Below are 72,089 nucleotides of genomic sequence, written 5' to 3'. Positions count from 1 at the left end.
CTATTTCTTTCCACCTTCTGTCCTCTCCTCTCTTCTCTTCTCCTCCCCTCTCCTCTCCTCTTCTCCTTTCTCTCTCTTCTTCTCTTCTCCTCTCCTTTTTTTCTCTTCTCTCCTTTCCTCCCCTCTGCTTCTCCTTTTTCTCTCTTCTTCTCTTTTCCCCTCGCCTTTCATTCTTTCCTTTCCTCTTCTCTGTTTCTCTCTCTTCTTCCTTCTCTTCTGTCTTCTCAATAACTAAACTACAAAAACTTCAAAACTCTTCCCCTCAATCCAAAGATAATTGCTCTTTTTGGTTTTTGTTTTCTTTGCTCCCCCTCCTTCCCCTGGCCCTGCCGTGGGGCAGCAATAAAACCTGGTCACCCTTCTCGGTAGCCAGTAAAAGTTTTGGAAGACAGGTTACATAGGAGTTGGAAATGAAGCATATTTAAGGGCGTTCATCAATTTTACTTTAGTAGGGGAAAAAAAGCAAACAGCAAAAACATATCTTCCTCTCTTAGCCTGAGTTTTAATTTGATTTACTCTTTGATTATTTTTATAGCGATTTCTGAACATCTAGCCTCCCTAGAAATGAAACTTGACTTGTAGTCAATCTAAATGTACTTTAGGTTGCTTTTACAAATAAAAATTCCATTAGTTCACATGAAGGTTAGGCTGAAAGGAAATGGTGCCTGACTAGGAATTAGAAAAAGACAGAAAGCGATCTTTAAGCTTCCATATGATAAGTATCACCCTGAAAGATCTGAATGGAAGGTTGAAACCCCAGCTCCTTCAAGGAGGATCACAGAAAACTAACTGGGCTTTTGGTTACTCTAATCAAATGTAATGGTAACACGAACTACTGAAAATAAGACTCTTGGACATTCCCCAAAGTTTCATTAATGAAGGATACCCCAGAATATACTTCCCAGCCTAACTTTTAAAATGAGGAAAAACCAAGTGACAGGCAGGCAAATGAGTACTCCAAGCAACCCAAACATTCCTTTCCACCATTCAACTGTCTTGTAAGTAAACTGTTTTGTGCAAGGGTGTGTGTGTGTGTGTGTGTGTGTGTGTGTGTGTGTGTGTGTGTGTGTATGTGAGATAATTTCTTGGGTGATGGGCCATTACTGGAAAGTATTCTGACAAATCTTAAGCCTCCCCCAAAAATCTACTTGTTCACCTAACTCTACTCGATGTGAAGAGCCCTTCCCCCAATTTTAATGAGATTGACTTTCTTTTTTATTATATTAGTGACTTTAGACAAATGAACATTTTTTAAAGTCACTATTAGGTAAAGTTAAATTTTATGGAAGTTAAACACATCTAGAAAAGTATCCCCTTCCCTTTGATTTTTACAAAAATACAACTAATAAGACTAGGGTTTTTCTTCATTTGCTTTCTACTACTATATATCATCATGGATCTTCCGGTGAAACTAGAAATCAAAAGATGTGGAAGAGATGTAAATATATATATGCATTTAACAGTTTCTTACATACAACACACTCCATGTGTAACAACATAAAAAATGAATAAATGAAATAGAACAATTTAAATATCTATAAGTGTACACGTGAATATTAAAAATTCATTTGGATTTATGCTGCTCATTACTCCTTTAAGACTTCAAAAAGTGATTTCTCCTTATTCCCTTGCCTTCCTTCCTATCTTCCTGCTAGTGAATCCTCTACAAACTCTCTCTCTCTCCCTCCCTCTTTCCCTCCCTCCCTCTCTCTTCTGTTCCCCTCCCCCAATTCATATCTTAGAGTTAAGAATGGATTGAGTTGTGAGACATAGGTCTTCTTTAGATTTACTTCAACATACAAACATATTTCAACAACTCTAGCCTCACATGAATCTTTTCCATTGGACAACCAGGTCCCCTAAAGCATCTTGAGGGATCTATCGACCACAGCAAACTCCGACACTCTTACATCCGAAGTCAAGACAAGTAATAGTACTTAAGTCCTCCAGGTAACAAACACAACGCTCTCAACATCAGTGTCCTGATCATTTTTCTGGACAATGCAATCAGAGGGGGGAAGGCAGAAAGACAGAAAGATAATGGATTCAAGGAAGCGGGGGGGGGGGGGGGGGGAAGCAGACAACAAAGGGGAGAGTCGCAGTCCATCTTTCCTTTTTTTTTTTTTTTTTTTAAATCTACCAATACCTGTACTGTAGCAAATAATGACAAGTAATGTTTCCATGATCTTCCATGAAAACCACCTAAAGTACCTGAGTAGCAACTGAAGGGGGAAAAAGTGGGCAGGAAAACCAATTAAAACCCATGAATCTCCAGGTTCCAAGCCTCCGAGTGCGATCAGGGTTCAAAAGAAAAAAAAAAAAAAAAAAAAAAAAAAAAAAAAAAAAAAAAAAAAAAAAAAAAACTCGCTCCTTTACCTCTTTCGCTCAAGATCCCGTCAATGCTGTGTTTGGTCTTCCTTTCATTCTCTTCCACTTCCTTCCTTTCAATTTCTGCATCTTCTTCCTCTCCTTTTCCAAACTTACTTCTCAGGATACGGCTGATGGAGCTCACTTTAAAAGGGGGAAATGGAAAAGATGGAACCCTGAAGGGATTGCTGAAGTGAAATGTCCCCCAAGTGCTTCCCCAGGCTATCTGAAAACAACCCTCAAAATCTCAGATTTGTTTCTTGGGAAGTTCCTACCGATAAATGAAATAATGTACACAATCGCCTGTTCCGCATCCCCAGAACCGAGTTAGACAGTTTATTGTGACCCACGGAAACGGTGCAGAGCTAAGTAGAGGACGCCAAACTACATACATCTCGTCCTTTGACTTACAGGAAGGATTTCCCTCGGCCTTATAAGGACTCCGGTCAAAGTGTCCCAGGCCAAGGAACAGCCTTCCAACCAAGGATCTCTGTGGAGCAGGAAATATTGAACTACCGTGTTCGTTTTCAGAGCATACAGCAACCAAGTTCTGCACAGAAAGTAAACTTTTTTTTTTTTTTTTGAGGGCATGAAGGGTTTCGATTTCAATTCCAGAATAGTTTGCTATTGTAAAATCAAAAGAAAAATGCATTCTCCTTCATTTATTTTTTCCAGATTCCAGTCTGGTAAACAAATCCATGCTCTGAAATATCTCTTCTCGCAGGGAGAAGGGGGAAAAGTCGTTTCCATCTAATTAAAAACAAACTCTCTCTCTCTCTTTCTCTCTCTCTCTCCTCCCCTCTGCTCCTCTTTCACCTCCTCCCCCAGTGGAGACGCCTCTGCTATGGGACGGTTGTTCTACATCTTCCTTCCTAGACATTGAAAAGTCTCCGGTGGCATGTCCCCTATTTCCTTTATGATGGGGTTACAAAAACATTTGTTTCTTTTTAAAACAGACCATCAATATTAATAAACACTTTGCCTCCCGGGTCTCTCTCCTCCTGTGCCTAGCCTACAGGCAGTCTATTTCGCGGCTGCTTAGTAACTTTCCCCTGCGGCTTCGAGGAGCAACTAGCCTTCCCAAGATAAAGGTTATTAATATCCAGGTTTCCTAAATATTTCCTGGCCCCGGGAGCCGGCTGCTTATTAGATATCCCCTCCCCATCGCCTTGCCCAATTACTCTAAACTAGGCTCTTACTACTTGAGCCAGTGGACTAGGAGGAGCAGGGACTAAAATCTGGGCTTGGGAGGACTGCGAATGGCTTGCAGTACCTGAGGGGACGGTGTTTCGGTCACAGACCGCGTCTTTGAGCAGCTTATCTCGGATTTCCCAGCTGAACATTCCCGGATTCTCTCGTTTGTATTCCTCGATTTTCTTCTCAACGTCAGGAGTTGTCACCTGCTTTAATAGAGCAAACAGACAGAGCCATAAAGTTGATACGGTTGGCCGCTGAAAGGGCACAAGGACTACTGCTTCCACAGCCTTCCCAAATGGGCTCTCAAACTCTAGTGACCTCCTCTAAGTCCCTTGCAAAGTTTATTCTTAACAGCAAAAACCACCGACTCCCTGAGAGTGTTTTCCTAGGAAAGGAACTGAGATCAAGGCAAAGAACTGTAAACCAGAGTCTCAGAGCGTTGCCCACTAGGCTTCATGAAAAGGTCGGGCCGTAAACTGGAAGTAATAACTCCGAGGGATTCCTCCCCACGACCCATCTTTATTGCCACTATATGGGGAGGGCGGAGGGCATCTCAGCAGAATCTGCGGGAACACGAAACTGAAGTAACTGGACCCTGGAGAGATAGCCTAGGGAAATATTAAACCTAGAAGCTTCAGTCTCCTTAACTGGCCGAAGAATAGTAAGCAATGTGGCTACATGATTGAGGAACTGTTTCCCTAATTTTTAAAAATGATAATTAATTTTTAAATCAATGGATAATTGGGAGAAGTGGGTGTGCAGAATTTTCATTTTCCTACAAATATCACTGTTCTTCTGGGGTTTTTTTCCCGTGAATTTGCTTTATTTCTCCTCTTGATTATGTATATTAAAAATAACTTAGACGTCCCTGTTCCGTGGCTTTATTTTAGGACTAACAAATGAAGATTCTTGATATCATCTCCCACCCAAAAAAACTGTGCAAAATTTTCGGTGAGAAGAAAAGGAAGGGGTGGGAGATTCTTTGAAGAAAACCAGGAAAGTGCTGGAAAATTGGAGCGGAAAACTGATCTTCAGCCTTTCATCTGCTTGTTTCAAAGTCACCTAGACTTTCTGTTCTTCTCCACTCCTGGACAATTTAAGTTTGTTGTGCGAATAGACTCCGACTGCCAGACACCATAAAGTGAAAGCAGGCTGGAGAAAGTGTGTGTGTGTGTGTGTGTGTGTGTGTGTGTGTGTGTGTGTGTGTGTGTGTGTGTGTGAAGGAAGGGGGGAGTGTTGAGGAGATGGTAGAAGGGAAGAGGTGGTAAGATAAGGAATCATAGAAAAGCCTTCAACAGGTAGGCCTATGTAGCTTGCACAGTTTGGGGGAGGCTGTGTGAATATATTAAAATAACTCGTACACTCAGTTCTCGGCAAAAATCCAAACTCATTTCTTGTCTACAGGGACAACGCAGTTCTTTCAAGATTTAATCCACTGGGTACATGATAGAAACAGTCCCTGAGAGCATCGAGCACTTCTCGGGAGATAGACACATTTGCACTGAAAGTTTCACTCAGGAAAAACTTCTCACCCGCCTCTGCTCCCCAATCTACCCAACATCCAACCAAAAAGAATCAGAGAAAGACAACAGCAAACTTTAGCTGGCCTAGAATCCTCACCTTGGGTTTACTGCCCCCGATGGCCCCCGGTCGAATGGAGCCAGTCTCCTGATACCTGCACAGGATTTTGGAGACGCAGCCGTGGGACACCCGCAGCTGCCGAGAGATGACACAGGGCCGGATGCCATGGTGGGCCATCTCCACTATCTTGTGACGGATGTGGTTGGGTAATGGCCTGCCATTGATAAAAACGCCACCGAGCTGGTTGACTCTACCCTGTCCTAAAGGAGTGGACACTTAGAAAAAAAGAAGGGAGGGAGGGGAAAGTAGAAATGTTACTTAAAATGAATTTTTTAAAAAATCAGATTCAGTTATACAAACATTGAACAATTACAGCATTATAGGGGCCAGCATTTTACAACAGCTAGATGCTGATTGTGGTGTTAATATATTTGCTCTCATGGACTATTTTGACCCGAGACTTTCTCCTGGATGATTAGAACTCTGAAAGGGGAGGAGGTGAGGAATCGCTTCAAAATGGCCTTACGTGAAATTAACAAGAAAGATGTAAACCTCTTGTCAAATAGTAATTATGATAATAAACTGCGCTTCCTTCAGCGGTTGGGGAGTCGAGGACTAGTAACTTTGGAAAAGTTGAGAAAGAGTTTTGGTAAAGCGTTACTGAACTCCCCCTCCCAGATCAGCACTTCATATAGAAGACACCCCACAAATGATAGCGATCCACCATTGTTTCTTCTCTAAGAAAATAAGCCCTCCAATTACCAGGGGTTTTGGACTACCTGACAGTTCTAGATAGTGACTGGACCATTGAACCAAAACAGCCCAGTGAAAGTCCAAACCATCCTGGAGTTTTTTCACCTGTTACGTTTCTTTCTCTTTCTTTGGGAATTTTAAAATAGAAGAAACTCACAAATGAATTAGAAATGGCTTGGAAAGAGTATATGAGACTAGAGGACGAGTGCCCTGTATATCATATTCATACCTATGTATAAATATACTGTATATTTCATCAGATTATGCTGCACCTTATATTTTCTCCTTTTAAATTATGTTACATTCTATTATGTTGGTAAATGACGTGAATCATATTTACTTCAAAATTATACTACGTTACAAATCAAGCATGGAAGCTAACTCTTTAAAAAATTTACTGTAATCCATCCCAGAAATGTTAGGTAGATCTGATTTCCTAAACGGATGTGAAATATCTGGGAGTTAGGGGGAATTGTAAATAACCAGAACTACATCTGAGATGAAGACGATGAAAACAAAAAACATTGCCTTAGTATTTTAAGTATTACTGGTTTGACACAAGATGCTGAGAACCCAAAGATAGCCCTGACCCATTCCCACTCATTTCAGAACCGGAGACGTGCTGCCTGCCTTCAGGATTCAAGGAGGGTTTAGTTTTAGAGCAAAGCATTTTCCCCAACAACAACGACTAAGTGGGGAGAAGTGGTTAGGGAACGAGAGCAATTCATTCGAACCGATATAAGTGTGTGGGGGCTAGAAGCAAACGTCTCCATTTGCAAATCGAAAGACAAATCCTGACCTTCCTTCCTTCCAGTCCTGTTTAATTCCAAGAGTGGATTTTGTTTGTTACTAGAGAACGACGCAGAACTGAAAGCAAGAAGCGCCGGAGGAAACACACGTAGGCTCGAAGAGCTTTGGAAATTCTCCCTCGTAATCTCTGAGGCGTCCAGCCTTAGGTTCGGGCCAGAGGAAGAAGGGGCCAAACTTACCTTCTAATGGGAATCCGCTGCGAGGATAATTTTGTCCGGGAGCTGGTCGCATCATTCTGGGGACAGCTCCAGCCAGAGTTGTCATTGTGGAGACAGCTTCACTTTAAAATAGTACCCAGGTGAAGGCTAAAAAAAAAAAAAAAAAGAAAAGAAAAAGAAAAAAAAAAAAAGAGTAGGGTGCAGCTCCCGCAATGTAGAACTCCGCCGAATCAAGCAAGCCCCACCCCCTCCGAAAAATAAAAATTAAAGAGAGAAGAAGGGAAACTTCTCCTTGTCGTTTTGTCTTCAAGATGCGATCTTTCCCGATCGAAATGCAAAAAGAGGGAAGGATGGGTGAAGGAACAAAAGAAGAAAAACCAAGCCCACGACAACAAAGTTTTGTGCAAGTCTGGGGACGTTGCACAAGCCGGTGTAAGGCGACTTCGAACACGGGGTAGGGATTGGCACACTTTGATATGAAACGGGGGAGGGATGTGGGGAGGGGGAAGTGATGGTGGCAGGAATGATTTTCTTCCTGTTGTTGATACAGAGTGAAAGGAACTCTGCTCTGGAGTATTTATTAGTTCTTTCACCCAAAGCTCGATCAGGAGCCCTGAGCTGCGATTGGCCAACGAGGAGACTGTCCCGTCTAGAGGATACACGAGCTGATTGGGTGAAATCCGCAACTTTCTCTTCTCATCATTACAATCCAGGCCTCAGTAGAGGAGGGTGACCCAGTCTATTGCTTCTTGCCTTGATAAAATGTCCTTTCAGAGGAAGAAGTGGACAGGAGAAAATGCAAAGGATGGGAAAAGCAGAATGTCATGGAAAGCTAGCTTCTCAGGCAGTCTCTTTCTCTCTTCTCTTCTCCCTCTTCTCTTTTCTTTCCCTCTAATTTTCTTTCCTCTCTCTCTGTCTCTGTCTCTATCTCTCTGTCTCTCTCTTTCTCTCTCTGTCTCTGTCTGTCTCTCTCTGTCTCTGTCTCTGTTTCTGTCTCTCTCTCTGTCTCTCTCTCTCTGTCTCTCTCTGTCTCTCTCTCTCTTTCTCTGTCTGTTCTTTCTCTCTCTGTCTCTCTCTCTGTCTCTCTCTCTCTGTCTCTGTCTTTCTCTGTCCTCTCTCTCTCTCTCTCTCTCTCTCTCTCTCTCTCTCTCTCTCTCTCTCTCTCTCTCTCTCTCTCTCTCTCTCTCTCTCTCTTTCTCTCTCTCTCTCCCCCCCTTTGGCACCGTGCCACTTGAGGGGAGCGATTACAATAAGGAGGCATCCACGATCCTCACAATTTCTTCTAGTCAGTTACCTCTAGTCACCTTTTCTTTAGACTATGGTTGTAAACGTGCAGCTGTTTGTGTGATTCCCTGGTCAAAGAGTGTGGGACAAACCAAAGGAAAAGTTCAGTCTGTGTGCTGATAAAGTTCTTTTGTTTCCTCAGACTGGGGGTGGGAGGGAGGAGGCCGAGGGCAGTGATGAAGTCCGATGACCGACGGGTTGGGGGGGGGGGGGAGAAGGGAAAAGGAGGAGGGGGGAGATGGAGATAAAACAGTCTCTTCTCGCTTTAAGCTAAAATCTGAGGGAAGGACAAACTAAATCTAGACGTATAGATATAGAATCAGATTGGAGAGCTGCATTTTATACGTTAAAGTTTGCTCATGAGCATTTGTTCTCAGGAATTTATTGTAGTATTCAAACTAAACCGCGGGGGAAAAAGAAAAGGAGTTAAGTCTTGGCTAGGAGCTGAAGTGACCACAGCAGGATATGACGCCAGGAGTGTTGTAAAGACTGTCTGTCCTTAAAGAAGGTACTATTGTGCATGTCCTTTTATTTATAACTTGGTAAGTGCCAGCAAACTCGCCTCCTTTACACTCTGAAGTGCCAACCCCGCGCTCCACAGTGCGCTTTATTTGCAAAAGTCTATTCAGAAACTGTCACTCCCGAGCTCCAAGTTATTCAAGGCCTTAATCAATCAAAAGGATGAGAATCGTTCAGGTTTTCCCCTTTGAAATAAAGGAAACAATGAGTTCTGGGCTTAAACTTCTCCCTTTCCTTTTACGATTTTTGAATTTTTTCCTTTGCTCCATCCCCCCACCCTTTCTCCCCCCCCCCCCATCCACCTCCTTTGACAGTTTTTTTAAACGTTAGTTCTAGTTCCCCACCCCCTAATTAAGGCAAAACCATAAGGCGAGATAAAAATCAACCGAGATCTTGGGATCTGCTTAGTGGGAGCGATTTGGCCCTTTAAATAAAATGCCGAGAAATGGACAGCATCATAAAAAGACTCAGCTTACACTCGGATCCGAAGAAGCATAGCTATAATTTTGAGTGATCTTTCTCTGGAGATGTTCAAAGGCCTACCCCCAGCTAATGACACCATTAAGAACCTAAGTCTGGTGGGGGCGGGGGAAGCGGGGGCGGGAAGAGATAAAGTTTTCCTCATATTCATTCTGGCTTCATCTTGAAAAAGGAGAATCTCTGGGGACCTCCGAAATCAATCATATTCAGAGAAGACTCACCATTTTCAAAGAAAAAAGCGCTATGTAAAAGTTTCTAAACTCCCCACCTACACAATCCCTCTTTTTCTTGCTCATATGACAGCAGGAGATACCATGACCTTATTTATTCAGCTCTGAACAGAAGAAAAGTTGGAGCATCAACCCAAAATGCCAAAGATTAGACTTTAGCCAGTTGCTCTGGTTTAGGAAAAAGAGATGCTAGCACTTAACTGAAGTTAATCATTGTATGTTTGGGGGTGTCTACGTATATGTATAGGTTAACGGTTTAAAACTCAAAGCAATTTCAGTTTAAAAAAAGATTTCAAAAATAATAAGAAATGGAACCACAGTTCATTCTTTATAGTTATTCTATAGACGTGTTATTCTAGACAAATATTCAAAGGAACAAAACGGGTTTGTAAAGTCGGGGGGAAAGAGTGGGGCTTTCTGTGTCGCCAAAGAGGGGGCAGATTGGTGCGGTAAACGAAGTTTTTCTTCTCTGATTCCGAGGGGATATTTCTAAATTTGATTTCTTCAGCGATTAAAGCTCTTTACCCAGAAGGAGACCTGGGAATCACCTCCGTCCATTTTTCGAAAACTAAAATTAAATTATAAATCGGGGTCACTAAAGTCTAAGGTGTCAAGCTTACGTAGTTCCTTCCTCCCACTCCTTTCTCTCCTGGCCCAGAGCGCAAAAAACAGAGATCAAATCTTGAGGGATGGAGCGGGGACTGGACAGTTTTACTTTCCTGGTGATTAGTTCCGAGATCCTGAGGTCTTCTGAATTATGTTTTCAAGAGAGCCTAAAAATTCAGCATTCTTAATATTCTGCTCATATGAAAGAGAGTGGGCAATCCTGACCTAACGGGAGTCGAAAGTTATGCTGGGATGTCTGAGCCCCTGGCTTTCTGGTCGCCAGAGGAGGGGAACCCAAATTAGGGGCGGGTACTGGCAATGCGGCTACTGGTCCAGAAGTCATCTGACCTAGTGTTCTCGAAGCAACCGCAGGCTTTCTGTAGCCAAATCGGCTAAAGTTTGTAGAACGACTTTCCAAGTCATGGGCAAAGGCTCCTATGCCCTGATGAAAGAATCAACAAGTTGACAAATCTTAAATCTATATCCAATTTTCTCGCAATTTACCCGGCTACTTTCATTTTCCTTTCTTTTGTATGTCTATCGCCTCTTTCTTAGCACTTTGGGCCTTCCCTTCTCTTCTGTATTACTCTAAAAAGGGGAGATAGGTAACTGCCACTCTCCTCAGCCCCCACCCCCTCAAGCAGCCAGCCAGCAGTAAAAGTGGACACCTCTGCTTTTTCCTCAGTCACTATTAAGCTTGTTGTTTCAGCCCAAGATTCTCCATTCTGACGAAAACCAGAATCTGGCTGGTATACAGGTTACTAATTGGAAAACGATTGCTCCTCCTGAGGGCTCTTGGATCGAGAACGGGAACTTCGCGTAGGCAACAATGCCCCAAGCCTGTGTCTCTTAAAAATGCATTTGGAGTTGGATCATGGTAGTGGTGGTGGTGGTGCTGCTGCTGTTGCTGGTGTGTGTCTGTGTGTGTGTGTGTGTGTGTTTGTGTTTAATGCCCCACTTATATTTTCTTAGACCTTCAGATTTTTTAGTCAAGGAATAAGAGTATTTTGTTTGTTTAATCCATTTTGCAACTAGGCCATCTCAACAAGGAAAGTGATTTGAATATTCACATACATTTATCAAGCATTTATTAAGTATCTACTAGGAACAAGGCACTATGCTAGGCATCTACCGCCTGATAAACATTTCTCGAACTTTTCCAGATGAAAGTGGGTTTGGTCCCCAAAAAAGAGGCAAATTGCCTCAATGACCTACTTCATTTAATGTATATACATAGAGATCACTTTATTCTGGCTCAGGCATGTGGCAGGCTGGAGTTTCTGTTAATTACACTGAGGAAGTTTTCATCCCTCCAAACAACTTATACTCTTATCCTTACGAAAAACAGGAAAGCGTCTCTCAAGAAGATCAGGATTCACTCTCATCTTTTTGGTGATTGCTCCTGGCATAGAAAAGAAATAAAGTCACACACTTCAGGCACAAAGGACATTTCTTATTCCCTCCCTTCAGTGTAGAGCTCTCACTCTGCTTACAGTTTGACTCACTACTAGAATATTCATTTCTTTTTCAATGCTTTGTCTCAACTAGGTTATGTAATTCAAAGGATCAAACCTCTGTTCCTTGATGTAAACAGTTCTCCACTCTTTCTAGCATTAAAGGGATATTTATCTAGAAGGGAGGACAACTGGAAGGATACCTGTTCACCATTCCTGTACAAAAACCCTGTTAAAATTCCAAAAGAGTGATTCAACACATAAGCCAAGACTCCTATATTAGAGTCCTTTAGTCCTGTAGAAAGGATTTCACGGTTTCTAGTGGGAGCAGATAAAACACCCCTGATAATTACAAAGCTTTTCCAGGCCAGGTGTGCTTTTAATTGGATTAGTAAATGCTCTATATTAAACTTAATCACAGGAGAACTGAATCTATAACTATTAGTAGTAGACACAGGTATTTGAAAACATCACTATTTCCTCCTTCTATCAGAAAGTCAAATTATGATGTATTCCGGTTTCTCCAAATAATAATTGGATGGTAATGATGATGAAGATGTAGACAATGATAGGGGAAATGAAGTTGCTTGAAGAGGCTAAAGATACTATTACATCCTGAATTTGTTTCCAGAAGTTAAATTTATGATTCAGCTAGATGAATTATGGAAAAAGTCTCTATTAGATAAGACAAATTTCTGAAGGAAAGAAAAGAAAAGAAAGGAAAGAGAGAAAGAAAGAAGGAAAGAAAGAAAAGAAAGAAGGAAGACAAAGATGTGAGAAATAGTGAAAAATAGAAGAGGAAAAGAAGACAGAAGTCCTCAATATTTCACCATATTTTCCTATTTTCTCTCTCTCTCTCTCCTCCTCTCCTCGTGTGTGTGTGTTTTAATACTTTTAATCCAAAACAAGGAAAAACTTCATTGGGGGAACTAGGCCTGGAATTTAAAAAAAAAAAAAAAATCTACGGTCATCGTAGAAACGTAACAACCATATCTATTTAATATTAAAAGTACATTGTAATCATATCTATAAGGTCACTCGTTTGAGGCTACGGAGGGAGATATGAAATTTAGAAGTGAAAAAGTAAGTCGCTTAATGCTCTGGGAGGATGCAGGGGGATGGTGGTAAGAAACAGCAGGGGTGCTCTTGCTTAGCTTTTTGAGAGCGGTAGGAGAAAGGTTTTTGGCACTGGAAGGGGGTGGTGGTGGAGGTGAAGAAGTCTCTGTGCTGAAAACAGAATGCCTACACAATGTGCCCTGCTCTTGTGTGCATCTAAGGGACTGTGTCTCTTCGGATGCAGGAGAGGATGACAGGAGTAAGAATAGAAGTTAAATTCCGGGGAAGAACTTAGTGTTCTGTGACAATAGGGATTTGATATCCATGGGTATTTTCAGGTAACTAAAAACACAATCTGATTCGGAAATTTACAATCTGTTGAAAGAAGTGGGAGAATTGCTTCCTTCTTTAACCTCACTGACTCCTCACTGACAATTCAAGGAGTCAGATGTTGGTCGGAAACTTATACGTAGAGGGGTAGGGGAAAAGTGGGAGGGGGAGGGGAAAGTTTATGCTTACTGGCAAAGTTATGGACCCATTTAGAATCAAAGTTAGTGACCGCTTTTGGAGCGTGGTTGTAGAACAAAAACTAGCCAGCTTAAGTTAAACAAACAGGGCATTGTTCCGGCTGACACCTTTGTCATTTAGGGATATACTTGCAAAGATTGAATTTACCACACAGCTCAGGTTGTGGAGGTTGAGGGGCTTGGGGTCTTTAGTGTGTGGAACTCCTCGCTTTGGCCGCCGGGTCTTCACCATAGGATTCGTTTCATTCTGTGGCAACCACAAAGTCAGGGTGACGTATTTAGAACAAAAAGATATGAGTTGGATTGAGGGTAAGAGGTGGTACTTAGCTAGCCTCCGCGCCTGCCTATTCAGGGGAAATGCACCCATTTGTAATATTTTCTTCTCTAGGGGTGTCCGTGAAGTTTTAATATATATATATATATATATATATATATATATATATATATATATATGTCAGCTCCTGGGTGTGTGTATAAGCAACAAGTGGTAGAGACAAGCAGAAGCAAAAGAGGTTGGGCAGTCCTTCTGCGGCACAATATAAAAGTCTTCAGGGAGACCTGGTTACTGTGGGACAGGAGGGAATGATTACCCAGCAGAAACAGCAGTTCTGAAATTGCGCTTCCCTTGAGCCTTCCCATCCAGCAGCAGGCTATTTCCGTGGCAGATCTGTGACCAAAAGGAAAGATTCAATTAAAGGTTTTGGATAAATTTTCTCCTAACCCTATCATCCTTTCAAAGGAAAAACTCGACTAAACCAGGAGTAGGTTCGAACCTCTCGGAATACAACAATAAATTGAGTTAATCTCCTTCTGATAAAAAAAATGCCACAAAATATCTTAATATTAAAAAGAAGGTTCCTTTTTCTTAGAAGAATCTTTTAAAAATCTGAATTTGTCTGTCAAAAGATAGGGTTAAGTAAATAATAGTAATAATAATAAAAATAATAAATAAATAAATAAAACCCAGAAGCTATTATAAAAAACTACTTTTATTGAAAAAATAAAGATATTTTAAAATAAATTAAAAAGTTGCTCCTATCTCAGGCTAAGTCAGTTCAAGAGTATGAAGAAATTTCCTTGAAGTTGTCACTCAAAAAAAAAAAATTCTTTTCAATTATAGACTCCACAAACAAGTTTCCCAAATTACCAGTCCTATAATGAACAGTTTCCTCAGTCGCCCAACAGTTATTGCTGTTTTGTCTTGTCTTCGGTGGAACTGAACTCCTAAAATTTAGAAACCAATTTCCAGAGAAAGTCTTTGCCATAGCCTTAGGAAGCAGTTAAGACAAGTAGTCCCGAGATTAATTGTTTTAAAAGATTCTTTTTCCCAAACGAAATATAATACCATTTGGATATATATGTGTGCGTAATATATGTGTGTATTATATGCATATACGTTAGCCTAGAGTCCGGAAGATTAACATTTGGAAACTTATGAAATGTAATCTGCATAGCTAATTGATTCCCAGCATATCAGTTTAAAGGATAAAGATATATATCTACATGATGGATATTGTATTAATAGGCACATAAATAAAGGTTGAAAAGTCGTTACTGAAACCTTTGAAGTCTCTCCCATCGCTTTCATGCCCCATCCACAAGTCCACACGTCTCCTCGCTCTCGTGCTGTTTTTCAATTACTTGTCTTCTTCAGACCTAGAAAAGGAAGAGGAAAAAAAAGGTATGTAAAGCTGTGTATTTAAAAAGGGTATCACTTGGGGATCGAGGAGCAAGCACCTTTCCTTGCGTTGTGCGTGGCAGGTGGATGGCAAGAGGGAAGGAGAGGCGATGACAGGACATTTTTATCGCCACCCCCCCCCATTATTCCCCATCTCTTGGGGGTTGACTTTTCATTTATTTTTTCTTTCTCTTCTTTTCCTTTCCTTCTTTCTTCTTTCCTCCCTTCCTTTTCCCCTTCCTTCTTTCTTTTCTCTCTCTTCTTTCTTTTTCCCCTCGCTTTTTCCTTTAAAAAAAAAAAAAGGGGGGAAGAAAAAAAAAATCTTTTTAACTTTGCTAAACAGAGCCGTAGTGTCTGTACGTGGAGCTTCAGTGGAGGAGGTATGGTTCAGAAGAGCATACGAAGTAGCAAGAGTTGCAGGGGCAGCAGTGGCTGTCCAAAACATATGCAACCACATTTTCTTTTTCTTTTTCTTTTTTTTCCCCCCTCTTCTTAATATCTGTTATAATAGCAAGCGCTTCGAGTCTAGCTAGGATCGTTTCGCTCATTTGCCTGAAGCTTGGTATTTAAATGGTCATCAATGGGGCTATTCTGGAAAGCAGAGGAGGAAGAATTTCAGTCACATTTTGCTTTCTTTCCCCTCCAAAGAATTTGGGTCAGGATGGTTTTATTTGATTCAGTCTTCACCCCCATCCCCCCTTGGTGTGTGTGTGCGTGTGTGTGTGTGTGTGTGTGTGTGTGTTTCAAAGAGCTAGGAATAATAAGTCGTGAGGGATTTTGAACTTGTGATCCCTTCGGTGAGCTGATTTCATTATCGGATTTCATTGCTGTTTCGAGTAGCAAGGAACATGTGTGTGACGCCGGACAAAAAGTGAATTCACCAGGCTTTAGGAAACAGGGGAAGACTTGGTGTCGCCTTTAGGGTGGCAGTTTTAAGTGTCCTCTTCAACTGAGGAGGATGGGAAGAAAGGAGGGGAGACTAGGGGAAAGAAGAGGAGTTTCGGGGCTTATCTTCTCAGCACCCTGGGAACTGGGGGTACTAAGGCAGCTCTTCCTTGGAGAAAGACAAGATTAGAGGGTTTATTCCTGTTCGCATATTCTTGTCTCTCTTGTTGCTAAGAGAGCAGAGAAGCTGGGCAGACACTGACAAGATCAGGGGCTAATACCCTCTCCTCAATCCCAATGAAATTTTGAACACTCTCAGGAGTGCTATTAGATGTGGAATTACTCTCCCTCTTCATTAAATTTCTGGACTAAGAAGCTCCAGAAATAGGTTCTTTCTCAACAAAGCTGAGACACTTTCATTGTCTTCTTCCAACGTCTATAAGTTAATTTTAATTAGAGAACCCATTTAAGGGCCATATTTTCCCCTTTCACGTTAACTTAATCCAAACCAGCAATAAAATAGGTGTGAGGTTTTCTGAAAACTTTGTCTCAGGCTCTAATTTTTAATTCCTAAATCTAAGGCTTGATCTCCCTCTGGCAAAGCTAAGATAGAAAAAGGCCTCGTGACTGCCTAAAGAATGGGGGTAGTCTTGGGGTGGGAAAGGGGTATTAAAAAAAAAAAAGTAAATGATAGGCAGCCCTTCCTTAGCACTATTTGCTCCCCAGGCTGAGTGTGCAACTGCCAGGCGATTCCAACCTAGCTGAGGCCTTTAAGGGCATGAAACTAGCTTAGGAGAAGAGACCCTCTTTTCTTCCGAAAGCAAGATCCTAAGAGCTGCTGTCTGGTCATCAAAGGGTGGCAGAATTTAGCAAGATTTTTGTTTTTCTGCAAAAAAAAAAAAACAAAAAAACAAAACAACCCAGAGGATCACGGCCAGGGGAGGCGCTCTCCGAGTTTCCCCTACGAAGGGATACTGACTTAGGAAAAGGGACAGACACAGAGGATGGAAGACTTGCCCACAGCTCAATTTAAGCCAATTAATCTGGAGTCTTGACGCCTGGCTATGGCTTCTGTGACACTAATGCAGCAATGCTGGTGGAATTTTCCAAATGCAAATGAGTCTGGGAGATCTCGTAAATCCCCTCACCCACCCGCCAAATTAATTAAGGGTGAAGTTTAAATATAATGGGTGTAATCTTTATTAATTATGTAGCTCTTAATTGCGATGATAGCCCTTAATGGCGCTGATAGCATCAATCATGCTAAAAACGAAAGTTCTACGGGCCATCACTGAGATTCCTCTTTGGGTTCTGGGTATAGAAAAAGATTTTTGCCAGATTTTTTGCCAGATACCAGGCACATTATTATCCTTTGTCAAACGCAGGATTTTTTTGTCCTCTTTAACTCTGAGCTTTATTTTAATTCTATAGTTTTGGACCAAGAGAAAATCTAGGATTAGGACTTTTCCATTCATTTATTCATAGATGCATTCATTCATTTAAGCATTTTAAATTGCCACTGAGTCATATTGGGTAGACTGAAAATTTCAAGATAAAACATAACATTTTCTGTCCTCAGAGAACTTACATTCTATCCTACCATGTATACTGTCTTGCTAAGTTTTCAACAATTCTCAAACAATGGTATGGGTGTTTTGGGGGAGGGGGGAGAGTTGAGAGGGAGTTATACTTATAACCCCAGTGAAGCTAAATGCCCCAACGCACTAGTTCTTTCTTTAACTTGCCCGGAGAGACAGTTAACTTCTTCTACTCCCTCCCTCTCTGTTCCCATGGAGCTCAGATTTGATGGAAACTGAATTGCTTAGACACAGCTGGGAAAGAGAAATGGTCCTTCTATCCCCAAATTAGAGGTCTCCCAGTATGCTTTCTCTCCCGGTAGAGGATTTCACCCCTATTCGCTTCCCGAACTAAGCCGGAGAAATAGATGGAAGAAGGACAAGATAGATGGTCCCAGGAAAGCTCTCCCCTCCGAAATATTGTAGTACAGTCAGTAGCTTTATTATATACCCAGAGTAGCCGCATAGAAATGTTGCCCGTTAGTTTAATTATAGCCACTGAAATGAATTCTCTAAATCTAAAGATCAGCATCGTGCGTGTGTATTGGCTTGCGTGGGTGAGCTCCCCTCAGAACTGAGATGAGCGAATGATTGGGTTTCTCTTGACTCAGGAATCAGGAATCAGAAATCAGTAACTGATTTCTTTCTTTCTCTCTTACCCGTAATTCAAGGTCAGCGTAAGTTTCCCAAATTCTTAGTAAGGAATTGTTTCTCCACAAGTCCATGCGTAAATGCATGTAGTTCCTGCAAGGAGCTTAGGTGTAGAGTTCTCCATTTTATTGAGCTGGCGGGGAGAAAAGTTTGGGTGCAGAGCTATAGTGTACCCTACCTTTCTCCTTAAGGAAATTCCAAAGTCTGGAATCGGGACCTTAGTCCAGAGGAGGAATGAATCCCTGAAGGGCATGCTCAAACCAAAGAAGCTAGTTTCATCCCCAGACTCCTATCTTCATTCCCTTATTTCCCCTCACCACATACACAACCTTTTCTCTCAAGCCTCACCCCACCCCCACCTCTCTTTTCTTCCCCCATTCCCCATCTCTGCCTTTGGGGTGGACGTTCCAACAAATAAATACCCTCTAAAGAGATTTTCCCGACATCAAAAGCGATTCCGCAAGAAATCGAATCCGGCAATTAAACTTGGGAGGCAGCTTTTCCGTGGGTCGGTGTCTGTATTTGAGCTGCTGGATTTACTCACTAAACGTTCTGACAACCCAAGGCACAACCCCTAAAGGAAAGGCGGGACTCTGCCCTGCAGGGACTTTGAGGCCCACAAATCAGGACCCAGCAATGCCAGGGGCACATGCAGGCAATCTCCTGTGGAAAGCGGGATTAGGCGATTTCTTCGGAACCACGATATGTAAAAGGAAATAGCCGGAAACATTAAGAGTATTAACATCCCGGAGATTTTTCAATCTGAACCTTGTAGAAAGCAAGCAAGAAAACAATAGGGGGGAAAAAAAGAAAAGAGATGGAGGAAGAGGAAAAGGTTCAAAAACTATTTGATGAAGTTTGTTGAAAGATTTCTGATTTATTGTTTGAGTGTTCTTTACACTCACCCAAATCGTGACTCGTTTAATAAAGGTTCTTCTTAAATTAAAATAGTGACAAGTCTCTCCAAATGTAGCTAAGCAGGTCCTTGGACAATAAACACACTGTGCATAGCTCAAAGCCTTACTCAGGTAGTAGACCCCATGACAGGATTAGACACTCCAGTGGGGCCTTAGTTGGATCTCCTCTTTAAAGAAACATTATTGTGTTATATAATTTTTTTTTTAAAGCTCAAGGAAGTACATATAACAGATAAACTGAAGCCAAAGTTATTTCTAGTTCAATACAATTCAATTCAGCAAACATTTATTAAATACCTGTCAAGAGTCAAGGATTATCCAAAGATTGACAGAAGACCCTTCCCTCAGGGTCTTATGGTCTAGTCAAGGCTGAGAAACCAGATTCTGGTTTCCTGATCCTACTTCCTCTTTGCTTATACTTCTTCCCCCATGTGTCTGAAGAACAGAGTGAGCAATAAGAGTATCTCAGTTTCTTAATCTGTGGAGTTTGTTTATTTGTTTTTGCAGAGATTTCTCTGGGATATAAATAGCTGAGATTAGTTCAAACAAGATTCCAGTATCAAAATATGGTGGTCTTATATCACCTCCCATTCTAGGAGACAAATTGGACTTGACTAGGCAGAGGGAACAAAGAACTTGCTATAGAAAGAGTTAGACTTTCTCATGCTGTGATCTATGCTATTGACCTTGGTCACAATCTCCCTGGGCCTCAGTTTTCTCATCCATAAAACAAAGGGAATGGAGAAAATGACTGTATGGGTCATTTACAGTTTTAAGTCTTTGGTTCTACCACATATACTAGTTCTCTAAATAAGAGAGTTTCCCTCCCCCTCTTCCCAAAATGCAATGTCTATGTTGACAATTGAATAATATGGGGAGGCAAGGAATTGTCTTATTGATTCTTTGCTGTTAGGAATAACTTTGCTTATCAGATGTTCAAAGAGAATCATGGGATTAAGTCCTAGAAGAGACTTTAGACATTATCTAATTCAACTCCTTATTTTACTGATAATAAAACTCAGATAGGAAGTGATTTGTCAAACAAACACTGATGTAAAAAGGCATTAACAACTGCTTTGCCCTTGCACTTTAAGGACTATGGACCTTTCCATCTGATTTATAGCTGAGACCTGTATATGTTATCTTCCAAATTAGAAAGTGAATTCCTTCAAAGCAAGGACTGTCTAATTTTTAAAATTTGTATTCTCACCCCCTTTACCAAGGTTTAATGCTTTATAGTCATCCATTCATTCATTCGTATGGTACTCAACTTATTGAATTTAAGTTTGCAAGACAGATTCTGTCCTCTTATCAACTGTGATATGAACAAATAGAGTTCTTTCCCAGAATCACTCTTTTTGTGTGTCTGATATGCCACTTGCATAGTTCAGACCTTTGTCATTATGAGCATCTGCCTGTTTCATGGCCTTAGTCTCACTCTGATTCCCAAGTATAAAGTTGATATGTCTAGAGAATCTGTAATGTAGCAGACTCTGAGGACCTGAGTGCAGTTCACTATTCTACCACCTGGTAAGAATCAACGACTCTGTAAGGTTCTTTCCTACTTTGATCCTATGCACCAGGGATGATCTCTCCCTTTCTCTTTTTACCTTTGGAAAACCTCATTTACCTTTGAATGGAGGGAACCATGAAGAATCTCTTAACTCCTTTCTCCCCTTCTCTTCCATTCAGTCCACTCCCTAATCCAAAAAGTATGAAAGATTAGGAAAGGAATTTAAGAACTAAAAGGGAATGAAAATGAAGTCCTTTTTACTTGCTGGCCAGCAGGGAGCGTTCTACAGCAACATCTACTCAGATCTGTCCTTTGACTGCTTTTTGTATCACAGGCTATCCACTGGAATTTTCATTTCTATGATACTACTTCTCCTTTAAGAACATCCTAAATCTATCTATCTATCTATCCATCCATCCATCCATATAGTTATGTATATATATACATACACACATATCTAAAATCTCTTTCTTTTTGAAAACTTAGTAGTTAATGAAAGCACTATCCTCTCCTCTTAGAAATGTTTTAATGCCACAGAGCAAAGCAATCATGGAATATTATTAGGTTCATCAACATTTATATCAATAAATAGACATAAAATTGGTTGTTAACAATAATACACAAATTCATAGTAAAATACACCACTTTGGTTATTGTAAATTACATTATGAAGCATATTGATTTCTCTCCTGATTCTCTTGATCAACTTTTGTTATACTAGACTTGTCATATCACAATGAGGTTTCTGAAATCCAAAAAGAGCTCAATTTAATATAATTGGTAAATAGGATCACAACCATTCTAAAGTGCCAACACTGCCATGAGGTTTACATTCTTTTCTGTGTCACAGATCTCTTTGACTTCTGGGTGAAACTGTGGACTTCTTAATATCATGTTTTAAGTGCATATGATAAACTACAAAGGATTTCAAAGGAAGTTAATTACATTGAAATGCAATTATCAAAATACTTTAAAACAAATTCAGGGACCCTAGGTTAATAATTCCTGTGCTGGATTAATTTGTATGATAATTATAATAGTCTGCATTCACTCAGAGAAATGTTATCTCATACTTCAATCCTTAGAAAAATAATAATTTTAGTTACATATAGAGACCAGGGATTAAAAAGGCTAACAAGTGTTGCCTGGATCTATAGTGAGACCATAGATATGAAATGGGGTATCTTTAATGGCCCAGATATGCTGAGAAAGAGGAGAAAAGAAGATGTTTCTCAGCTAAAAGAGCAGAAGTTGACTAGAATGGCCGATTTGACAAATTATAGGGGAAATTGCTGTAAAATTAAAAAGAGCTGGGTGGGAATAGGAAGAATGTTGTGTGGAAAGCATTTGTGAAATGGAGGGAAATGCAAAGGGTAGACAGACAGTCAGACAGACAGAGACAGAGATCAGAGGGACAGAAAGCAAGAGGTAGAGACATGCAAAGAGACCAAGACAGGGAGACAGAGACAAACAGACAGACACAAAGAGACAGGCACAGACTTACAGAGAAAGAGACACAGATAGAGAAAAAGAGACACAGAGAGATCTAGGCTCCAGTCTTTCCTCTGACACATACTGATTGTGGTAAATAATTTCTCTGAGTCTCAAGTTACAGAACAGTGAACAGCAGGACTACATTGATAAAGGGAATTTCCATATTGGGACTTCTTTATGCTAACAGAATTCCAAATTCAGACTCCAGAAACCACTTCTCCCTAATAGATAATGCTTAGCAAAAGCTTTATAATACATTCTTAAGTACTGTTAGCATTATAATAATGTTTAAATGTTGATTTGCATGTTAATTTGAACAATTTTGCTATGTGGCATAAATACTGTCTTCCATGTTTTGCAGATGATGAAATTAAAGCTCTGGGAAGGTGATTTGCTCAGGGATCACACCTGGCAAAGCTGGAATTCTAAATTCATCTCTTTTGACAAGTGTCTTTCCTTTCAGATTTGAACCAAGGTTTCCTCAAGAGAAGAGTTCAACACATTTATTTCATTTTCCCTTGACAGCTAGAGAGATGCCTCATGGGTTGAAGAAGAGAAAAGAAAGTCAAGGCAGTGTTTGGGCATGAATGGAAGGGCATATTTAGAAAAACAACATTATTGTTATTATTAGCTGGTGAAAGAACAGCTAAGCAAGCAGGTTAGTTTGCATCAGGTAAACTACATTCAATTGCTCTCTCAAAAGACAAATATTTATGTAAAACATTGTAGATTCACATAGTTTTATTTAGTAATCTTGCTGCTTCTTCAGAGTTGTTCTTATATTTGAAGTAGGCAAAAGGCAGAATGCAGAATCCAATACTAATCTTAATCAGAGGGAGAAACTGGGTCAGGATTCACTGGAACTTTAATGATGATTTGCTTTTTCTTTTTCTTTTCTTTTTCTTTTTCTTTTTTTTTTTGTATGAACTAGAATTGCCAATTCAAACTTATCAGAAAGGAGTAGCAATAGTCAAGGAACAAGTATTTATTCAATGCTTACCCTGTGTTGAGCACGGACAAGTACTGGGGATTCAAAGAAAGGCAAAAAACAGGATCAACAAACACAGGATTGTGATTCGGGGGGAAAAAAAGAGCTTTGGTGGAAATAAAATGGAAAAATCATAAAGAAATGCATTCAAGGTAGTTACACAGGTCTGATAGAATAAATTAGTAGAGGAAAGAGAAAACAAGAGGAATAGAAAGCAAGTTGGGATCAGGAATAGGTAAGGAAGACAACAGCAAGGGAACAGAACAAATGGAATGTGTCACACACACATATATCATTTTTAGACACAGATATTTTCTATGCCAGAAAAAATCCCCCCTCTCCCTGGTATATAGATCTGCATTGATGGTGACATGTAAGTCTATTTACAAGTTGCATATAGATTTGCAATTATGTTTTTAAGTTAAATTCAAATCCAATAGTGGAGAGTAACACAATGATTTTCAAAGTTTTCTCTGGTTTCACTAGTTTCTAATCCAACTTCTTAAAAGGGTGAATGAAAATTAGCCTCACACACATAACATAAAGAGAGGGAAAGTTATTATTGGGAATGTGTTACAGTAGCTGCAGCAATCCCCTCCTCTCATATAGCTATATAATGATGCATATATCCCCATAGTTCAATCTTTGGGTATTCAGTCACTGAGGTGTGCCTCTCTTTGTGACTATGGTCTGGCTGACTGAGCAGACTACTTCTGGATTGACAAATTTCTGCCATTTGAAAAGAATCTGTGGACCCAGACTATAGGGTGTTCTTTGCCAAAGAAGATTATCCTTAAAATATCCAAATTAAAAAGCCTCATACCCAGATCTAAATATTTTGTTATATCATTTTTCACTCATGTCTTCATGACCCCATTTATGGTTTTCTTAGAAAAGACACTGGAGTGGAATTGCAAACCATTTCTTTCTCCAGCTCACTTTACAGACAAGGAAATTGAGACATACAAGACATAAATGACTTGCATGTTTCACATAGCTGAAAAACATCAGAGGGTGGCTTTGAACTCAGGAAGAAGAGCATTTTCAATTCCTGGCCCAGCACTCTTATTACCATACTACCTGGCTACCTCTAGTCTCTGCTCCTCTTACAGATATTTGGTGTCCAGAAATGCAAAAACAGAAGGATAAAATCTTAGCAAAATTTTCATATTCAGGCTTCCTTTGCTTGTTTGTTTTTAATTAGCCACACTTGAATTAAAGCTATAACAGAGTAAAAATTCTGATGTTTTGTCTTCCTGTGCCATTACTCCAAGGTTCTTCAGCATCTTTTTTGCACAGCCAGTATATATTAGAGGCAACACTTAAATCTAGAAACACAGGCTAAAGCTAGCTCACTATGGCCTGTACAGTGCTTTAGGAAATTAATTCAAGAGGATCTTTCCTTCTTGTAAACAGCCATTTTCCACCTCCAATGTCAGGTTGGGTTTTTTTGTTTGTTTGTTTTTTGGGGGGAGGTTGCTATTTTTTTTTAATGTAGTTACATTTTTTGTCTTTGAGAAATCATTCATTTCTCTATTTTTTCTGTGAATATACTAGATTATCTTCAAGATCTCTTCCATTCTTTAAGATCCATTTGATCCTTCTATAATATCTTCAAGTGGATATCTACTTAGAGGAGTATCAAATTTTGGTTGTGTTAAACAAGGGTTATCTTTGGATCAATCAGCTAATATGGATTAATCATGCTCACTATGCAGTATTCTGTTTCTATTTACTGGAAGGTAATTTTTAAGGTTAAAGAAAGAAGAGGGTAGATCAGGTACTGGAAAATATATTAATGATGAAATAGACCAAAGATGAGCAAAAAACCCTGGCCTCTCCAAGTGGAAAATCAAGGACCATTTGTTCTTCTCTGCTGATCATGAAGAACAGCAACATTGAAATTCAATGAGGCAAATTCCTTAAAGTGCTTGCTAAACACAAGTCTAACTAAAACATGTCAGATGACACACCTTCTGCCTTTGGCCTGAAAGGAAAATCACTAGAAATAGACAAAAATTGTGTAAAACTGGGTGGGTTCTTGATTTTGAGGGCTGTGTACTGGATTTCACAGGGATTAAAATTGAAAAGGACAGATTTGCTGATGCTGTTGATTATAAAGTATCTGATTCTTTAAACATTGCCTCAGTCTCTCTTGCTTCTATGCAACCAGAGCTCTGTGGTGTATGTGTGTGTGTGTGTGTGTGTGTGTGTGTGAGAGAGAGAGAGAGAGAGAGAGAGACAGAGAGAGAGAATGTGTGATTGCATTTCTTGATGGAAGAATGAAAGGGAAACTTCTCAATTGCTCTCTGTCTCCCTTTCTCTGTGTGTGTGTGTGTGTGTGTATGTGTGTGTGTGTGTGTGTGTGTACACATGTTTCTCTATCTCTACATATATATGTGTATTTATTATACCCACATATGTATATATGTGCATATTTTTGTCATCACTAATTTTTAAATGGAGAGAAAGTAAAAACAAAGGTATTGACCAAGATTATTCATGGAAATAGGAGAGTGATTCAAAACACATTTTAACCCAAAGCTCCTCTAAAGATCTAATAACAAGTTAGAAGAAATATTATCCTCATGATAACTAAACTTTATGGAGAAAATAACTTTCAAATACAAATAACAGAAAGTTATAAATGATGGATGAAGTTCTCCTCATTAAGTGGCCTGCTTTCCCAAGAAGCATTATCAGACTTCCCTCTTAAGAAACTGAGTTTTGAAAGATTAGAATTCAATGGAAAAGTTACATGGATTTATAAGACAGGGGCTAAAGACTGATTTTGTTGCTATAAGGAATTCCAGGATGAGAAAATTCCCTCTTCAATCTTCTAAGTCTTCAACTTAGTCTTAATTGCCTAGAACATTGAGAAGTTAAATGACTTGATGAGGAATACACAGCTACTATATGTCAGAGGCAGTTCCAGTTTTTCAACATTCAAGAGTGGCCCTCTTTCATTCTTTCTGATTTATAAAATACAGTGTTAAAACAAAACAAAACAATGTAACTTATGAATGTGACAAATCTTTCATTTGAAACAAGACAATTTATATAAAGCATGTTGCCACCTTTAAAGCATTAGGTATATGTCAGTTTATTATTCTTATTATTAAGTATTTATCCAGGTTTCAGCTCCCTTTTTTTCTGTTTCTTTTTTAGGTTTAGCCTGGACTATTAGCTTCACTATGATCTGATTTTTTTCAAAATCTTTGCCAGTTGAATTTCTGGCACTGTCTTCTTCCTTTTGGCTTCCTTCTTAGGGGGTAAAAAAAGCAGGAATTCATTTCTGGAGCAAGGTAAACGTCTATACTTTAAAGGAAAGGCAGTCTAGTAGAATGGATGGAGCTCAAACTGCATTTAAATGGCCAATCAGATCACCTAAATGCAAATCACTACATTTTTCTGGAAGTCAGTTTTCCCCTGTCTAGATTTCATTAAAAATCAGATCAAGTGACACTTCCTATGTGAGGCCTTTCTTGATTCCTCCCATATATTAGTGACTCCCTTGTATTTACTTTTTATCTATTTATATGTATGTATGTATACATATATAGATGTATATGTGAATATAGATTTATATGAGTGTATAGAAGTATATATAATCTATATCTACATAGATGTATGTATAAATATGAATTCCCCTACAGAATGTGGGTTCCTTGGAGGAAGAAATTATTTCACTTTGTCTTTTTGCCATCAGTATTTAGCACACAATAGGAATTTGAGAAATAATTATAGATTTATTGAATAATTGATAAAATGGTTAGACAAAAAAACTCTAAAGTTCAATTCAAGGAGTCTTAATTTGGGGTTCATGGACTCTGAAGAGCTCCATTTTTAGATTTTTGAGGGATTAATAAACTTGGGTGGGGAAAAATTTACATCTTTTAAATTACAATCATCTTCAATTATAAAAAAATTTTTTTTATGATCTTTGGAAACCATTGGCTTCACTAGTTTGGATTAGAACTCCTATAATGTCTATAAGTCCAGGAGAAAGCAAATTTTTGCAACCTAGTTTAATGCTTTTCTATCTATTTTTCTAAGAGGCTTAGGGTGATTGGCAAAACAGCTAGCTCCTTTCCCATGTGAAGGATCTCTGAGAATCTAGAGATAAATTGGATCCATGACAGAGGATGTACAGTGTTGGGGTCTCTCCCCAGATCCTAGATTTCCAAGTCACTAAATTCTGGAGTCCTGAGTTTAGGAGTAATTGTTTTTAAAGAGTGCTTCCTGATTTGGGGCTATGTAGAATTCTCTCTCCCTTCCCCTTCCACTCTTCTCCCCTTCTCACTTCCATCATCCTGTTTACCTTGCAATACCTGCAATATAAAGGCACACTTCTGAGTTCATTAAGAAGATAGTAAAGACCTTAGAAAGCAATCAGCAGTGTTCATTTCCATGCTAATGAAATTCTCCATGGATTTCTAGCAGACACCACTGAGTGTAAATCTATTTATACCTAGAACAAATAGCATGTAATTAATTACTAAGGCAGGGTTTGGAAGGGGGGGGAAACTTTTAAAAAGAATTTAATACCTTCCATGGAAACCATATATTTTAAATACCTTAACTAATTATATTGTAAAATATATACAGGCAAACACATTCATGTTAGAGTTACCTGTGAGACAGATACATAGAGAAATGTCATATCGCTGAATGTCTTGTCATAGAGACAAACAAGGCATCTAGAAACCACTCATTTGGGATCATTTAAGCACTAAATTAACTTTGTTTAAGGATCATAGATATACAGCTGGAAGGAATGACTTAAACTTCAGTCCCCTGATTCAAATTCAAAATACTTTGATTCTACCACAAAGAGAGAGAGAGAGAGAGAGAGAGAGAGAGAGAGAGAGAGAGAGAGAGAGAGAGAGAGAGAGAGAGAGAGAGAGAGAGATCCATGTTAATCAAACAAGACATTAAGAATGAAGTACCCAAGCAACCATTTCTCAAAGAAACAGTTCTAGACCCATTTCTCACAAATATGTGCACTGCTTTTAATTAGAAGGCAAAACAATGTCTTTTTATTACAATGTTTACTCAAATATTTAATACTATTGAGATATTAGGTTTTCATTTAGTCATACTGTGCCAAGTAAAACAAATGGAAGCAAACAAACCCAGAATTCTCACTGTCATCCCTCAATCAGTCTCTTAAGAAAGCTTATCAAGTTCTGTAAGAATTAGGAGAGACTCCAAGGGTCACCACTGAATGAAAAGGAATAAACCTTTGTTCTGGAAAATGTTTAAGGCTAACCTTAGAGGAAGTGATGTCCTATGCAGAGTTCACTAAAAACTAGAAATTCATATATTCTTCATTTCCTCAGTAGAAACTTTGCCTTGGTCTCTGTGGTAGTGGTGGTAGTGATTGATTCAACTCAAAGTCATTAGGATCTTATATTATGGGATCTGTCTCTAGATTTTCCATCACTTAAATTTTACTCAACATTATTTTATAATATATACTTATATTTGTGAATATAAACTACAGAAATTTATACTTCACATGAAATGGAAAATACTCATTGTGGCCAGAAGGCAAAAAGATATATTTATTAAGAAAGCACATGCTGATAAATAGAATTTTTGTACTCATAGCTGTTGAAACCAAAAAAGGTTTTTTCCCCCCCTTTTTCTAGGGAAATCAAATGCTGCTTTTTTTTTTTTTTTTTGTATTTGGCAGCTTGCTTTCGAATTTCATGAAATAGGACAGTTGAAATTTGCAAAAATGACGGAACAGACAGAATGCTTTCTAAATGATTTCCTCTCTCACATTTCCTACCACTTCCTCTCCTTTGCTCTCCATTATCTGTTTCAACCTGCACTTCCAAAATCTATAGCACTTCCCTCCTTTACTCCCACTTCAACAAAAGATGATCAAACTTTATTTACATTCTAAAAAATTTGTGGACACCACCCCTCTGATGGATGGAATATTCTTGGAATTTGGACTATCAATTTTTTTGAGGCTGAAATGTTTATTAATAAGGTAGTGCTTGAAATAATAGATCTTTCTGAAGATCTGAATTCAAATTCAACTCCAGAAACTTTCTAGCTGTGTGATTCACTTAACATCTGTTTTCCACTGGAGAAGGAAATGGCAAAGTACTTCAGTATCTTTGCCAAGAAAACCCTAAGGACAGAGGTCTTTAAGATCACAAAGAATTGGACAAGATTAAACAACAACATAGAAATAAATTAGTTTCTCCTTGGATCATTTAAGTAGTAATAAGGAACAGGAAACTGTTTGTAATTCAAACATCTCTGTGATCAAGTGATGTGATCTTTAGATATCCATATGTTTCTTAGATGGAAAAATGATTAATTAATATAACAGCAGAAAGATGCACAAGTATTTTAGACACAAACTTAAAATTGACTTTAGGGCTACTTCATTATATATGTCTCTTGGAAACAAAACATGTATCCTTTTAAAAAAGTCCAAATTTAAAAAAAATCTTTGGCTTCAAAGACAAACTATTAATGCATATTCAGCAGAGGATATATCTCTATCTCAATTGATATATGAACTGAACTGTCTTTAGAGGATATAGGAAATTTAAAATGTAAATATCCACTAAGAGAATGAAATGATTTAGAAGATATGAGTAGGAACGAAGTATTAGAAGCATTTATTCATGCAAATTGATCTCTAAAGTATCTTCCAAACTCTAAGTCCATCTTTCCATGAATTATGAAATTATTAGTGCAATGCAAACAGCGTCATCATTAGATAACGAAGTGGAAATGTCAGTGATTGATAGATGAAACATAATGAAATGTCTTAACAACAAATGTTGGTATATGTCCAGAAATGTTCTATGTGAAACATATCGACAAGTACTATATTACATAGGGGTGTCAAATTCTGTGGTGCTTAAAAACAAGGAGCTGGAATTATGACCTTTTTGAAATTCCTTTGTCTGAAATGAAGAAATGAAAAGGTCCTTTTTTCTTTCTAGTGGCTCCTGTCTTTTTATGTAATATAATAATAATACCTTTGGTTTTTATTGTAACTCATTTTTTAAAAACTCAAATGGTTTTCCATGGTTATTTTTATAAACCTTTAACCTTTTGAGGTAGGGACAAGCTAGTACTTATTTTCTTCATTTTAAAAATGAGGAAATTGAGGCAGAGATTGTTTAAATTGCTTGTTCAAGGTCACAAGATTAGATAGTTAGAAACAGAGTTAGAACAAAAATTTAAGTCACCTAAAATCTGGGCAAATGCTCTTTCCTATATGTTATGTCAGCTTCCTATATGGTGGGTGTGCTAAATATAGCTTGGTGATTTTTGTTCAGGCAAAGCCTAGACTGATTCAGTTACATACTGCTATCACTAACTTGAAACCTCTGATTGCTGGCCATTTCCAAAGTCACAAGAAAATTTGGGGTTGTCAAGAGAGTATGAATCTAAACTTGTTTTCTGGGACTTGTTGAAAGTGCTGACTCAATTGCTGTAAAGGGACCCAAATATTTTTCTTGAAGATTTTTTCCAGGTAGATTCTTTTTACAAAAGAAAGGAAGAAAATCAATTTATATTCATTTGGAATCCTCCACACAATTCATTCCTTAAATAACTGTTTATTGAGTTGCTACTATGGGCAAGGCACTGTATTAGGCACTGGGTCACTGATGAGTGATAGTTCAGTGAGAACCTAAGTCAAATGGCCTCATAGGGCTTTAAAATTAATCAGCATATATTACAATATTCTTCTGACCAGAAGGACCCTCCCAAAGTATCATAAAATCAACAGAAAATAAAAATGAATGGTCCTCATCACATTATCCTGCATCTGAAGGGTAAGTAGAGATTAATATCTCACTAATCAAACAAAGATAGCTAAATCCAATGCCTTCTAAAATGTGGGGGATGCTAATCTCTTGAATTTGGACATTTAATCTTATTAAAGATTTGCACTATAATGTGCCACTATAAGAAATATATGAGCCCCGAAAGGAGACAAATATTGTTAAACTTATGTACAGCCATTTTAAAGCTTAATTGGAACATATAGGTATAATATTTTTGAAATAACCTATTTTAGCCTCATTAGCATGTCTTCTGTCTCACAAGAATCAAGCTTGAGGAGATATAATAGGTACAAATGAAGAACCAGGAGGTCAGTCTCAGAATAACTTTTGATAAACCTCCAGGTTGTTAGTTTAAGGAAGTGGGATAACTAGTGTAAACTTTTCCAGTGTGTTTACATACACATATGTTTTCACATATGCATAGAGTACATAAAAGTAAATTTAGGTATAGATGAACATGAATAAATAAACAGATATAAATGCACCCAGAATCTGAGCAATAATGGTACATGTATAAATAAATAAAAGAACAAAATGTAAATAAATACAGAGGTGTTCTCACATAATTTTATGTATGGACAATGCAAAAAAAAAAAAATCTACGAAATTTAGGCTTTCAAGTAGCATTTAGAAATAACAAAGTACTAGGGATAAACAGACCTCACATGATTGTATTTAAGATACTGAATTTAAGGATGGTAAATGAGTAAACTGTACTTTAATCCAAGAATTAGAACCAAACTGTTTTTCAATTTTCTTCCTAAGAATTAAAAGGAAATTCTATGAAATGCCCATGATAACATTTTCCTTTTTGATAACATATGACATACTAGATTAGAAAATGGATGTGGACTTTTGGGGAATACATAAGTCCCATACAAAGAGCTTTGAGCAACATTTCCAACAAATAGGTTTCATTAAAATGAATCTTTGTATAAATATAGTTTATAGGGTGTTGATTATTTGGACAATGCACACATCCTGTGTCATTAAATACATTTATATTCTGTCTTCAATTGCTATCCTGTTCCTCTTACATTGTCATTATATTATTGCATCCTTATGATAAATGTCAATGTTCAAAAGTCTGTTAATAGAATACTGGTCAGGATATCATGCAGACAGAGCTTGCATAAATACATAAAGAATAACATACTACCATCTGTAGCTTCTGATTGTTAAGCATTAAAACCCATCTCATTCCAAAATACTGAAACATGGAATAATCTTTTCCTACATAATATGTATTATAATGATTAATTGTTCCTTCAATTTTGTTTTTTTTTTCTTTTTTCTAAAGGACATCCAGGTTTCAAGGTACCTCAGCTTCTCCCTCCCTCCATACACCAGGAATTAATCTTAGTAAGTTGTCATAAAATCAGGAATACGTGCAAACCTTTTTGCCCTCTTATTCTCTCTCTATATGAAGTTTATCCTTAATTACATCAAAACTATCCAAAAGTCAAACACAAGATAGTGTTCTAAATACTATTCTTGCTGAGAAATTTATAATCCAGACTCTTGATAATTAAGAAGGAAAATTGTCATAACAATGGAAATAGTACCATTTTAATATTGGCACTGTGCAAGTTTCTACTTTTATTAAGCATTTGAATCAGTTATTATGATCTGGGAGTCTATTTCTCAATTGACTAAATTTCTGTCTCTTTTTTTTTGCCCCCAACGTGTTGGTTAGCTTAAGACTATGGGAAATTAAGAGGAATCTCATTACTTATCCATCCACTTTTGAGAAACTTAATACACAAAGCAATTTTTCTATTAATATCTTTAAGACAAGTGTTTAAAATTGTAAATAGGAAAAGTGAATGGGGACTGTGTATGGAACACTAACCACGCTCTGTTTTTATGTCTGATTATCTTCCAGGTCGGGGCAAAAGTAAGTTGCTGTGTTCCAGTGTAACGAGTACTTTTAGGCTTCTTAAGTCCACTTACCGTAGCTGAACTAATTGTGTCCACCTAAGTAACATCAAGACTAATTACTCGTGTAGTCGTGGACTTCAGCACTCCACTGCTCTCCAGAAGATACTGAGTTACCAGTGGAGAAACGTAGTCTGCTGTGTGTGGCCGCTAGGTGCATAGGTTTCCTTTCTTAGACCATCCTAGGGGCGCGCGCGCACTGCCCACCTACCCAATTACTGCGCCTGGTCCGAGCCCCATAAGATTATTACCTGGCTCAGCTAAAATCTCATTTCCCACATCCCAGGGCTTTACGACTCATATACACTGCATACACGCTCACATTCCAGTAGGACCAGGAGCTGAGAGGTCTGACCCTCACCTTTTTTTTTCCCCCTGGCCTTTATCCTCATTCTTCCTCCATTTCTTCCATTGTAAGCACTACATCACCCTTGCCCGCCCACCCATCCATATAGCCACAGAAGCTGGAAAAATGGCCCCGAAGGGCGTCACTTCCCTTCCCACTTTCTAACTCCTCTGATACCGGAGAGGAAGTGAGGAAGGACTTAGTGCGTGCACGTGTGTGTGTGTGTGTGTGTGTGTGTGTGACAGTGAACGCTTGTACGCCTGAGTTCCTTTTTATACAGTCTAAGGGCGAATTTCCCCAAGCATCCTTGATTTCTGTCATTCTGTTCTTCATTCTCTATCAAGTTCCCATTCAAAAATACTGTGGAGTAGGAAGGGGCACCCGGAGTAGAAGTGTAAATAACACCAGCCGGGCTGAGGATGGTAAAACAGAAGGGGAGGGGGCATGCATGCCAGCACTGCCCGCCCTGACAGTGGACTTACTTCAGAAGAGATGGAAAGGTGAAGGAAGTGACAAGAGGAGGTGGGAAGCCAGGTTTCTTCTGAACCTTTGGGGGATGGCTGGGAAGGGTGGGGAGGGGTTTCCAGACCCTCGGAGGACTATTCCGAGGGGTAGCAGAAGCGAGCAGCTGGTTAGTTACGTGTTGTTCCTCCGGCTACCAGCAGTGGCCGCAGCCCGGCCCCGGGGGACAGCGCCTCCTCCTCCTCCTCCTCCCCCCCCAGCTCCCCCGGTGCCCCCGCCCCCAGCAGTGGCTGCTGCCGCCGAGCCCCCGGCCGCCCCTTCGGGTCGGTACTTGAGCCAGCAGATGACCCAGGTGACCACGACAGAGAACAAGGCCAGGATGCTGGCCACCGAGAGGCAGATGGGCCCCACGGGCGACGGCGACGGCGAGCCTCCGGGTGTGGTACCAGGGGCTGTCCCGGGCCACGCCGCCCCCGCCTCCGCCCCCGCCGTAGTGGTTCACGAAGATGAGGCCGGTGAAGAGCAGCACCACCATGGAAAGGAAGGAGAAGACCACGCACACGCAGCCCGCCGTCAGCGCTGCCCGCTTGCAGTTCTGGCAGCTCTCGTATCCGCCTCCTCCCGCGGGCCCGGCAGAGGAGCCGAGGCCGCCGCGGCCGAGGGGCACCGGGGCCTGGGCCGGGGCCGGAACGGGCGCCGGGGCCGCGGCCGCCCCCCCGGCCGGCTCCTCCCGCTGCCCGAGCGGCGGGGGCGGGTGGGAATGGGCGTGGTGGTGATGGTGATGGTGGGCGTGAGGGGGGCCGTGCGCGGTGTGCTGCGGTTGGGAGCCCCCGGCGCGCCGGGGTGGGGGCAGCGGCAGCTGAAGCGGCAGCGGGGGGAGGCTGTCCTGGGGCAGCGGATCCTGCGCAGCGCGCAGGTAGAGCGGAAAGGCCTCAGAGAACTTAGTGTTGTTGGGCAAGCTGTGCACGCGACTGTCGGGCAGGGCCGTGCGGTGGCGGCACACCGGGCAGGCGATCCCCCCGAGGCCCGAGGAGCTGGGACCGGGACTGGCGGGCCCAGCCCCGGCTTCGGCAGCCGCCGCTGGCCCTGGGCGCCAGGGCGGAGGGGCCGGGGGTGGCCGCTGCTGCTGCTGCTGCTGCTGCTCGCGCTCCTGCTGGGCAGCCCCGCGGATTTGCAGCTGGCTCAGGCACTCCTGGCAGAAGGTGTGCAGGCATTCCAGAAGCTTGGGGGCCCGCCGGTCCAAGTCGAAGTAGTTGTAGCAGATCTTGCACTCGTAGTCCTCCTCCTGCGGGTTCACGGCCGCCGCCGCCGCTTGTCCCCCTCTTTTTCCTCCTCTCTCTTCTCCATCTCCCTCTCCCTCCGCTACCGCCGCCGCCGCCGCCCCTGCTGCAGGATTGCCGCTGCTATTGCTACTACTGCTGCTGCTGCTGCTGCTCCCGTGCCTCCCGCTGCCGCCTCTGCTGCTGCTGCTGCTGGCCGTCGTCGCCGCCAATTCTGCCATAGCATGATCTTCTCATCTGGGGGGAAGGTGAGAGATCCTTCCTCCCCCTTCTCTTGGCTTCTCCAGCACCGCCGGCTGATGTACCTCCCGGTACAGAAAAAAAATCTAACCTCCCCCCCCTTAAAAAAAAAAAAAAAAACAACTCTTTGACTGCTGTCGCCTCTCTGTGGATGCACTGCTGAGATGGGGGGGGGGAGAGAAGGAGATCTGTACCTCTTCGCCGTCCCCCCTTTTCTTTCGTGACCCCCTCCTTCTTAACGCATCTCTCTCTCGGGTTGCTAGGGGTTGTTTGGGTTTTGTTTGGGGGGCTGTGGAGTGCGGGAGGAGCGAGAGCTCCAGTGGCACAGGGGATGGGGGCTACCTATTTTCCGCTCTGGCACACCCTCCCCAGTTTCGCCAACCTGCTTCTGCTTTTTCTTCTTCCTTCTTTATCCTAATCAGTCTAGGAATCGCCCCTTGACGCTTCCTCTTCCCACCCCAGCGGGAGCTGGCCGCCAGTGATGTAATGCAGGACTCAGGCTCGAGCTAGGGAGAGATAGAGGCAGCAGCAGCTCCAGCCGCCTCTCCTTTACTTCGTGAAAATCTGTGATCTCATTTCTGTGTTCAAGGGCGAAAGCCAGTGATCACAAGGCAAGTTAGCCTTTATATTTTAATTAGGTGAGCCAAGACCGAGCTCTCCAGCTTGCCAAATCTCTCCTTTCCCACAGACTGAGTGCAGAATGAGAATATTTAAATCTTATTTTAAGTAAATGTTGGTATTCTGCAGAATCTATTTTTAGGCTTCAATAGCTTCTTCAGATTTGAGACACTCATGAGCACACAGATGTGTGTTTTATGGTTTTAAGTGACCACACCAGAGGTATGGATTGAAGCTATTATTCTTCTCAACTTTTTAATATTTTTCATATTGCTCTGTAGTGAGAGGCAGAGAAACCTAAAGGTGATCACCAAATTAGGGTGCTGGCCGTTGCATTTCACAACCCCTTCTCAATTTAAAAATCTGTACTCAACATCAGTTATTCACTTAATTTTCCACTTTTGAACATTTGGGATGTTCTAGAAAGAACATTTCATGTAATTAGTCAGTTTGGGGGATTATGTGGGTAGTTGTATTTATTCCTGACCATCCTTCTGAATAATCTGAATAAAATCCTAGAGGAAAGTTTTAGCCAATGAAAGGCAGCCTATCAGGAACAGGAAAAGAAAAAACAAGGAGCCTTGAAATAGAAGGCAAACTGAAGCTAACAGAAGAAACCAGTGGATATTTATGGGGCACAAGGAAAAAAGAAAAAGACCAATAGCTATAGAAAACTTTTTATACATTTTCAAATATTTCTAACTTTTTCTAAAATATTTCTAAAAATTTTTTAACCTTTTTCCAATTAATAATCTTGTACATTTTATTTTATAATGTGAAGAGAAATTATTGTAATAGAATATACTTTTAATTAAATTTAATTTAAGAAGCTGTCTTCTAGTTTTTATATTATATAATTCATCCTTTGGATTAATGCCCCAATAGTTTAAGATGGATTACTCAGTGATGGGGATGCTTAAAATGGTGGGGTTTTGGAGTTTGGGACAGTAGAAAAATGATCCTAAGACACCGTTTTATAGTGGAGCCTTATAGACACTTCATAAAAGCTTATTTCCTTCCCTCTCTTCCTGTATAGCCATGGCCTCTAGCATAGTTCCTGGCATAGAATCAGCACTAAATAAGTCTTTGTTGATTGTCAGTAAATGGACTAAGAGTAAAAAGGCAAACTTAACTATAAAGAGATGATTCAACTAAACTTCTAAAAGTGACTTCATCTAAAAACTTCAGTTGCTCCAGACCTAGGATTGCAATGTGAGAGATAGATGAGTATTTTCATTACTGAACAACAACATAGTGTATACCAGGGAAGTAGGTACTATTATCCCCATTTTGAAGTTGAGGAAAATGAGCCAGAAGTGGCTAAAAATAACTTGCCTAAAGTCCCACAGCTAATAGATGTCTGAAGCTATATTTGAACTCAGGTTTTCCTGACTCTAGGTTCACCATTCAATCCACTTTGCCACCTCACTGCCTGCAGCCAAAGATCAAAAAGGAAAAAAAACAACACACAAATGACATTCTCTGTCCTCCTGGAGCTTCCGTTCTGTATGACTTCGTGACTTAGTGTATTGGTATAGTTGAAATATTCATCACTGAGAAGCCAGCTTTCTGAGGATGACCCTTCCTAAATACTTAATCTGGGTTTCAGAAATATGTTGTCCTTCATGAATTTGTGCACAAAGTCTTTCCAGCTGGTTCCATCCTCCCCCAACTTTCTAGAACTTGTATTTAATCAACATAGCCCTTAAAAACCCAAGGACACATCAATCCATCTTGAGACTTGGACTTTGACCAGAGACTACTTTGTCCTTAAGTACCATCTAGCATGCATGTCCTTTATGCTATCTATCTATACCACAAAACACTCTCCTCTCAAGAATTCAAAGCAATTCTTCAAAAAAAAATGTTTTGGGCATTTGTTTAGAAATCCAGAAGCTAATTTGCTATATTTAGATAGTTCCCATATTTTTCCAAAGAGATTCTATCCTGTGCAAAAGGGGATTTTCTATAGATCTCTTGTCATTGTAGAGATACAGATTAGAAGACTTAGGATATCAGTTATTCCTGCTTTGGATACATAACTGGCCAACTCTTTCCAAGGATTAAATCCTTGATGGCATTCCTTATGCTTCATTTTCTGTACAATTCTTTGTTAGTAATATATGGCAGTTTGTTCACATACACCTTGTGACTTTCTTTAGGTGAAACTCAAAACTTAATTTTTTGAGGATTGGTGACATTCAGATTTACAGTATCACCTGGTTAATAGTGTGGACAGAATGAAGCAGCATGGTGCAATGGATAGACTCCAGGACTTAGAGTTGGACAAACATGGTTTTGAATTCTGCCTCTGACAATTGCCAGATGACCTTAGACAAATAATTTATCCTTCCCTGGCCTCAGTTTCTTTATGTATAAAATGAAGGGATTGGACTACCCCAGAATTTTTAAACATAATAGAAGATGCATGTAGCCCACAAATTCCAAAGTGGATTAAAATTTAATAGGTAAATGCTTAACAAAATATATAAAAATACAATAAAAAATAGATAATGACAATATGTGGTTTTAAAAGTCAATATCTGCCAACAGGGATTCTTATGAAGTATTTATTGGCTGCTTTTTTAGTTGAGTTCAACACCATTGGACTACATCATCTATTTTCAATCTTTCATCCAGTTCTACAGATATGATCCTATGATACATAATTGAAAGAGTCCTACAGAATAGGAAAGTTGGACATTTTGTCATCTGATATACCCATATTGAGAAGTTCACAATTCTAACAAAATATTTTGATAAATAGCAATAGAAACAATGTCTCCCACATGAAAATCACACAAAGCTAAGGGGACTGCAAACTTGAAACAAAGAATACAATATTCACATGGTGCTCATTCCAACTTTATGGAGCACAACAATTGTTTAATGTTGCAGCAGCAAAAAGTACCTTTGTAGAGTAAAGAAAATAGATCACAGGTGGTTGAGAAGTAGCCAAAATACCATTTTCTATCATTTTTCTGCCATTGGAAAAAGAGCAGGTAAACAGAAATTTTTCTTTAAATCTTCATTTTATAAAAGGATTTATTTCAACAAATTTCAATAGATATTTCCCCACAGAAAGAATAGAAAAATTATATGAAACTGTAAATTTCTATTATGCTTGTTGTCAAATCTTCTTCTGTCCTTCCTTACCTCAGTCCCTCCCTCTCTGCCTTCCTTCTTTCTTTCCTTTCTTCTTCCCTCTTTTCCTCCCTCCCTTCCTTCCTTCTTTCCTTCCTTCCTTCCTTGCTTCTTTGCTTCCTTCCTTCCCTCTCTCCCTCCTTCCCTTTTGTCTCTATTTTTTCTTTCTTCCTCCTTATTTTCCCCCCTCTTTTTTTTTTTTAAACAGAATATATGGTTAGGTAATGTTGGGCCTGGAATCAGGAAGACTCCTTTTCCTGAGTTCAAATCTGATCTCAGACTTACTAGATTGTATGACCCTTGGCAAGTCACTTAGTCCTGTTTTTCCTATCTGAAAATAAACTGAAGAATAAAATGACAAATCTTTCTAGTATCTTTGCCAAAAAAAATCCCATATGAGGTCAGAATCAACTGAAATAACTGAACAAGAAAAGCCTAGGGTTGGCCACACTTGTAGGTCACCCTATATCTTATTCCTATATGTAATCTTATTGCCTCAAACTCTAGATAACTTGTTTTTTATTATCTTCTTTATAATTAGTAAAAAATATAATCTCTTTCTAATTAACCATTTGTACACCCACTCTAAATAGTTACATAGTATTTAAAACTTAAGAATGTTTTTTTCCAATAGCAATTACTTCTATTTCTACATTAGAACATTTAATCTCCTTTGTTTTAATTAAACAATGAATTTACTAAACATAAGATTTTGACAAATACAATTAATAATAGAACAATTAATTTTATACAATATTTTGGTAATAAGAAACATCAAGATCTTCATTTGACAGTATATGATTTTTCCTCACTTTTGGAAACAATTTTACTACACAGGTCACTCTAGATACTGTTTAAAATCTTGCAAGAATACTTTACATATTTTTTCAAGATAGGAATTAAATTCATTCTCTAGGGAAAAAGTCACGTTAGTCTTTTTTTTTCTTTTTTTTCTTTTTTAAAATTTTTTATTATATATATATTTTTTATAATATTATCCCTTGTATTCATTTTTTCAAATTATCCCCCCCTCCCTCTACTCCCTCCCCCCCCATGAAAGGCAATCCCATACATTTTACATGTGTTACAATATAACCTAGATACAATACATGTGTGTAAATACCATTTTCTTGTTGCACAATAAGCATTAGATTCCGAAGGTACATGTAATCTGGGCAGACAGATATTTGTGCTAACAATTTACATTCACTTCCCAGTGTTCCTTCTCTGGGTGTAGCTACCTCTGTCCATCATTGATCAACTGGAAGTGAGTTAGATCTTCTTTATGTTGAAGATTTCCACTACCATCAGAATACATCCTCATACAGTATTGTTGTTGAAGTGTACAGTGATCTTCTGGTTCTGCTCATTTCACCCAGCATCAGTTGATGTAAGTCTCTCCAAGCCTCTCTGTATTCCTCCTGCTGGTCATTTCTTACAGAGCAATAATATTCCATAACCTTCATATATCATAATTTACCCAACCATTCTCCAACTGATGGACATCCATTCATCTTCCAGTTTCTAGCTACTACAAAAAGGGCTGCCACAAACATTTTGGCACATACAGGTCCCTTTCCGCTCTTTAGTATTTCTTTGGGATATAAACCCAGTAGTAGTACGGCTGGGTCAAAGGGTATGCACATTTTGATAACTTTTTGGGCATAGTTCCAAATTGCTCTCCAGAATGGCCGGATTCTTTCACAACTCCACCAGCAATGTATTAGTGTCCCAGTTTTCCCACATCCCCTCCAACATTCATCATTATTTGTTCCTGTCATCTTAGCCAATCTGACAGGTGTGTAGTGGTATCTCAGAGTTGTCTTAATTTGCATTTCTCTGATCAGTAGTGATTTGGAACACTCTTTCATATGAGTGGATATAGTTTCAATTTCATCATCTGAGAATTGTCTGTTCATATCCTTTGACCATTTATCAATTGGAGAATGGTTTGATGTCTCATAAATTAGGGTCAGTTCTCTCTATATTTTGGAAATGAGACCTTTATCAGAACCTTTACTTTTAAAAATATTTTCCCAATTTGTTACTTCCCTTCTAATCTTGTTTGCATTAGTATTGTTGATCTTTTTTCTTTATCTTCACTTCAGTCATCACAGAAAATAATCTAACTAGAATGCACTGCCAACTTCTCCAAAATCTTCATAGAATTTTCTTTATAATGTTTTATGTCTAAAAGCTTAGTCAATAAAGTTTTATAAACAAAGGTGTTTCTTCTTTTTTTTTTCTATCTACTCTATAGATTCCTCACAAATTAAAATTAATGCCAATACACTTTGTCTCATTAGAGAGAGAATTGCAAGAGTTGCAATGGACTCTACAAACTAGCTTTTCTGTAACATTCCACCTGTTCTAGGATTTTGTTGCCTCCTTTCCTACTAAATGTGATTATTTTGACAATTTTCCCTCGACCTCCACATTAGACTTTTGCCTGAAAATAGAGAATGGAATCTTAAAAACTAAATTTTGACTTCCTAAAATTGTTTTTCCATTTTAATAGCATGTTCCATTTTTCATTTCCTATTCTTTAAAAAGCTTTTGTAATTCCTTGGTATATTAAGTGCTCCCTATTTGACTTCCCCATTAAAACTGAATTAACTTATTTTGTTTTGTTTAAACTTGTTTTAATGAAGGGGATGAGAAATACATGTAATGAAATTGTAACTTATGTGCTCACTTTATTTTAGAATAGGAAATAAAAAATTGAACATCAAATTAAAAGAGTACCAGTTATTAAGATTATAACATGCAGAGATGATGTCTAAAGTTTATCTATCAATATATACATAGATTTAAAAATATATGTACATGGTAGGTTCCAATACATAACAAATGAGGAAATGCATAAATAGGAATAAAGGATGTCATCGGGTAATGTAAGAAAGATTGAAACGTATATGCAAAAGTGAAGAATAATAAGCGAATAGTACATGTATCCTTTTGCTATCAGGAGAAATCAAGAAAGCAAAGCCTCCAGCATATTGAATGAACCCTCTGATGAAGGAAATGGACAAGAGTTACACAGGATAGATAGATGAAGATTAGTTATGATTTGCCTTTTTGGAGGAAACATACATTTGTGAGATTAAAGAACAATTTGTGATTAAAGCCCACTGGGGTTCCTTTGGTATGTACTTTACTAATTATTATTTATCTTTTGAATAGTAAAATAATTGGTTGATTCATATTAAGCAAATGAATTGGTGATTCATGTTAAGAAAGCATGCTGAGTTTTTAGGATTAGTATTTCTAGGAAATGATCATGATTCTTGAATGGTAAGAGGGAGAAGCTCATAATGACAACTGAGTATCCCTCTTAAGGGATCCCTGACTTGCTTGCACAATTCCTTCGAATGAAATCACAAATTAATCACAAATAAAAGTATTTACTTGCTTGGTTGTTTCTAATGATAGAAATGCTACTAGTGCTGAAAAAAGAAAGAAAGAAAGAAAGAAAACCAAGAAGGATTATGAATTCATCCAAACATAATCCCCTTTTATAAAATGGCAGAAAATATCTACCTTCAAACTGAATCTTATCCATACATTTCCATTTTGAAAAGTTGGAAAGCTAGGTTGTAGTCAGAAAAATTCTTAATGGAAGCTAATATGTATCAAATTGTATCAAATGATTATCAAATACCAGGTCTAGTTTTATTTAGTAAACATTGTATAATACATCAAAAATTTTTGAGGACTATATGGTAAAATCTATTTAACTGTATATAGTTACTGAGCAACTTTAATTAGTTATTTCAATGCCCAGTATTGTTTGTAAGAAATAATTTAATTAATGCAATAAAAAGAATCATCATTAATACAACAACAACCACCACCTCAATGACACTGGAAAGATGCTCTGTGGGGGATTCATGGAAATAAGTCAACCTAAAAGGGCTGGTCTAACCATTCTGGAAGGCAATTTGGAATTATACTTAAAAAAATATCCCAGAGATTCCGCTGTTTGGCACATACTCAAGGATACTAAAGACAGAAAGGTATTTGAACACATTCCTCAATGATTAAAAAGCTCCTACCGCAGGGAAATGGTGCAGTGGATAGAATGCCAGTCCTGGACTCAGGAAGCCTCATCTTCATGAGTTCAAATCTGACCTCAGACACTTAGTTGCTGTGTGACCCTGGGCAAATCACTTAACCCTATTTGATTCCATTTCTTCATCTGTCAAATGATCTGGAGATGGGAAGCCATTAGAATATCTTTGCTAAGAAAGACCCAAATGGGGTCACAGAGAATCAGATATGATTGAGAAATGACTGAACTAAATCCAGCCATACTCTTATCATCCCAGTGATTCTGAGCCTCTTTCATTAAAGTTCCATTTTCTCTTCCTTACTGTCAGATACATTATGCCAATTCCCCTTATACCTCTAAAATGCCCACCATGTCCCATTCTAAGGCTACCCATCCCTTCCAAAGGGCTCTCTGAAATGCCTGCTTCATAGATAATAAACTTGTTTTCATCTTAAATCTTTTTTTCTTTATTCTTTCATCTTCATTTTCTTATTGAGACATGGCACCCTCCTCTTGACACAGCCTTCCTGGCCATCATTTCTAACACTAGCTACATTTTCATTCATTCCCTCTTACTCACTGACTGAAATGGTGGTGTTAGAATATGACTGCCATTCTCATCCCTCATTATTGTGTAACAGGTCTCTTTCTCTTTCAGATTTACAACATTGAAGATATATTTGATCCATCTTTTCTCAAGTTGAACCTTATATTTTCTCCATCTCTAATTCTTAATTTCTCTTCTTTCTTAGCTCTAACACTTCTATAATCAGTACTTTGGAAAAGTACCCAATCATTGTTTGGTAATTTACTGAGACAGCTATAAGCTTTTAAATTACTGGTGTCTGTTCAGACAGTGGTGCTAATGAGACCCAGGGGAGAGCCTGAAGTAACAATACAAACATTATTATAGGCACCCCCCAATCCCTCTTCCCTTTGTCTGACCTTGGATACCATCTTCCAGAGCCATTTGCCACACCACCCATACTCAATCCTATCAAAGTACTACCGTGGGGAGAGGTAGCCAGTGGACAGATAAAACATGGCAAAAGGATAAGTTCTATCTCAACAAGAGAACTTTTTAGCATCTCTTCCAATTCAAGCTTCTACTACAGTAATGCTTAGGCCAAATCATTTTGCCCATAGGTTTTATGCCTAATTGTGGAAATGTATGTCACTAGTTACAACAGGGAGAAAGCACATGAGTGGTTCCATGAAATTCTATCACAAATATTGGAAAAACAACAAAGAACTCATGTCCTACTCTAGTGATCAGTTGCATTTTAAAGATTAATTTAAATATATATATACTGAATTTATAAAAATAAAAGAAACAATTAACATCATACTTGTCCCATTATTTTTGGGAGAATACACTTTATATAATACTTCATTTCCCATTTTTATATCCAAGTCTTGGTGCAAATGTCATCATATCATAAATGGCCAACAGGAGGAGCTAGAAACCTTAACCTATCAGATCAAGTTACAAGATGTACATTTTTTATGATGTCCGAACGTTTTCAGAGAATTGAAGGTATGGTCATATCTTTCCTTTCCTAGTGCTTGAAAATAATTCATTAAAAACACAAATAGTATGCCAAGGAGGAAAGAAAGAGAAGAGTCTTCAGATAACTAACCTGTCATCATCTGAAATGTGCATGTTAGATGGGATTCAGGGAAGGCCAAAAACTACTGGCAGGGTTCAGATGGGAATTCAAATCTCTTTTATAACAAAAGCACCTTATACTCCATATTTGGTAGTTATTAGGGAGAGCACTGGAGAAATCCTTCTTAGACTCATAGACTATTATTTTTAGAAGTTTAGATATAGTATTGCTTCATTTTACAAATATGGAAAATAAGACTTAGAGAAATCAACTATAGTTAGTTAGTGACAGAACGGAGTCGTTATTTTTGTTACACATTTTTTCCATCACAAGTAAATTGAATTAATACTTAATATTGATAATTTGTAAAATATAGGTCAATAGAAAATTTCCCTAGCTGCTCTATAGAGTCAGGGTTCAAAAACATATATCAAGAAGCTAGTCACTTGCCAAATGTATTATAATTTTTTAAAGTAAAAGGAGAATTTGAACAGTTTTCAAATAAATGATATGAGTATGAATTTAATCACTGTGTGTGTATTACCTATTTAATTGAGTACGTGCATTTTAAAATTTCCTTTTGGTAACTAAATCATTTTCTCTGGAAAAATTGTCAACACACTTCCTATAGAGATGTAGCACTTTTAAATGACATTATCTATCCTTTGAGGAAGCTAAGCACCCATTTTCTCCTTCTTAATATTGTCTAAAGACAATAATTTTTTTAAATGTAACTTTTAATTTTACAACGCATGTAACCTTATACATAATTCTGTTAAAATGTGGGTACCAAAGCACAAGGAATAAGTAATTGTTGAAATGTGAGTATCAAAATAATATAAGGCAGCTAAGTGGTAGAGCACCAGACCTGTAGTCAGGAAAACTTTGCTTCAAATCTGACCTCAAACACTTACTACCTGTGTGATCCTGAACAAGTCACTTAACTATGATTACCTACCAAAAAAGTGAAGAAATAAATAGAAATAGGAGTAGGGTCATGACAATGTACTATTGACAAAGGGAAGTAGTTCATACTTTCCAAAGCTGCCTATAAGAAAGATAAGGACAAAAACCATATCATTAACTTAGTTATAAGGAGATCATTAAGGATCTTGGTGAAAGCTGCTTCAAAAGAGTAGTGAAATAGTTGGACAGAGATTAGGGATTGAAGAAGCAAGGAATGTTTATGGCAAGTATGGATGACTCTTTCAAAATGGTTGCTTTGAAGAGAAGTTTGAAGAGAAGTTTAGCCTGAGCTAAATGTTGGTGTTAAGGGTTAAAAAACAGAACATGTAAATGTGAAAATATGTACAGAAGAACTGCACAAGTTTAAAATATATATTGGATTACTTCCTCTAGGGGGGGAAGAGAGAAGAATTTGGAGCACAAGGTTTTGCAGGAATGAATGTTGAAAATTATCTTTGCATATCTTTTGAAAATAAAAAGCTATTATTAAAAAAAGATTATGTAATATATTGATCTTTGTATGCTATATACAAATGAGTACACATTAATTTGGATTTTGTGAAATTTCCTAATCCTAGATTGCCAATGAGAATTTGCAGCTTTTAGTTTAGTTTAGTTCTATAAGTTCTCCTTTTTCCTCAACTTCTAATCAAAGAAAACAGCTGTCAGAATAAGATGAAGCATCTTAAAAATTCTTAAGATTCAGGAGCTCAGGGAATTATATAGCCTTTGAACATGCATAGGTGTGCAAGATACAGGGAAAATCAAAATAGAAAAGGAAAAAACTACAGATGAAATTCTCTTAATGAATATTGATGAAAAAAAATTTTTTAATAACACTAGCAAGGATATTATAGCTTATACCAGAAATACAGGGTTGATTTATTATTAAGAAAACTAACATGATTTATCATATTAACAAAAACAACAAAAATTACATGATTATTTAAATACATGCAGAAAAAGCTTTTGATAAGATACAACACTCATCCCTAGTAAAAAAAAAAAAAAAAAAAAAAACATGTTAAAAAGGCCTCTTTGGGACATGGTGTGTTTTTACAAACTGAATTTTCATCATACAAAGGATCTTTTTTTGCCTTTGATCTCCTAGTATGTGAATCTTCAAATTAAAGGGTGTAGATAAATACTTTTAAAAGCATAATTCAAACTTGCTTTCCAAAATGTTTAGACCAGTTTTCAGCTTCTGAAACAGTGAATTAGTTTGCCTGTTTAACCTGCAACAATGGTTATTTCCATCTTCCATCTTTGCTAATTTTCTGGGTATGGGATAAAATCTTAGAGTTGTTTTGAATTATTGTTATTATTTTGGAGCAAAATTTCTATGGTTTTTGAAAACTTTGTTCATATCCTTTGATCATTTATCCATTGTAAACTGGTTTTAAGACATATGATTTTTGTTAATTTCTTTTTTTAATCTGTTTTGGTGATCAAACCTTTATCAAAGGTATTTGATGGAAAGATTTTTTTTCTTATTCAGATATACTTTTTCTACTAACTGGATTGATTTTATTTTATTTATGCAGAAGTTTTCTAGTTTCATGCAATAAAATTATTTATTTTTACAATTTGAAATTTCTTCTATGAGAATATTCTCTGCAGTGTCTATTACATTGTGAACCATTTTGAAGTCATCACTAATGATGTTTTTATATATGAATGAGAAAAAAGTCTCTTGAATCTTTTTGTATTGTTCTCTGCTTCTTCTTTTTCTATTGCCAAGTACACAAGTAGCCCTAGACAGAAAAAAAAGAAACTATGGAAAAGTACTCTTAGTGGTTTGTGCCCTATAGTAAATGAAGATGGCAAATGTAAACTGAGAAATGATAGAAATTTTTTCAGTACCTTGGCTTTCAGGTTTTACTTGCTTGCCATAATGTTGGTCAATGAGAAATTTAGAGATTTGATCTTTCCAAAATGTGAAAGAGACCTTTATGGCTTAGGACTCTGGATAATTTTAATTTATGGTGTTCTGTTTGTGCATTAGAGATAACAGTTGCCTACTAGGTAAGTGCTAGACTTGGAGTTTGGGAAACAGAGGTTCAAATTTTGTCTCTGACTCAGTATTTGTGTAACCATATTTTCAGAGAAAGCTGGGAAGAGTTATATGATTGATGTACAGTGAAGTGAGCAGAATCAAGAGAACAATTTATACAATAACAATATGTTGCAAAGTATTGCAAAGACACTTTGAAAGTCTTGGGAACTCTGATCAAAACAATGATCAACTACAATTTTCAGAGGACTCATAATGAGAAACATTTTCACTTCCTGATAGAGGTGATAGATTCATCCTGAGTGCAGATTGAGACACTATTTTGGACATAGCCAGTGTGAGAATTTGTTTTGTCATATATATATGCAATAAAAAGTAAATTTTTATTTAAAATTTTTAATTTTAAGAGATTATAAATCATCTAGTCCATTCCACACAGAGAAAATCACAGGTCCTTGTTATATAGACTTAATCAATTGAACTAGTTAGAGATAGTTCTAGTCCCATATTGCAGACAACAAAAACCTCTGCCCTGTATTGTCCCCAGAACCTAAAGCATTTTCTGCTCTTGGTTTGGACTTTTTAAGAGCCATATTAATTTTTCAGGTCACTACAGTACCATTTAGTGCTCTCTAAATGGATACTGTGATTCAGCAAAACTGAGAAATACAAAAAGATTACAGCTTTATTCACAGTATGCCTGTCATCAAAATGGTTTTCTTTTATGAAATACTGTCTTAAATTTGGATTTCAGAAAGAAGTTTCACAGCTCTGAGAGAAAGGAAGTTGCCAGTTTTAACATTCCACATCATTCAATTTATCATGGTCAGATGGATAGGAGGAAAAGAATCATGGTGGATCAGAAAGCCCTATATGGGGGGTGGGGGGAGGGATGATAACTGATGTTGTTTTCTATTTTCTAGATTCCTTGATAAGGGTGACAAATGTATAACCAAAGGAAGATAAGGGAGAAAGGAAGATATCTTATTTTTTTGTTAACTCTTCAATTCACTGCCACAAAATTTGTTGTTGGCATAGTGGATAGAATTTTAGACTTCCAGCATTTAGCTTTGTAACTATGGGACAAATCCCTTACTCTTTGAGTTTCAATTATGTCATTGATTTTAAAAAACAAAACAGACATATAATAATAACAGCAACCACACTGGAAATATATCTATATAAACTTATTATCACCAGAAGGTTTGGCACCAGAACAATTCTTTCAGTCACAGCAATTTTTGAAAACCATCAAGATCTATCTAAAGTTATTGGAGGCAGTGATCTAACCACTACAGCACTGAAAAACATCAAGTGTCATATTTACTTTTATGTCTCCTGACTATGGAAAGTTGCTTAATGTTACTGATTCTTTTTTCTATTATATAAATGGAAATAATAATGTATGTAGTACTTTCCCCAAGGCATTGCTGTAAGACTGAAATGAGATAATACAGGTATATAAAATGTTTTGCAAACTTTATATAAAGAGCTATGTGAAGGTTTTTACTATTATTATTATTAATTTATTAGAGGAAGTTGTAATTGGTGTTGATAAAAGTGATACCTACATTTATAAAAACCCCAAATATATTGTATGGATCAAAACTCAGCATGGGACTTCATCACTAAATATTATTGACCAATTAAACAATAAGCTTTTATTTAGTACCTAATTGTGCTGGATGCTGGATATACAAAGACTGAAATGAAACATTTCTTTCTTTCAGGAAGCTTACATTGTAGTGGAGAAGACAACCTATACATGAGTAGTTGCATGTAACTTCTCACTTGGAGTTTTCTCTCCTAACACTTGCAAGTTAGGTCCTCAGAGCAGTGGCTGTTACTACTTTTAAAATCCAAAATGTAAGCCTGTATCTATCCACCTAAATGGTAGCTCATGAATCTCCACTAGTATGTTTCCAAATACTCATTAGCCAGTAGATTACATTCTTTTATGAGTGATATAACAAAAACAGTCTCTACAAAGTATCCCTTCACCCAGTACCAGCAGACACACTATTCCCAAATATACCCTTAGTCCAGAAATGGCAGGAAGAGAAGGCATAAACTTAAAGTACAGTAGTGATGAGTCACACAAGTAGGAAATACCCATGACCAAGACAACTCACAATTCTGGAACTAAAGGGCCTTGATGTCCCTTTTCCTTCTAGAGGCTCTGCCCAAAGTTCTTCTTCAGAGGCACAATGGTGCCTCTGTACAGTTCAGGAGGGCTTGCTCTCCTGATGGGCAGGTAAATTACTGATGACTGATAGGGACAGTGTTCTTTTCAAGGATGGTTTCTCTGCATGGCAGATAGATCACCTGGTCTTCTTGGACTCATTCCTAGATGGACAGTCACATTTTTTTTTCCTTCTTTAACCACTGGCTGGGCTGGGAGAGGTTGGGGGTGGAGGGAGGATGCTTTGCTTTATTCAGTTGGAATGTTATACAAAGTTCTTTCAGCAAGGACAAGGACCATTAGGTAAGGATTGGCAAAATCTTTTTCCTGTGAACTCCCTCTGAGGCTGCTTGGCATTTCTGGGCAGACCTACCTTTTCTTTATTCCCCTGGAGGCAAAACCTTTTCCCTGCAGAATCACTCTATAATGTCTATAAAGACACTTACTAGCTCTGTGATCTTAGGCAAATCATTTAAGGCTATTTAACTCAATTTCCTCAACTGTAAAATGGCCTGGAAAAGGACATGGCAAAACATTCTAGTGTCCTAGCCAAAAGTAAATAAACAAATAAAATAAAAACACAAACAAACCCAAATGGGATTAGATGTGACTGAACAATAACAAAGTGGCTAGGAGGCAGGTAGTTGGTTTAGTGGATAAAGCATATGGGCCTGGGGTACCTGAATTCAAATGTAACCCCTAACACCAATTGTTTTATCCTAGGCAAGTCAATTAATTTCTGATTGCCTTACAAATGGCAAACTATCCCAGTGTCTTTGCCTAGAAAACCCTAATGATCATATGGTCAAGAAGAGTCAAATAAGACTAAACAACAAATGAATAAATTATATTTCCCTAGAGACATGTTTTTGTCTTGTTGGCCTCTTTCACATTCAATTAAGGAATTCAAACCTCCCTCCTTTTCTAAGGTAGGGAATATCTATTTTGAATATCTATTTTGTATCTAAAGGTTTTCTTTTTATTTTTCAATGCCTCTGTTTTTTAGTTTCTGCTGAACTTTCACTTTCTCTTCTTTTCCTTTCTCTCCTCTCCTCTCCTCTCCTGTCCTCTTCTCTCTTCTCTTCTCCTCTCCTCACCTTTCCTTTTTTTTTCCCTATTCTTTTCTTTTTTCTTTTTGATCTCACTGTCCTCCCCACATATACGCAAGAAAAATATAGGGTAGGATTTTTTTCATGGGGGAGGGGAGGAAAGAGGAAAGGCCACAGGGTATTATCAAGTAGGGAGATGAAGAAAAGCTTCATAGAAGGTATTGCTTGAGCAGAGTTTCAGAAGGAAATGAATTTTTTTTTTTTGAGGCTGAGGTTAAGTGACTTGCCCAGGGTCACACAGCTAGGAAATGTTAAGTGTCTGAGACCACATTTGAACTCGGGTCCTCCTGAATTCAAGGCTGGTGCTCTATCCACTGTGCCACCTAGCTGCCGCTTGAAATATTTTTTAAAAAGTGAAAGTGAAGTGCATTCCAGGTAGAGACAGCAAAAAGGATGGAGACTTGGGGGGAGGGGAGGAGAAGAGTCATTTGTGAGGAACAGAAAAGAGCCCAGTTTGATTGGATGAAAGAGTAAGGGAAAGGGAATAATGATTAAGCAAGTTGAGTTTAGGTTGTGAAGAATTTTAATAGCTAATTAGAGGAGCTTATATTTGATCCTAGGGGCAATAAGGAACAATTGAGGCTTTTTTTTTTGGTTTTGTTTTGCTTTGCTTTAGAAAGGATGTGTCATGGACAGACCTGTACTTGAGAAAAAGTCATTTTGGCACTATTTCAAAAGAATTTTTTAATTGTATTTTTATTCTACTTTAATTTTTAAAATAATTACCCTTCCTTCCCCATCAAGTTATTCCTTATTACAAAGAATTAAAAAAAGAAAGGAAGAAAGAAGTTAAACAACAACAACAACAATAACAAAAAAACTCAGTAAAACCATCCACCACAGCAATGGAATCTGAGAATATATACAAAGTTCTACACTCATAATTCCATCTCTGCAAAAAAGGAAAGTACATATTTTCATTTCTTTTCCAGGTCCCAATATTTTATTAAAATTGTACAACATTGTTTCATTTTTTTATCAGTTATATTGTCATGTCATTTTGTATCATTCTAATTCTGCTAACGTCACTCTGCATCAGATCATATTTGTCTTCCTTTTGTTTCTCTAATTCTTCATGATCTTATGGTGAAGTAATATATTCCATGAGTTATATTCCATAATTTGTTTACTCGTTCTCAAATCAATGGGAATCTCTTTGCTTTCCTTGCTACCAGAGAAAGCCCTGTTATGAATATTTTGGTGTACATGGACGTTTTTTTCTGTACTTGATCTCTTGGGGAATAAAGCCTGAAATGGTCCCTCTCCACCAGTTAGTCAATATTATTAGACAAAGTTATAGCTCTGCCAATACTATTTGTTATTTTTTAAAAATTAATTTAATTTTATATTATTCTAAACTTGGCAAACATTAACAAAGAAGAATATTTCAACATACAAATGTAAGAGCAGGACTCATAGAGCCAATCATCTCATCCCACTTATGCTCAATCATCAGATGAAAACATCTTCATTGAATCAATCAGTCAACTGGGTGTGTCTTGTAGGTTCATTTAGATTGCTTAAGGTTCTTGGTCACACCCAGTGGGACTAGAATAAACTAATTTGAAATCTAGGACTCCAATTAAATTTTAAGCCAAGAGAAAGCCATTCTATGCACAACCCAGAGAATGAATCATTTGGGAGGGTATGGAAGATAAAAGGCCAGGCCTCCACCTAGATCCAAGTCTCCCCTTCCCTTTTAACCTCTTTTAAACAGAAAATGAACTATGAACTATGGAGAAGTGGAAGATTTATACTTTTTCAGCTTTGTCCTAGTTCTAACTCCATTCCTAGAATACTCAATTCAGTGTCCCTATAGGCAACCACGAACAAACTAGAAACATTAAGGAAAGGTGGGTTCAAGGTTTTACAAGAAAGTTAACAGAAAAACCTTCATGAGTACCCCCATGAAAGGGAGAAAGAAACTTCTAGAAATCAGGATCTGTGAGTAACCCCTTCCCTACATGTGCTTTCTAAGCTTAACACATTTTCTTGTAAACTCTATACCTTTGGGTATCAGGCTTTATTCCCCAAGATTCTTATTATTCCTTCTTAGTACATATATCAAACTAAAAATTAATTAAATTTGGCTAATTAAATGATGTCAACCAATAATCAAGGGGAATGGGGAAAGCACATTGATGTGTGCTTGTAATATATTATTACTATTAGAAATTGTGAAATATTATTACTATTAGAAATATTCCCTCAAGCCCCTAACCTCTCAGTACTTACTACCCCTAGCAACCTCAGAGCCTTCCTTCTGGGAACCTAGCCTGCCAATATGAATAGGAATTAGGAGAGTCATACAAAAAAACAGAAAAAGAGAATTGTTGGTAAAACTGTGAATCTTTATTATGAACAACTGTTTTCTTTAACAAAAAAAAAAAAGGTATGTATTTTAATGTCTGTCTCTGAACTTTCGTCTTTTCTCTTCTGAACATTTGAAAAATGTTCCAATTATTTTTTCTTTACCTTCTTCCTCTCTCTTCTCCTTCCTTCCTTCCTTCCTTCCTTCCTTCCTTCCTTCCTTCCTTCCTTCCTTCCTTCCTTTCTTCCTTCCTTCCTTCCTTCCTTCCTTCCTTCCTTTCTTCCTTCCTTCCTTCCTTCCTTCCTGTTTTCCTGTTTTTTTCATCATTATTATTAGTACTCTTTTATCCCTTAATTCTTTCCCCCTGATTACCAAAGACAAAAGAAAAACAAAAACAAAACCCTCGCTGAGCAACACAAATTCATATACTGGTCACATGTAAACACATCCCTCATTCTGTACCTCACTTTGAAACTACTTAAGAAAAATATATTCTTCTAATATTTCAATCTTTATTCTCTGAATATTCAGTAATTCTATGACTATGGTAAATCTGGGATTTTAAAAACAATTATATATAGAAGGTCCCTTTAAGCTCTAAAATTCTATGATTCTGTATGTCGTCCCCATATTGGCATAATTAATTTGATTTTACCCATAATAGTCAATTTCTGTACAATCATTTGGGAATATCACATTGTGATATGAATCAGTCATAAAAACTGCTAAGTCCAGCACCCAAACTGGGATAAAATAAAGAGGTAATATCCTAACTTATGGGTGAATTGTATTTAAGTGAGGTAGAGTTGCAAAAAATCACTAACCTCACTAGCTCTTCCAGAGTCATCAAAGTCCAATTACAGGAAAAGTTAAGACAACTGTAGATGGTCTGGGATGCAATGGATGACTTTGACACCTTTGCTGTCTGACCAAGTACTTTTTTTTCCCCCTCAAGAGTATTTTAGTTTTTAAAAATATATGTAAAGATAACAACATTCATTTTTGTAAGACTTTATGTTTCAATTTTTTTCTCCCTTCCCCCTTCCCAAGACAGTAAGCAATCTGATACAGGTTAAACATGTACAGTCTTTTAAAACATTTATCATGTTATGAAAGAAAAATCACACTAAAGGGGGAAAAACCATAAGAAAGAAAAAACAAGCAAGTAAACAAATAAAAAAACAGTGAAAATATTATACTTTGATCTACAATCAGTCTCCATAGTTCTCTCTCTGGAGGCATTTTCCATCCCAAGTCTATTGGAATTCTTATCAAGTTCTAAGAGCTCCCTGACTGTTGGAGCAAATTGTTCTCATCTGCCTATTGTATTCAGGAAAGTCTTCCTATGCTTGGTGGAGATACCCCTTATTTTCTGATGATTTTGAGGCATGTCAGTTTCCTTCAACCAGGTTTAGCCCAGCCTGCTGAGACAATTTTAATGGGATGTAGCCATTGCTAAAGCTACAGCTTCTTGGAGCCACAAGTGAGAGTTGAGGGAAAGGTAGACAGCAAAAATAGCTGAGCAGCAATGAAAAGAGCTCAGCAAGCCCTGTATACCCCATATATTCTAATGGAAGCCACACAAACTCAAATAGAAATAGGTCAATGATCCATACAGGTTACATATTGTCTTACTTTTTAATATATATGTATTTTATTGAATTTTTATGTTATTCAATATTTCCCAGAGACATTTTAATCTGATTCAGCCTGCACTCAGAAGTGTTATGAATGGAATCTGGTCCACAGGAACTATATTTAACCCTCTGTTTTAGATTCCCAAGGTCATCTTTTTTTCAGGGAACTCTTTCCTAAAGAAACTCATTGTTTTTATATGCTCTTATTTAATTCCTTGCTTTTCTTAACTAAATAAATTATATCGAACATAAGTTGGGATGCATCAAGGTCATTATTAAAATTTATTTTTGTACTGTGCTATAGATGATTCATGGCCTTAAGCTGAACAGTGATAATCCTGGGAAGTACTTTGGAACTTTAATTCTTGAATTAATCCTTTATGTGAATTTGATAGCTTGTTATGGAGCTTTCCCCATAAAAGCAGAACGGTGAAACTGCATCTTTTACCATCCCTTAGCCTTCTACAACTGCTCTTTCCCAAGATTAATATTGTATCTGAGGTAGGAACAGCCATATAAAATAAAAAAGACTTAGCTTTTTTATTTCCCTTGGTATAACTAATATCTTCAGTGACTTTGTTAGTACCTCTGACTTGTTAAAGGGATTTAAAACATTTTCTTATTTCAAGATCCCCAGTAAACTTCAATCCATTCTCCTTCACATTAACTTGTTATGGTTAAGGATCCTTATTTTAAGATCTAATTTTCCCAACTATGAGTGAGAGAAAAATAATCTGTACCACTTCTTGTGACAAGGTTATCAATGAACTTTGAACTGCTAGAGCCTGGCAGTTTTCTCAGACCTAAAGCCAAACCACAGCATTAAGAAATAAGAAAAAAGGAAGGGGAGCTATCAGTTGTGAACAGTTTCTCAATATAAAAAAGAAAGGAGAGAGAACAATTTTAGTAGGGATGTATGTGTACAAAATGGGAAAGGTATGGACATATTAATAAACAGCAGGGAAACAGCCATTAGAAGAGGGAGATTGAAGATAAATCATAGAGTGGGGATGATAGAGGGCAAAATCTGCTTGAGAAGATGGGATGAAATGGAATCATTTACATATGCAGAGAGGTTAGTTAGCCTGCCAAAGAGAAAGATTACCTCTTCACATTAAGGTGAAGTAGGAGATAGTTGGGGGAAGACATCTGAGTGATGTGAAATGAGGTAGAAAATGACTGAACAAGCTGTGTTATGTGAATATTATGCAGTGTTATAGTATCATAATAAATTATGAAAATGAGAAGTTCAGAGAATCATGGGAGATTTATATAAGCTGTTACTGATTGGACCTGATAGGAATCTGAAATAAGGATGAAAGATGAAGATAACATTGGCTCCTTGGACTTTTAAAATCCAATCCCAATGTTGAAAGAATATTGTCAGCATTCCTACGTAACAGAAACTGGAAAAGGAATACATAAAGCTGACTATTATTCTACCAACCAATATGTGCCTGTCGGAGTGCAGTGCTCATCCTTTTAGATAATAGGGACGTGTCTGTGGTTATTTAAAAGGAAGTGTGTTTTCCCATGCTACCATGCACATGGCAGATAAAATATGTGTCCTTCTCAAGTAAGCCTGACCTTTTATTTTGGGTTGTCTCTTTTGTGGTTTTTCTTTCCTGATATTCAGTGGATGAAGATATATCCAGAGAAGGAGGTGTTTAGGGTTGGAGGTAACTTTTTGAGTTCAAGAGGTCCAAATGTCCTGGGACCTTTTTCAAGATCAAATACAAAATTCTCTGTTTGGCTTTTAAAATTCGCCATAACTTGACTCCTTTTTCTCTTTCTAGTCTTCTAACACCTTACTCCTCTTCATGTCTGGAATTCTCCTCCTCCTTATCTATATCTCTTGGCTTCTTTGGTTTTCTTCAGACTCCAGGTAAATCCCACCTTCTCCAAGAAATCTCCATTTAGATCCCCATTAATATTAGAGCATTCCCCTCAGAGATAATATACAATTTATCCTGTTTGTTTGTTCACATTTGTTTATTGTATCTCCTAGGAGAGTGCCCTCCCTGAGGGCAGGGACTGGTTATTGCTCTTCCTTATATCCCTAGGGCATATTTTGAGGTTTGTTTTTTTTTTCAATGCTTTTTGAGTTGTTTCTAGTTTATTAGACTAGGAATAGATTGGACCTACTTCCAAATCAGTGACTTGTTTGAAATTTATAGAGTTTCCTTAGAGACCAGCTTCTTATTTGGGGTCTCATAACTGAATGTGGAGGCTGCAAAATTATGATTTATTGTCAGTAAATGTTTCATTTGTATATCTGTTTTATATACCTATATGTCCAGAGTCAAATAAAAAATTTTCAGGCAAAAAGAGGTAATGAGTGAAAAGAATTGAAGACCTTCTTTAGAGTACTAAGAAGTTAAGTGATTTGCCTACATTCTCTCAACCACTGTGTTTAAGGACACCTGAATCCAGGTGTTTCTGACCTTAAGACTATTTCTGTAGTTAGTAGGTTACAGTGAGTTTTTTTCTTCTGTTACAAAAACCTCTGTAAGGAACATTTTGATATCTATAAGATTTCCTTGTCTTTTACCTTCTTGAGATATATGCTAAAAAGTTTCATTCTTTTAAAGTACTGTTGGAATGCAAAAGTTCAGATCCTTTTCAATCAATTATGTATTAGTTATCCAACTGACACATGAATTTCACTGGAGACATCAGGATGCATCGAGTAAACAAACATTTATTATCATAATAACCAGCAGTACTAGGCTTCATGGATGGAATTGTTTTCAAAGATCCATTATGTTCCTTCACTTTCATAAACTGAATATGAGTGTCAGTCACTTGAGATCCACATTTTTCTATAGTGGAATTATTGTCACCTTCCTCTTAAGGGTAGATAAGAGGCCTGAACTCCAGTTTAGATCTATCAAAATGTATGTTAAACACAACATATAAGTTGTATCCTTGGATTCTAGGATAACCGGGAAAAAAGGAAGTGATAATACCTCATAATAGAATGTACTTTGCAATTGCAAAGTATTTTGTATGCATTATTTCATTAATTTCTTACAACAGTCTTGTAATATAGACAATGTATTTTATGAATCATCTGAGATAATGCATAAAAACATCTTTGCAAAACTTCATGTTTTACTTCTCAATGTCAGTTATTATTATTATTACTACTGTTGTTATTATTAATCTGAGGTTCAGGAATTAAATGACAGAGCTATGGTTAGGGCCAGATCTTCCATTTTGGAGTCTAGTGCCCTTTCCTCCACATCCCAATTATTAGCTGTCAGGGAAGAAAAGTGAAGTTAACTGAACCCTGATGATGGGAGATTGTAGAAGATGGAGGTGGGAGGAAGGGGAGATTAGGTAAACAGGATATTTAAATCAAGGAGAAGTAACTAAGATGTTTGGCTGTAAACTAGCCCTGATGATAACTGTCTCTGGATGTGAGGTAAATGGGAGCTAGAGAATAAATGAGCTAGAATTCCCTATATGGGAATGTGGTTTTGTACAGCTAACATGTTCCACAATCTACCAGATACCTTTGTTTTATGTCTGTGAGTTGTTTAAATGATCCTCAAGCCTTCAACTGATTGTCTTTGGCTGTCATTTGATCGTCTTCCCTATTCACAGAGCCACAGCAGTCTTTACTATGGACAGCATTGTCCAAAGGGTTCAAGGTATTTCTGCAAATGGTCCAGACCAGATTTTACAGCCAGAAATGGTAAGCTGCCAAAAGGTCACCTCTGACAAGGCAATGTGCTATGTTTACTTTGCTTCCAGATCCCCCAAAACAGGAATTTTTTTTTCCTCTGAGGCAATTGGGGTTAAGTGACTTGCTCAGGGTCACAATGCTAGGAAGTGTTAAGTGTCTGAGGCCACATTTGAACTCAGGTCCTCCAGACTTCAGGGCTGGTGCTCTTTCCATTGCTCCACCTACCTGCCCCAATAACAGTAATTTAACATGGAGTTTGCCTGTGGTATGAGGATAAATAAATAATAATAAATAAAGCATTATACTTGGAGTTAAGAAGACCAGAAAGTAAATCAAGATTCACTTCAGCTACTTCCTTTTTATTTCTTTTTTTTTTAATTAAAGCTTTTTATTTCCAAAACATATGCATAGATAATTTGTAACATTCCGTTATGGAATATTATTGTTCTATAAGAAATGACCAACAGGAGAAATATAGAGAGGCTTGGAGAGACTTACATCAACTGATGCTGAGTGAAACGAGCAGAACCAGAAGATCATTATACACTTCAACAATGATACTGTACGAGGATGTATGCTGATGGAAGTGGATTTCTTCAACATAGAGAAGAGCTAATCCAATTCCAATTGATTAATGATGGAAAGAACCAGCTACATCCAGAAAAGGAACAATGGGAAATGAATGTAAACTGTTATTTTTACCTTCTGAATCCAATTCTTCCTGTGCAACAAAAAATTCGGTTCTACACACATATATTGTATCTAAATTATACTGTAATATATTTAACATATATATGACTGCTTGCCATCTGGGGGAGGGGTTTGGGGGAGGAAGGGAAAAAATCTGAATAGAAGTAAGTGCAAGGGATAATGTTGTAAAAAATTACCCATGCATATGTACTGTCAAAAAATGTTATAATTATAAAATAAAATAAAAATAAATTTAAAAAAAAAAAAAAAAAAAAAAAAATTTGTAACATTCCACCCTTGCAAAATATTATGATCCAAATTTTTCCCTCCCCCTACCCTCTCCACTAGAAGGAAAGCAATCCAAAATATATTAAACATGTACAATTCTTCTATACATATTTCCACAATTATCATGCTACACAAGAAAAATGTCAAAAGGAAAAAAATTAGAAAGAAAACAAAATGCAAGTAAACAACAGCAAAAAAATGTAAATACTATGTTGTGATCCCCATTCAATCCCCATAGTTCTCTCTCTGGATGCAGGTGGCTCTATTACAAATCTATTGGAATTATCCAGAATCACCTCATTGTTGAAAAGAGTGTCCATCAGAGTTGATCATCACATAATCTTCTTGTTGCCGTGTACAAAGTTCTCTTGGTTCTACTCACTTCACTCAGCATCAGTTCATGTAAGTCTCTCTGAAATCATCCTTTCAGCTACTTTTTTCGTCATGAGATGTGAGGAAGCAACTTATTTTTTCTTTGTTTCAATTTCCTCATTTGTAAAGTGGAATTGTGAGATGATCAAATGAAATAATATATGTAAAACTCTTTGCAAAGCTTAAACTACTGAGAAAATGCCAACTTCTAGTAGGGATGAACTAATTTGAGTAGAGGTGGTCAAGACCTAAATTTTTTTCTTCAGTTCATTAAAAAAAGTTATATTGCTGCTTTTTTGGTGTACATATTTCTCTTTTTTATAATAATAACTTTTTATTTTTCAAAATACATGTAAAAATAGTTTTCAATATTCACTCTTGCAAAACCCTGTGTTCTAATTTTTTCTCCCTTCCTTTCCCCCTTTTCCCTAGACAGCAAGTAATCCAATATGGGTCAAATGTGCCCTTTTTCTAAACATATTTCGATTTTTGTCATGCTGTGGAAGAAAAATCAGATCAAAAGGGGGGAAAATAAGAAAGAAAAAACAAAAAAGATGAAAATACTAAACTATGATCCACATTCAATCTCCATAGTCCTCTCTCTGGATGCAGATGACTCTTTCCATCACAGGTTGTTGGAATTATTGTGCATATTTCTCTACTCATTAATCTACCCTTCCTCCATTCCAAAACTTTCCTTTATAGCAATTATGTATAGTGCATCAAATCAACACATTGGCTATATCTGAGTGTTCAAGTCATTCCGCTTTCTGTTCTATTATTTCTTTCTCCATCATTTTCTTTTTTTTTTCTTTTTCCTGAGGCTGGGGTTAAGTGACTTGCCCAGGGTCACACAGCTAGGAAGTGTTAAGTGTCTGAGACCAGATTTGAACTCTGGTCCTCCTGAATTCGGCTGGTGCTCTATCCACTGGGCCACCTAGCTGCTCCTATTATTTCTTTCTCAAGAGCTGGGAGAAACTCATTGTTGCTCAGTACTTGCCTCTGAGCTCAGAGAGATTTCAACCTTTTTTTATTTATTATGTCTTACTATTATCTTCATATAAATTGTTCTCATTTTTCTCATTTCACTGTGCATTAATTCACACAAGTTGTCTTATTTTTTTTCTGAATCTATTTGTCATTTCTTATGGCACATCAATAAGCCATTATCTTTACATACCACAATTTGTTCCATTATCTCACAACTAATGAGCATCTATTTTGTTTTCAGTTCTTTGCTAGTACAAAAAAAGGCTGCTATCAATATTCTTACACATATGGATCCTTTCCCACTTGTGTGAGTGAAGTGCTAGATCTGAAATCAGGAAGATTCCATTTCAAATCAGCCCCAGACACTTACTAATTGTGTACCCCTGGCAAATCACTTCACTTCTACCTGCCTCAGTTTGCTTAACTGTAAAATGGGAATAATAATAATAACCCTTACCTTGCAGAGTTGTAAAACTTAAATGAAATATTAGTTGTAAAGCACTTAGCAAAGCACATGACACATAGTAGGCTTGTGTCTTCCCTCAATAAAAAATTAATTTCCTTTCTCTTCTGTACTTGGTCTCCTTAGGATACACAGCTAATAGTGTTGTTATGTAGAAGGGAATGTACAATATAGTGACTTTTTGGTGTAGTTCCAAATTGCTTTCCAGAATGGATGAACTAATTTACAACTCCATCAACACTGTATTAGTATGCTTATTCATTCATAAGTGTTCCAACAATTGCTATTTTCCTCTTTTGTCATCTTTGCCAATCTAATGGATATGATGGAACTTAAAGGTTGTTTGAAATTTAATTTGAATTTTTCTAATGATTAATATTTTGAAGCATTTAAAAATATTTTTATTATGAACTTAAAAACTCCAAAAGAGGATTTTCACATATTCAACAGGATATAAAAGAGGATTCTATATGAAACCATGAATCTCAATCCATTACTACCTTTAAATATATATATATATCTATGTATGTACGTGTGCTAAAAATCCCACACATTACTTTCAAAACTGTTCTGCTTATCTGTACTTTCTTCTGAACTTTATTTGTTCTATGGATTTATCACTTTTTTGATATTACTATTGCTAACTTCCCATAAAGAAATACTATACAATAGTTATGTCCAAAATATCTCTCTGTACCTTATGTCCAGTTTGTATCTTATGTCCATTATCTCTCTGTTAGGAGGTAGGTACTCTATCTGAAGATGTATTGGTCAGAGTTCTTAAATCTTTTAAAGTTGTTTTTCTTTGCAATTTTTTGTACAATCTTTTCTTTACAATCTGTCTTTTATAAATTATCTGTTTCTGTTCACTTCAGTCTGTGTAAGTTAAATTCCCCAGAAGTCTGAAATAATTTTTCATAATTTCTTACAGTACAATAACATTTCATTACATTTATATATGACAGTTTGCTTGGCTTTTTCCCAATTGGCTAAAAGGAAATCTAAGGCACCTCCTCTGCTTAGATACTCATTTTTAACTTTTCCCTTCTATCTTTTGGTTCTTTCTTTAAGATCATGAAGTTTATTTTATTTATGTCTATCCCCTTTATGATATTAACCTGCACCTACCTGTTCAAATGTTGAATTTGATATGAACATATGTGTATTTATGTATATACATTTATACACACACATATATGTATATACAATATGCAGTAATATATATATGTGTGTGTGTGTGTGTGTTCAATCTTCCTTTGTCCATTTCAGACAACAATGAGGCTTTCTAATACCAGTGCATAAATCCCTCCTTCTGTTTTTACATACTATTCTCACACACTTATTTCATATACCACAATTTATTCAGCCATTCTCCAACTGATGGCCATCCACTCAGTTTCCAGTTTCTAGCCACTAAAAAAAGGGCTGCCACAAACATTTTTGCACATGTGGGTCCCTTTCCCACCTTTAAGATTTCTTTAAGATATAAGCCCAATAATAACACTGCTGGATAAAAGGTTATGCACAGTTTGATAACTTTTTGAGCATAGTTTAGAATTGCTCTCCAGAATGGTTGGATCCATTCACAATTCCACCAACAATGTATCAGTGTCCCAATTTTCCCACATCTCCTCCAATCTGAAAGGTGTGCAATGATATCTAAGAGTTGTCTTAATTTGCATTTCTCTGACCAATAGTGATTGTGATTACCTTTTTATAGATAAGAATTTCATCATTAAAATTGTCTTGGATTACTGCATTGCTGAGAATAAGTTTTTTTACCTTGATCATTGTACAATATTGCTGTTACTGAGTACAATTATTCTCCTGGTTCTTCTCACTTCATTTTGAATCAATTTGTATCTTTCCAGGTTACTCTGAGAGCATTCTGCTCATCATTTCTTTTTTTTTTTTTTTAATTTTATTTATAAATTTTTTGACAGTATATATGCATGAGTAATTTTTTTTAAATAACATTATCCCTTGTATTCATTTTTCCAAATTATCCCCTCCCTCCCTCCACTCCCTCCCCTAGATGACAGGCAATCCCATACATTTTACATGTGTTACAATATAACCTAGATACAATATATGTGTGTAAATCCCATTTTCCCATTGCACATTAAGTATTAGATTCAGAAGGTGTAAGTAACCTGGGTAGATAGACAATAGTGCCAACAATCCACATTCACTTCCCAGTGTTCCCTCTCTGGGTGTAGTTATTTCTGTCCATCATTGATCAACTGGAAGTGAGTTGGATCTTCTTTATGTTGAAGATATCCACTTCCATCAGAATACATCCTCATACAACATTGAAGTGTGTAGCGATCTTCTGGTTCTATTCATTTCACTCAGCATCAGTTGATGTAAGTCTCTCCAAGCCTCTCTGTATTTCTCCTGCTGGTCATTTCTTACAGAGTAATAATATTCCATAACCTTCATATACCATAATTTACCCAACCATTCTCCAATTGATGGACATCCATTCATCTTCCAGTTTCTAGCTACTATGAAAAGAGCTGCCACAAACATTTTGGCACATACAGGTAGGTCCCTTTCCCCTCCTCAGTATTTCTTTGGGATATAAGCCCATCTGCTCATCATTTCTGATAGTACAATAAAATTCCATTATAATCATATGCCACAACTTGATGAACCATTTTCCAATTGATGGGCATCCCTCAATTTCTAATACTTTGCCATTATTACAAAAACTGCTATAAATGCTTCTGTACACACAGGTTCTTTTTCTATTTTTTTTCTCTTTGGGATACATAGTTTTATAACTTTTTGGTCATAATTACGAACTACTTTACAAAATGACTGAATCAGTTTACAGTTCTACCAATAATGCATTAATATCTCAATTTTTCCTGTTTGCTGCAACATTCATGATTTTATTGTTTTCTGTCATATTAATCAATAGGATAGGCATGGAGTGGTATCTCAGAGTTGCTTTTGTTGTTTTTGCTTTTTAAATTTGCATTTCTCTAAACAAAAGTGATTTAGAGCCTAGCTTCTTAAACTGTGGTGAGCTTTCATAACTGAATATGATGGTCATAAAATTATGATTTATAATCAGTATATGTTTTATTTTATGCCTATTTTACATAGCAATATACTTGGGATCATGTAAAAATTTCATAGGCAAAAATGGATCCTGAGTGGAAAAAGTTTAAGAAGTCCTGATTTAGAGCACTTCTTCATATGATTGTATAGATAGTTTTATTTACTTTGAACATTGCCTGTTCATATCCTTTAATCATTTTTCAGTTGGGGAACAGCTCTTATTTTTATAAATTTGTTTCAATTCTCTCTGTATTTGAGGAATTTTATCAGAGAAATTTGCTATATATTTTTTTCACATTTAGGATTACTCCCTGTATCTCCTTCCATTTTATCCTACTCTCCTTCTTTCATTATGTTTATCTTCAGAATTGTTTTGCTTCTGATTCTCACCTTCCCCATTCTGCCCTCTCTTATATTAGCACCATACAATTTTCTTTCCCCCTCCCTCTCTTTGTTTCTTGTAGATTTCCTATTCTTCCTCCCTCCTTCCTTCCCTCTCTCTCTCTCTCTTTCTCTCTCTGTCTCTTTCTATTCTTTTCTCTCTCTCTCTCTGTCTCCCCTCCTCCTTCTCTCTGCCTTTCTCTGTCTCTGTCTCTTTCTCTCTCCCTCCTTCCCTCCCTCCTTCTCTCTCTATTTGTAAATATATATACACATATATGTACGCATACATATATGTATATATAATCTGTAGGTTTCTATGTGTCATTCCCTCTTTGAGCTAATTTACATGAGAATAAGGTTCAAGTGCTCTTACTCACCATCCCATCTTCCCTTCCACTATAAAAGCTCTTCCCTTTCACCTTTTTTTTTTTTTTTTTTTTTTTAAACATGAGAGTTTACATAAGGATCCAAGTCTGCAATTGCACCTGTTAACTGGAAACAGGAAATATCTATGAATGCTATGATCATTGTTTTCCTTGTACTTTGCCAGAGGTTAATGTCAAGTTTATAGGTCTGTCGTTTTTGGAATTCATTATTTCTGCCTTTCTGAACATTAGGTTAACAGCTATTTATCTTCTGCCTTCTAATAATATTTCCCCACTTTTCCACAATCTTTCAAAGATCACCAACAGTAGCTCAAAAATAGTTATGCTTTTCTGTTCTATAATATCAACCACAACTGGGAGGAAGCCTGCTCTCATTTAAGGATGCCTTTTGCTCTCATTCTGTCTTATCACCTTATGTCTTCTTCCATATTGTTTGGCTTCATTCTCTATCATTCAACTTGAGATCAAATAAAAATGGAGTTGAATAATGAATAACTCTAATCTCTTTTTTCCATTTGTTAACAGTATATTTTCTACTCCAAACTAGAAACCTACAGTATACTTACTTTTCTTAGCCTACACTATGAATATCCTCGTAATTCTCCTTAATGTTTTATAAACTCATTTTCTGACACTGTTTTATTGTCTTGCCATTCTTTTGTATTGATCCTTGGTGATATATCCCTCCTTCTATCTTTGGTACATATCCTTCAAAACCTGAGGTCACCAGAGAATAAAGTCTTTGTAGAAATCACTTCTATTTTTTCTTCCTTATACTAAGATTATTAGAGATTGTATCACCAACATTTCAGGTTTGAAAGCTTTCCAACACTCTTTAGCCATTTCTAGATGTGAGTTCCATTTCTATGATTTTTAATTATTCCTCAACATTTCTCAAACACTTTAGAAGTAAATTATCATATATTTTATTTATATCTTGCTTGCCCCTTCATAAGTTGGTAAGACGAACTTTCACAATGTAAAAGGCAAAGCTCAAGCTGCTGATTTTAAGTGCCAAAATGAATAAGGAAAAGCTGACATTTATATTCCAACAATGGATAACTCTAATCAACAATCAATCAGTCAATAAACATTTATTTATGAAGCTATCATGCTAAGCACTAGAGATACAAAGAACAGCAACAGACAATTCCTGCTATCAGAGAGCTTAGTCTAATGGGGGAGACCCCATACTAAGAAGTTACATGTAGGATAAATTGGAGATGAAAATCAGGGGGAAAACACTAGAATTAAGGAAAATGGCATAAAACAAAAAAATCTGAAAATTATTTATGTATTTGGCCAATTAATGGCCAAGTCTATAGCATCTGCAATGAGAAAATAGTAACTTTCTTTTTTAGTAGAAGGGATTATGTTTTTTTTTTTCCTTTGAGAAATAAGTTAAAATGATTCATATTATCTAATGGAGTCATGTTCTTCTCCCTCCATCAACCCCCTAGTTTTGCAAATACTGATGGGCTCTTCCTGTCTTGGATCAACAGAGTTTTCTTCTCAGGAAGTTTGTTGTAATCTCTTTCAAGTTGAAATAAAAACAAAACTAAACTAAACTAAACAGAAAACCTGATCTTCAACTCTAAATATTTGTTATTGAACATGTATTCTATTCATGAGAATGTATTATTTCATTGTTTATAAAAAGGAATAAGTTACTGGACAGACAACATAATAAATTATTGCTTTCAAGTCTAAATTCTACTAATATCTCATTGCTAAATAATATTAGCCATGTAATTTTTTAAAATGACATTTCTCTTGTGTGTGGCACTATAACTCTCTCCATTCAAGGGGGGGAGAATCAAAAGAGAATGCAATTTTCTGTGGACCAAATGAAGCAAATATTATTTTTCTGTTTTTAAACCAGCTTCAATTACATTAATATCACGTATGCAAAAGGGAAATGAGGAGTACTATATTCCAGATGGGACTTACTCAGAACAGATGTCTTATTTTCTAGAAGAAAGAGATGAATTAAAATAAGGAATAATATTGAATTTCTTAAGGTTCATAGCTGCTTTTTAGATTATAGGATAATTAATCTATTGGGGGAGAAAAAATATGTTTATACATCTTCAGAGTCTTGGCACAATTATTGGGGAAAGAAGAGGATGAAGATCATCATTTTATCTTATTAATTGCATCATAATTCATACTCCCTCATTTCAGTGAGCTAAATTGTTTTCCCTGGAAATCTCAAACTAGCCATAGAAATAGAAGCAAGACTCACACCACTGAAAACACAGAAGAAACAAGAGAAAAAGGGAATCAGAAGATCAGTCTTATGGATCAGGTGCACTGCTTCATAGTATTCCCAGGATGACTGCCACTGGGTAATTTGATTACCTAGAAATACACAACTATTTCCTTTAAGGATCATTTGAAGTAAACCAATAAACTTTGATAAAATTTTATTTTTATTTTTACATTTCAAAGATCATCACACTGATCAGATTTCAAAAGGATGGCATTTCCATTATTTTAGTGAAGGAAAAGATACCAATAAACATCAGTGTATTACTTAGGATTTTATATAGAATTTTTGGGGGAAGAAAATTCTTGGGTAACCTCTCTAATCATTTTAGTACAATCTGTTATCATTATTGCATGTTACACAATATCTGCTAACTATATTCTCACTACCATTTCATTTTTTCTTTAAAACTAAGACAACACTAGTTAACAAATTTCAGAACTATGTTAAAAACATTTCCTGTTATTTATCCAGAAATAATGGTCAGTGACAAATTTATATGTAAGAGAGAAGCACTCATTGTTGATGGAATTGTAAAATAATCCAACCATGTTGAAGAGCAATCTGGAATTATGTTTGAAAAATTCTTAAACTATCTGTACCATTTTAACCTGCAAAATCACAATTTGGATTATTCCCAAAAGATAATGAGAGAAAAAGAAAAAGAATTTTTATGTTCTAAAATGTTTATAATATCTCCTTTTGTGGTGACAAAGAATTAGAAGTTGCAGAGATGCCAATCAATTGGGAAGTAGTTGAACAACTTGTGGTATATGATTGTGATGGAGTACTACTATGTTATAAGAATTGATGGACCCAATGATTTTAGAAAAACATGGAAAGATTTGCATGAAATAATGGAGAATGAAATGAGTAGAAACAAGAGAACACCCTATACAGTTAACAGCAATAATGTTTTGAGAATAACTGAGCAAAAAAGTAATTTTAATGATTATTTTTATTTATATATATTATACATATTTTCATATATTATATACTTATTTATATATTTAACAATTATAAATGCCAAAATTAGCTAGAAAGGACATATGAGGAAAGATACTATCTGTATCCAGAAAAAGAACTGTTAAATACAAGTATGTGTAGATTATATGTGCATATTTAGAATACCTGTTAGGTATATGTGTATCTATAGATAAAAACATGCATATATTGTTGTTGTTTGTCCTTCCTTTTTAAAGAGGACCAGGACATGAGGGAGGTGACTCTATGACATCCAAGTGTGTTAAATTTAAGTGAGGGAGGGCTGGACAAAATCACCTGCTTCACTTTCCCCTCCAGAGACATCTGGGTCCAGTAACAAGATATCGATCAATATACCTGGAGATGGACCTGGATGCAGTGGGAAACCTTGATTTTTTAAAACTGTTGTTGATTGTCCTTTGTTTTTTTAAGAGGACTTTGACATTGGGGAGGTGATATCAAGACATGCAAGTAAATTAGATTTAAATGAGAGAGAGTAAGGTAAAATTTTCAACAGGACTCAGTTTGACTGATACCCATTCAGTTTAAATGTTACCCATTCAGTGATTAAGGGTAGGTAGCAACTGAGGCAAAGAATGACCTTTTTTACCTAGTCAAAAAAAAATCTAGATAAATAACTAAAATCTGGGTGTATGTATATAAATATATGTATAAATATTATGTGTGTAGAGATGCATATGTATATATAAATGTGCATATATGTGTGTATACATATACACATGTACGTATATGTATGTATTTATTTGTGTCTCTAAGGCAAGAGGACTAGAACGAAGAAAAAAAAGAAATTTACATGATGATTCTGTTGTATTTGAAAGGAATAGCAAATTGTGCACAGTAGATTTGCAATTTCATGTATAATTATCTTTTATAATATACTATGTTATGGAAATGCTTGTTTTTTACATAAGTTAAAAATTAAATTTAAAAAATAGAGAGAAGAAAATGAGCTTTTCTACCCATCCTACCATTTCAGAGCAAAAAAACCTGGATTTGATTTTGAAATTTGTTATTTAACACTTGTATGACTTTGGGCAAGTCAGTCAGTCAATGAGTGAATAATAGGTAAATCTTTGTTATGTGTGTACTATGCCAGGCACAACACTAAGTCCTGGGGACACAAAGACAGGTAAAAGTCAGTCCCTGTTCTTGAAGAGACTAGAGTCAAATATGGGGAACAACATGCAAACAACTAGGTACAAATAAACTATATACAGAGTAAATTGGAAGTCCAACAGAAAGAAGACATTAGAATTAAGGAAGATTGGGAAATATTTCCTAAAGGGATTTTTTAGCTGGGAAATTAAACAGAGATGAGGAGAGAGAGAGTGTTCCAGGTATGAGGGCAAGTAAAAATGCCTGGATAATGAGTATCTTGTCCCAAAGAGACTTTTGTCACTGGATTCCTGAGTATGTATGGGGGTAAAAGGGAGGGAATGGGAATAGTAGGATGGGTTAAGAAAAAAACAAACTGAAAAGCTGAGGGGTGGCACAGGCTATGAAAGGCTTTAATACCAAATAGAGAATTTTATATTTGATCCTGGAGGTTTTAAGGAAGCAGTGGAATTTATTGAGTAAGGGAGGAGGGGAGAGAAGTGCACAGATTATTTAATCTCTTTGTCTCTCAGTCTCCTTGTCTATAAAATAAAAGTGGAATAGATGACCTAAAATTCCTTCCTTTTCCATATTTCTGATCCCGTGAAATTCAAAGTTAAACTCTTGAAAGAATATAAGGGGGGAAAAGATTTTATAGCTATTAGAAAAAATAGCTAAAGTCTCAGTGCTTAAGTTAGCTCATCTTTTGGCCAAAAATGTAAAATGGAATTCTGAGTTAATTCAAATACACTTGAGGCCCAGGTTCCCATAGCCAAAGGGAGATATAGAATTGTGGTAATTATCTAGGTAATGAAGATAAACATTTGTTCTGCTTTTTGGAGATTTCTAAGACTATTAGACAATTACCTGTGGTAGGTTAAAGTTAAATCCTAATGGAGGCAAAGGGATGATCCCCTGGAACAAATTCTGTGATCTTAAGTAATATTGCATGGGGTTTGATTTTTTTTTGCAGCAAAATTAGACAATATTTGCTTAAAGTTTCAGTAATAAACTATTCATGATAAATATCTACTAGTACACTATTCAAATACATGAAAATAAGAGTTCACCATTCAAAGAAAATTCTACCTCTTAAGAATGTTTGTAAGGTATTTTAAACATTAGAATTATATAAAATTGAGACTTTTTTCCTTTTTGTAAAACTCAATCATTTGGTAGAGCTTAAATGATATACCAATTAGTATGACAAATTACAAATGCTATTTTAAGGACTGCAAGTCAGAAACAATTATATTATGCTCTTTGGTTACTTACAATGACTGCAAATAAGAAAGTTAATGGCTTCTCTTCTGTACTGATAGAAACATTGTCAACAGGAGTCATCTTTTTCCTTGCCTTCTATTGTCCATTAAAATTGACTTGCCTAGATTCATAAAATGTAGATTGTGGACCAATTAAAAGGCTTTTTTTTAATGGTCTTAAATAATTAACAGCAATTTTAAAGATGACAAATGTCCTAGCTTCATTTTCAAACTGTAATGCTTTTGAGCAAATGACTAATGAGTGTTCCATTGACCCTTGCCATAATTTTGGCACAATACTGTATGAATTTTATGCCCTGCACTTGAGAGTTAAAGGCTTTAATTTCAAACAGTAACTTGAAATGGACTTTTTTTTTTTAAAAGAGGGGGTTCATTATGTCATGACATATGTTTATTGGAAATATTTTGGCATTATTATTCAAAGAAATTAAATGTCAGTTTCCAGTAGTTTTTGTTACTTCCCAAATCTTACCCCAAAAAATAACCATTGGCAATTAAATGCTCTAAGACATTTCTTGACCATTTATGCCAATGAAAGCAAAAAAGTGATAGAATATTTTTGTGAAATTGTTTAGTTAATAGAATCATATATAATCAAACAAAGGTCATTTTATATTTGGACTTGAAGATGAGGGATAAGGAATTTGAAAAGAAAAAAGAATCAGTTCCAGGAGCTCGTGGAATCAAGGGAGGAGATAATGTTTAGAAAATGAACTGACATTCAATTATCTCTAACATCAAAGATGAATGTCTTTTGGGAAAAAATATAGTTACCAGATTTTGAGATAGGGATTTGGGGTTTTAACATGAAGAAGAGTCAAAACGACCTTCTTTCTTAGAGGCAATTGGAATTAAGTGACTTACTCAATAAGCATCTGAGAGGTTAAATTTGAACTCAGAATTCCTGACTTCAGGGGCCAGGGTTCTATCCTCTGCATTACCTACTTGCCTCCAAGGCAGCCTTAATTTAAATCTACTTTGAATTTACTATTCTATCTTGAGCAAATTACTTCATCTCTATGTGATCTCCAGTTTTATCATATGGGGAATAATAATATTTTCCACACTTACCAAGAGAATTGTCTTAAGGGAAAATACTATGGAAATCTTAAGGACACACACACACACACACACACACACATATACACCCATACATTGAGATTATAATATCATATTATGAGCCAATGTGATCAGCCCCTTGGCTCTAGGCAGCCTTTCCCCAAATATTCATAGAATCATAGATTTAGAATTTCAAGGAAGGAAGAGATCATTGAATCCAGCCCCTTATTTAACAAGTGAGAAAACAGACCTAGAAAGGATGATTACATAGTTAGTATGCATAGTATGTGTCTAAGGCAGAATTTGAACTAGGGTTTTCTTGGGTCCAAGTTCAGCTGTGTATTCATTATATCATGTTAAAAGAATCCAAGGGATACAGTATAAATCTAGTACCCCAACAGGAAAAAAAAATATGCAAGTGTAATGCCCTAGTGAGAAAAAATCAGTAGCATCATCTTGGTATGAGAAGAGTATTTGTTGGACATGCTGATTATTATATTTGTACAGAAAAGGAATGATCTGAAATACATCCTTAATTTTTATGAGGTAGCATGTCAACAAATGAAATGTAAATGTGGACTAGATT

At 37.0% G+C, this 72,089-nt stretch overlaps 2 protein-coding genes across 2 annotated transcripts in view; both read right to left on the bottom strand.

The window, feature by feature from the left end:
- Positions 1-7,403, bottom strand: part of PAX3 (paired box 3) — a 79,198-nt gene extending 71,795 nt beyond the window's left edge. Inside the window, exons 1-4 of the mRNA XM_074301963.1 lie at positions 6,888-7,403; positions 5,185-5,420; positions 3,641-3,770; positions 2,377-2,511 (exon numbers count right to left, since the gene is read on the bottom strand). Coding sequence (XP_074158064.1) covers positions 2,377-2,511; positions 3,641-3,770; positions 5,185-5,420; positions 6,888-6,972 — 586 coding nt within the window. The 5' untranslated portion in view covers positions 6,973-7,403. The remainder of the gene's footprint in view (positions 1-2,376; positions 2,512-3,640; positions 3,771-5,184; positions 5,421-6,887) is intronic.
- Positions 7,404-27,557: 20,154 nt separating this feature from the next.
- On the bottom strand, positions 27,558-35,391 carry RNF228 (ring finger protein 228). The gene is given in 2 exon segments (XM_074298625.1): positions 27,558-33,768; positions 33,770-35,391. Coding segments are annotated over 2 exon segments (1,326 nt in total). The 5' UTR covers positions 34,802-35,391; the 3' UTR covers positions 27,558-33,474.
- Between the last annotated feature and the right edge of the window lie 36,698 nt (positions 35,392-72,089).

Source organism: Sminthopsis crassicaudata, chromosome 3 (genome assembly GCF_048593235.1).
Source record: "Sminthopsis crassicaudata isolate SCR6 chromosome 3, ASM4859323v1, whole genome shotgun sequence".
NCBI classification, from domain to species: Eukaryota; Metazoa; Chordata; class Mammalia; order Dasyuromorphia; family Dasyuridae; genus Sminthopsis; species Sminthopsis crassicaudata.
The sequence above is the reverse complement of the archived record's forward strand: the minus strand, read 5'-3'. Positions and strand labels throughout refer to the sequence as shown.